Source organism: Lolium perenne, chromosome 6, assembly GCF_019359855.2.
Source record: "Lolium perenne isolate Kyuss_39 chromosome 6, Kyuss_2.0, whole genome shotgun sequence".
NCBI lineage: Eukaryota > Viridiplantae > Streptophyta > Magnoliopsida > Poales > Poaceae > Lolium > Lolium perenne.
In genome coordinates, this window is record NC_067249.2 from 253172161 (window position 1) to 253243722 (window position 71562).

At 47.3% G+C, this 71562-nt stretch overlaps 4 protein-coding genes and 1 long non-coding RNA gene across 5 annotated transcripts; 2 read left to right on the forward strand and 3 right to left on the reverse strand.

Annotated features, from left to right (window-relative positions):
• The first annotated feature begins 10745 nt into the window (after positions 1–10745).
• Positions 10746–11969, forward strand: LOC139832697 (uncharacterized mitochondrial protein AtMg00810-like). The gene has a single exon (XM_071822516.1). It carries the CDS (start codon positions 10746–10748, stop codon positions 11967–11969), a length of 1224 nt encoding a protein of 407 aa, XP_071678617.1.
• A 1081-nt stretch (positions 11970–13050) lies between these two features.
• On the forward strand, positions 13051–14951 carry LOC127309141 (uncharacterized). The gene is made up of 4 exons (XR_007856960.2): positions 13051–13198; positions 13299–13398; positions 13950–14051; positions 14129–14951. It is a non-coding gene; the product is annotated as an uncharacterized lncRNA (long non-coding RNA).
• A 6500-nt stretch (positions 14952–21451) lies between these two features.
• On the reverse strand, positions 21452–24838 carry LOC127305183 (F-box/LRR-repeat protein 14-like). The gene is made up of 2 exons (XM_051335563.2): positions 24681–24838; positions 21452–23307 (listed from the first exon to the last, which is right to left on the reverse strand). Exon 2 carries the CDS (start codon positions 23258–23260, stop codon positions 21788–21790), a length of 1473 nt encoding a protein of 490 aa, XP_051191523.1. The 5' UTR covers positions 23261–23307; positions 24681–24838; the 3' UTR covers positions 21452–21787.
• A 769-nt stretch (positions 24839–25607) lies between these two features.
• Positions 25608–28878, reverse strand: LOC127305182 (uncharacterized). Its single transcript, XM_051335562.2, has 2 exons — positions 27617–28878; positions 25608–27445 (listed from the first exon to the last, which is right to left on the reverse strand). The coding sequence occupies exons 1-2, from the start codon at positions 28876–28878 to the stop codon at positions 25912–25914; spliced, it is 2796 nt and encodes a 931-aa protein (XP_051191522.1). The 3' UTR covers positions 25608–25911.
• Positions 28879–32340: 3462 nt separating this feature from the next.
• LOC127305181 (uncharacterized) lies at positions 32341–35705 on the reverse strand. The gene is made up of 2 exons (XM_051335561.2): positions 34397–35705; positions 32341–34197 (listed from the first exon to the last, which is right to left on the reverse strand). The coding sequence occupies exons 1-2, from the start codon at positions 35677–35679 to the stop codon at positions 32655–32657; spliced, it is 2826 nt and encodes a 941-aa protein (XP_051191521.1). The 5' UTR covers positions 35680–35705; the 3' UTR covers positions 32341–32654.
• Positions 35706–71562: the final 35857 nt, after the last annotated feature.

The window sequence follows — 71562 nt, forward strand, 5'->3', positions numbered from 1 at the left end:
CACCGCGCGCTCCGGCCGCCAGATCTTCTTCCCTTCACGCCGCGAGCATTCCGGCCGCCAGTTCCACAATGTTGAATATATTGTATATGTGTGCGTTGTGTATCCGGCCCACCTCCTAGTTTTCTTGTATAGTTGAGGTAGAGGCCCGCATCATGTACTATATATATGTGCCAAGGTGCACCGATCAATGTATTCCGCTTGCACCTAAAACCCTAGCCTTCTACATGGTATCAGATTCCATCCACGCATCCTAACCTAGCCGCCGCCGCCGCCGCGCTCCCCCTGCGCCGCCGCCGCCGCCGCTTCCTCCTCAAGCCGCCGCCGCCGCCGCTCTCTTCTCCGAGCCGCCGCCGCCGCTGCCTACCCGCCCCACCGCGCGCCCCTCTCCCCTGACGCCGCCATGCAGTCCCCGGGCTCCTCCCTCTCCTCCGGCAGCAACCCCTTTGCCGGCCCGGACATGGCTCTCATCCGCGACCTCAACATCGCCGATCGCGTCCCGGTAACCCTCAGCCAGACCTCCGCGTCCTACTCTCCTTGGAAGCGGTACTTCTCTCTCGTTTTTCGCGAGTTCCTCCTTCACAGCCATGTCGACGGCTCCGTGGACTCCAAGCTCATGGTCAACGACGAGGAGTGGATGATCATCGACGCCACCATCATTCGCTGGTTCTACCTCACCATCTCCACCGACCTCTTCCACACGGTGGTGGCCGACGAGGACGACGCCCGCGCCGTCTGGCTCAAGCTCAACGGTCTCTTCACCGACAACAAGCTCCAGCGCAAGGTCCTCCTCCATGGCGAGTTCTACGGGTGCCACCAGCTCGACTCCTCCATCGACGACTACTGCATGCGCCTCAAGAAGATTGCGGACGAGCTTCGCGATCTCGGCGAGCCCATCGGCGACGAGCTCCTCATCACCACCTTCACCGCCGGCCTGCACGAGGACTACGGCAACGCCGCCTCCAACCTCACCCTGCTCCCGGACCCCACCTTTCCCAAGGTCGTGGCGTACCTCAAGCTTGAGGAGCGTCGGCTGCGGATGGTGCGGTCCCGTGCGACGCACACCGCCCTCGTCACCGGCACCCGCGCCGGCCCCGCGCCCCCGCTGCTCGCCCTCCGCCGCCCGGCTTTCCTCACCCGCCGGCCTACCAGCCGGTGCCGCCTCCACCGCAGCCGGCCCCACCCGCCAACAACAACAATCGCCGCCGTGGGGGTCGTCGCGGCGGCCGCCAGCAGCAGCAGCAGCCTCAGGCGCAGCAACCGCCCACGGGCGGCGCTGCCCGTCCGCAGCAGGTCTTCCAGCCGGCTCCTTGGTACGCCGGGCAGAACCCCTGGACCGGCGTCGTGCATGCCTACACCATGCCGGTCCCCCGCGCGCCTGCCCCCGGCGTCCTTGGCCCGCGGCCACCCTCCCACCAAGCGTACTTCGCCGCGCCGCAGCCGTACATGCCGCCCTACGGGTGGGTAGGACAGCCGTCGCAGCCAGGCGGGCTGCCACTGATACGTCCCCGACGTATCCATAATTTCTGTCGTTCCATGCTTGTTTTATGACAATACTTACATGTTTTGCTTGCACTTTATGATGTTTTTATGCGTTTTCTGGAACTAACCTATTAACGAGATGCCACAGTGCCAGTTCCTGTTTTCTGCTGTTTTTGGTTCCAGAAAGGCTGTTCGGGCAATATTCTCGGAATTGGACGAAATCAACGCCAAACCTCCTATTTTTCCCGGAAGGCTCCAGAACACCGAAGAAGAGTCGGAGGAGAGCCAGGGGGCCCCACACCACCTAGCCGCGCGGGCCAGGCCCTGGCCGCGCCGGCCTAGGGTGAGGCCACCCTGTCGGCCCCCCTGCGCCGCCTCTTCGCCTATAAAATCCCTTTCGACCTAAAAACACCGTACCAATTGACGAAACTCCAGAAAGACTCCAGGGGCGCCGCCGCCATCGCGAAACTCCAATTCGGGGGACAGAACTCTGTTCCGGCACCCTGCCGGAACGGGGAAGTGCCCCCGGAAGCCATCTCCATCAACGCCACCGCCTCCATCATGCTCCGTGAGTAGTTCCCCCATGGACTACGGGTTCTAGCAGTAGCTATGTCGGTATACTCTCCCCATGTACTTCAATACAATGGTCTCATGAGCTGCCTTACATGATTGAGATTCATCTGATGTAATCGGTGTTGTGTTTGTTGGGATCCGATGGATGATACATTATGATTAGTCTATCTATAAAGTTTGTGAAGTTATTGTTGCTGCAATCTTGTTATTCTTAATGCTTGTCACTAGGGCCCGAGTGGCATGATCTTAGATTTGAGCTCTATATTGTTGCTTAGATTGTATCTACAAGTTGTATGCACATGTCACTGTCCGGAACCAAAGGCCCCGAAGTGACAAGAATCGGGACAACCGGAGGGGATGGTAGTGATGTGAGGGTCACATGTTTTCACCAAGTGTTAATGCTTTGCTCCGGTACTCTATTAAAAGGAGTACCTTAATATCCAGTAGTTTCCCTTGAGGCCCGGCTGCCACCGGCTGGTAGGACAAAAGATGTTGTGCAAGTTTCTCATTGCGAGCACGTACGACTATATACGGAAAACATGCCTACATAATTAATAAGCCTGATGTTCTTTCTTAATGCCTTTGATTCCTATCAATTGCCCAACTGTAATTTGTTCACCCAACACTTGTCACTTATTGGAGAGTTACCACTAGTGTAGATCGCTGGGAACCCCGGTCCATCTCTCATCATCATATACTTGTTCTACATGTCATTGGAAGTAGTATCAACTATCTTCTCGTGCCATTGCTCTCATATTGCTATTACTGCTGCTGTGTTACTGTTACTACTGCTCTCATATTACTGTTACTTTCACATCACCCCTGTTGCTAGTGCTTTTCCAGGTGCAGCTGAATTGACAACTCAGTTGTTAAGGCTTATAAGTATTCTTTACCTCCCCTTGTGTCGAATCAATAAATTTGGGTTATACTACCCTCGAAGACTATCGCGATCCCCTATACTTGTGGGTTATCAAGACTGTTTTCTGGCGCCGTTGCCGGGGAGGCATAGCTCTACTCATAAGTTCACCTGGGGAGTACACTCTACCTCTCTCTTAGTTTTATTTTATTTTGTTTTTGCTTAGTTTACTTTTGTCTAGTTTATTTGTGCTTAGTTTATTTCTGTCTAGTATTAGTTTGCGTAGTTTACTTTTGCTTAGTTTATTTTTGTCTTGTTTTATTTGTCTCATATACCCAAAAATCCATAAAAATTTGAAAAACCAAAAAATTAAAAACTGCTGTTATGGGAGAACCAACAACCTACTTGGAGCTTATAGAATGTTATAATAATTATAGAAAATCAAGAGCTGGTGAAGTAATGAGTGCTATGATAGAAAAAGTGAATACAATTGCTAAAATCTTGCTTAAACGCCATGATATAAACTGTTGCTCTCAACAGGATACTAAACATCTTAAATTTCAATGTGGCTTTAGTGAGGAATTTTTAATTAAGAACTATAATCGTAATTGCTATATTCATTATGGATTCGAAGAGGTAGAACAATTTGTCGTGTTTATGGGAGCCTCTGAGATCGAATCCTTCATGGTTGAGAATTATGAAACTTGTGTTGTTTGTAAGGACCTTAAAGATTATGTCTCTTCTATCCTTAATTGTTGCATAGAATGCTTCGGTAATAATCCTTATATCATTGATTATAAAGAGAGACACATTAATGCACAAGAATGCACTCACAATTTGCAGGAACTGGTGGAAGAAGAAATTGATGAACCTGAAAGCTCATTGGATGAAAAAGAGGAGGAAATTGATGAACCTGAAAGCTCATTGGATGAAAAAGAAGAGGAGAGCGACGAACAAAAGGGGGAAGAATGGATTAGCTACCCATGCCAACCTTCTAATGAGAGTAACTCTTCATCTCTTACACTATTTGATTGTCCTCCATGCTTACCGGAAGAGGTTGAATGTTATGTTCCTGTGGATTCTCTTGAAATATGCCCTATGAGTAAAACTTGTGAAAATAATTATGCTACTGTTATTTATGATAATCCATGCTATTTTGATAAATCTTATGATAATGCTTTGTTTGTGCCTGATGTCGAAATGCATGGTACTAAAGAATTTTGTTTGGCAAATGTCTATGATAAAGCTCTAGATGATGGTCCTATGTTACTTGATACTATTAATTGTACTACTAATGAAAATGGGATTGGAGAGTTATTGACTTTATCTATGTGTCCCATATCTCTTGAGATTGATCAACTACCTTGTTATATTATTAATAAAAGTAAGTTTGAAAGCATTAAATCCACTATTCTTGAACTTGATAAAAATTATATGTTTGTGGATCATGAAAAGTATGCTGCATGTGATAGCTATATTGTTGAGTTTGTTCATGAAGCTACTGAAAATTATTATGAGAGAGGAAAACATGGTTGTAGAAATTTGCATAGTACTAATACGCCTCTCTATATGCTTAAAATTTTGAAATTACACTTGTTCTATCTTCCTATGCTTGTTACTTTGCTTTTCATGAACTTGTTTATTTACAAGATTCCTTTGCATAGGAAGCATGTTAGGCTTAAATGTGTTATGGATTTGCTTCTTGATGCTCTCTTTTGCTTCAAATACTATTTCTTGCGAGTGCATCATTAAAACTGCTGAGCCCATCTTAATGGCTATAAAGAAAGCAACTTCTTGGGAGATAACCCATGTGTTATTTTGCTACAGTACTTTGTTTTATATTTGTGTCTTGGAAGTTGTTTACTACTGTAGCAACCTCTCCTTATCTTAGTTTTGTGTTTTGTTGTGCCAAGTGAAGCCTCTAATCGAAGGTTGATACTAGATTTGGATTTCTGCGCAGAAACAGATTTCTATCTGTCACGAATCTTGGTCCAATTCTCTGTAGGAAACTCAGAAAATTATGCCAATTTACGTGCGTGTTCCTCAGATATGTACGCAACTTTCATTAGTTTTGAGTTTTCTGATTTGAGCAACGGAAGTATTTTATTAAAATTCGTCTTTACTGGCTGTTCTGTTTTGGCAGATTCTGTCTCTGTTTTTTGCATTGTCTCTTGAGGACTTTAAGCGAGGTTTTCTAGACGTAGAGAGCTGTAGCTGATGTTTTATTGAGTTCTTGCAATGTGCCACTACAGGACCAAGGTGGATTCAAATTTTTTGAGTACTAACCCCTCTAATGAAGTTTATGAGAAGTTTGGTGTGAAGGAAGTTTTCAAGGGTCAAGAGAGGAGGATGATATATGATCAAGAAGAGTGAAAAGTCTAAGCTTGGGGATGCCCCCGTGGTTCATCCCTGCATATTTCAAGAAGACTCAAGCGTCTAAGCTTGGGGATGCCCAAGGCATCCCCTTCTTCATCAACTTATCAGGTTCCTCCCCTGAAACTATATTTTTATTCAGTCACATCATATGTGCTTTACTTGGAGCGTCTGTGTGTTTATTTTCGTTTTGTTTTTGTTTGAATAAGATCGGATCCTAGCAATCCTTGATTGGGAGAGATACACGCTCCGCTTTTTCATATGAACACTTGTTCTTCGTTTTACTTTTAATGTTCAATGATAAAAGTTGGAAGCTACAATACTTATTGTTTGGTTGGAAACAGAAAATGCCTCATATGTTGTGGATAATTTGACACTTGGCAATTGTTTTGAGCTCTCAAGTGGATCATAAGTTTTTGCATGTAGTTTAAACCTATTAGTGGAGAACTACCGTAAAGCTTGTTAAAATTGGTTTGCATAATTGATCTCTCTTAAGGTCTAGATATTTTCTGGTAAAAGTGTTTGAGCAACAAGGAAGACAGTGTAGAGTATTATAATGCTTGCAATATGTTCTTATGTAAGTTTTGCTGTACCGGTTCATACTTGTGTTTGCTTCAAACAACCTTGCTAGCCTAAACCTTGTACTGAGAGGGAATACTTCTCGTGCATCCAAAAACCTTGAGCCAAAACCTATGCCAATTGTGTCCACCATACCTACCTACTATGTGGTATTTCCTGCCATTCCAAAGTAAATTGCTTGAGTGCTACCTTTAAACAATTCAAAATTTATCACCTCTGATTTGTGTCAATGTTTTATAGCTCATGAGGAAGTATGTGGTGTTTAGCTTTCAACCTTGTCATTTACTTTTGACGGACTCTCATATGGACTAGTGGCACATCCGCTTATCCAATAATTTTGCAAAAAGAGCTGGCAATGGGATTCCCAGTCCCGAATTAATTAACAAAATAGATACTCCTCCATGGTATGTGATTGTTGGACGGCACCCGAAGGATTCGGTTAGCCATGGCTTGTGTAAGCAAAGGTTGGGGGGAGTGTCATCATCATAATAAAAATAAAATAAAAAGGCACTCCTTCATGGTATGAGATTGTTGGCAGGCACCCGAGGATTCGGTTAGCCATGGTTTGTGAAAGAAAGGTTGGAAGGAGTGCCAAATAAATATGCAATAATTCATGGGAGCCGCTCTTGGGAGTCCGGTTGGCGAGGTAGTTGGTGTACCCATTACCATTCGTTGACAACAACAAACACCTCTCAAAATTTTACTTTTTATGCTCTCTATATGTTTTCAAAACCAAAGCTCTAGCACAAATATAGCAATCGATGCTTTCCTCTTTGAAGGACCATTCTTTTACTTTTAATGTTGAGTCAGTTTACCTACTTCCTTCCACCTTAGAAGCAAACACTTGTGTTAACTGTGCATTGATTCTTACATACTTGCATATTTGCATTCATCATATTACTTTGTGTTGACAATATCCATGAGATATGCATGTTGAAAGTTGAAAGCATCCGCTGAAACTTATATCTTCCTTTGTGTTGCTTCGATGCCTTTACTTTGAACTTATTGCTTTATGAGTTAACTCTTGTGCAATCTTTTGATGCTTGTCTTGAAAGTACTATTCATGAAAAGTTTTGCTATATGTTATCTACTTGTTAGCAACTATAGATCATTGCCTTGAGTCACTTCATTCATTTCATATGCTTTGTAATAGTATGATCAAGGTTATGTAAGTAGCATGTCACTACAGAAATTATTCTTTTTATCGTTTACCTGCTCGGGACGAGCAGAAACTAAGCTTGGGGATGCTGATACGTCCCCGACGTATCCATAATTTCTGTCGTTCCATGCTTGTTTTATGACAATACTTACATGTTTTGCTTGCACTTTATGATGTTTTTATGCGTTTTCCGGAACTAACCTATTAACGAGATGCCACAGTGCCAGTTCCTGTTTTCTGCTGTTTTTGGTTCCAGAAAGGCTGTTCGGGCAATATTCTCGGAATTGGACGAAATCAACGCCAAACCTCCTATTTTTCCCGGAAGGCTCCAGAACACCGAAGAAGAGTCGGAGGAGAGCCAGGGGGGCCCCACACCACCTAGCCGTGCGGGCCAGGCCCTGGCCGCGCCGGCCTAGGGTGAGGCCACCCTGTCGGCCCCCCTGCGCCGCCTCTTCGCCTATAAAATCCCTTTCGACCTAAAAACACCGTACCAATTGACGAAACTCCAGAAAGACTCCAGGGGCGCCGCCGCCATCGCGAAACTCCAATTCGGGGGACAGAACTCTGTTCCGGCACCCTGCCGGAACAGGGAAGTGCCCCCGGAAGCCATCTCCATCAACGCCACCGCCTCCATCATGCTCCGTGAGTAGTTCCCCCATGGACTACGGGTTCTAGCAGTAGCTATGTCGGTATACTCTCCCCCATGTACTTCAATACAATGGTCTCATGAGCTGCCTTACATGATTGAGATTCATCTGATGTAATCGGTGTTGTGTTTGTTGGGATCCGATGGATGATACATTATGATTAGTCTATCTATAAAGTTTGTGAAGTTATTGTTGCTGCAATCTTGTTATTCTTAATGCTTGTCACTAGGGCCCGAGTGGCATGATCTTAGATTTGAGCTCTATATTGTTGCTTAGATTGTATCTACAAGTTGTATGCACATGTCACTGTCCGGAACCAAAGGCCCCGAAGTGACAAGAATCGGGACAACCGGAGGGGATGGTAGTGATGTGAGGGTCACATGTTTTCACCAAGTGTTAATGCTTTGCTCCGGTACTCTATTAAAAGGAGTACCTTAATATCCAGTAGTTTCCCTTGAGGCCCGGCTGCCACCGGCTGGTAGGACAAAAGATGTTGTGCAAGTTTCTCATTGCGAGCACGTACGACTATATACGGAAAACATGCCTACATAATTAATAAGCCTGATGTTCTTTCTTAATGCCTTTGATTCCTATCAATTGCCCAACTGTAATTTGTTCACCCAACACTTGTCACTTGTTGGAGAGTTACCACTAGTGTAGATCGCTGGGAACCCCGGTCCATCTCTCATCATCATATACTTGTTCTACATGTCATTGGAAGTAGTATCAACTATCTTCTCGTGCCATTGCTCTCATATTGCTATTACTGCTGCTGTGTTACTGTTACTACTGCTCTCATATTACTGTTACTTTCACATCACCCCTGTTGCTAGTGCTTTTCCAGGTGCAGCTGAATTGACAACTCAGTTGTTAAGGCTTATAAGTATTCTTTACCTCCCCTTGTGTCGAATCAATAAATTTGGGTTATACTACCCTCGAAGACTATCGCGATCCCCTATACTTGTGGGTTATCACCAGCGCTGCCCCCGATGCCGCCTGCGCCTTGGGATCCGGCCCTCCTCGCCGCGCTGGACGCCGCTCCGACTCCGACCGCCTACGCTGGCGGTGGCGACTGGCACATGGACACGGGCGCCTCTGCTCATATGGCTGCCCACCCCGGTACTCTTCATACCTCCCGCCCCGTCACCACTTCTACTCGCATTACCGTCGGCAATGGTTCCTCTCTTCCTATCACCCATATAGGCCATGCATCTCTTCCGTCTTCATCTACTCCCCTCTCACTGTCTAATGTCTTAGTGTCTCCTAACCTCATCAAAAATCTTGTCTCTGTTAAACAATTTACACGTGATAATCCTGTGACTGTTGAGTTTGACTTGTTTGGTTTCTCTGTCAAGGATTCCCGAACCCGGATGGTGCTCCTCCGATGTGACAGTCCCGGCGACCTCTACCCCGTGCACTCCTCGCCTTCCACATCCGCCGCCCCTGTCGCCCTCGCCACCGGTGTGGACCTTTGGCATGCTCGCTTGGGTCATCCCAACCCCGCCACCCTTCGCCACATTCTTAGGAGTTTTTCTTTCACGTGTAATAAGATCGCTGATCATTCTTGTCATGCGTGTCGTCTCGGCAAACATACTAGGCTTTCGTTTCAGGCTTCTTCTCATGTCGCCTCCTACCCTTTTGAGTTAATTCATAGTGATGTTTGGACCTCTCCTGTTGCAAGTAATACGGGCTATACTTATTATCTTGTCATCCTTGATGATTTCTCTCATTATGTGTGGACCTTTCCGTTGCGCCGCAAGTCCGATACTCTCGCCACTCTTGCCGCGTTTTACTCCTATGTCGCCACGCAGTTTGGTCGTCCCATTCTTGCATTGCAAACAGACAACGGGAAGGAGTTTGACAACCTCGCTGTTCGCACTCTCCTCACCACTCATGGCACCACCTTTCGCCTCACATGCCCATACACTTCGCAACAGAATGGTCGCGCCGAACGTGTCCTCCGCACTCTCAATGACTGCGTTCGCACCCTCCTCTTTCACGCCTACATGCCTCCGCGTTTCTGGCCCGACGCACTCTCCACAGCCACTCTCCTTCTTAATATCCGCCCATGTCGCACCCGCGGCAACTTCGCTCCTCATCATCTCCTCTTCGGTGCACTGCCTTCTTATGACGAGCTTCGCATCTTCGGCTGTCTCTGCTATCCTAGCATCGCCGCTACTGCGCCTCATAAGCTTGCACCCCGCTCGTTAGCCTGTGTCTTCATTGGCTACCCGCCCAACACAAAAGGATATCGCTGCTATGATCCCGTCTCCCATCGCGTCTTCACGTCGCGACACGTTTACTTTGACGAGATGCAGTTTCCTTTTCAGCAGGTACCCGCCGCCTCTTCCTCGCCGCCGGTACTCGCTTCGCCGTCCACCACGGATGGTCCTGGACGGTCCAGCCTTGGGCCGCCCCCTGGCTTTGGCGCTGCATGCGCCTCGGGACGTGCTGCGACCCTCCCTGGTCGCGCCTCCTCGCCGCCCGGCTGCTCGCCGTCCGACTCCGACTCGGAGTCCGCCCCGTCGCCTGCTGCACCGCCCACGGCGTCGCCCGCCACCTCGGCCCCTGGCGCGGTCGCTGCCCCGCCTTCGGCGTCGCGCGCCCCTTGGGCCCCTGGTGTGGGCGGAGCGCCTGCCGCGACGGTTCCCACCGTCGCCCCTACGACGCGGTCTCGGACCGGTACCCACCGCCCGAGCCTGAGATACTCTAGCGACGAGTATCTCCTTGAGGCCTCTACATCCGCGCCGTCTCCGATCCCCGTATCCGTACGGGCCGCTCTTCGGGATCCTCACTGGTTCGCTGCGATGCAGGAGGAGTACGCCGCCTTACAGCGGAACCGCACCTGGACACTGGGTTCCTCGGCCACCTCGCGCCAATGTCATCGGTGGCAAGTGGGTCTTTCGGCACAAGACTCACTCCGATGGTACCCTTGAGCGCTACAAGGCTCGTTGGGTGGTTCGCGGTTTCCGTCGCCGTGCCGGCGTCGACTTCACCGAGACCTTTGCACCGGTTGTTAAACCGGCACGATTCGCACTGTTCGCAGCTTGCGGTCTCTCGCGGATGGCCAGTTCACCAGATGGATGTCTCTAATGCGTTTCTTCATGGACACCTTACTGAGCAGGTCTATTGTGAGCAACCTACTGGCTTCATTGATGCTTCTCATCCTGGACATGTGTGCTTGCTCTCTAGGTCGCTCTACGGCCTCAAGCAAGCCCCTCGCGCCTGGTCCCAGCGGATCGCCAGCTTTCGCAGACTATGGGATTCTCAGGTTACTCGCTCGGATGCCTCGCTGTTTGTCTATCACCACGGTGACATGACTGCCTACTTGCTCCTGTACGTCGATGACATCATACTCACGGCCTCCTCCGCCGCTCTCCTTCAGCAGCTCACTCTCCGGCTACGTGATGAGTTTGCCATCAAGGACCTGGGCGCTCTTCATTACTTCCTTGGCATTGAGGTCACTCGGCGCCCTGATGGCTTTTTCCTTCATCAGCAGAAGTATGCCCATGAGTTACTTGAGCGCGCTGGTATGCTCAATTGTCATCCCGTCGCCACCCCTGTAGACACGAAGGCCAAGGTTTCTGCTCTCGACGGTTCTCCAGCGTCTGATGCTCCGTTCTATCGCTCTATTGTTGGAGCTCTCCAGTACCTGACGCTCACACGCCCAGACTTGCAGTATGCTGTTCAGCAGGTGTGTCTCCATATGCACGCTCCTCGTGATTCCCATTGGACGCTCGTCAAACGGATTCTCCGCTATATCCGTGGCACGACGCATCTGGGACTCACCCTCACAGCGTCCCCCTCTATGGAGATGGTCGCCTATTCGGATGCCGACTGGGCCGGCTGCCCCGACACTCGGCGCTCTACATCCGGCTACTGCGTCTACCTCGGTCCCTCACTAGTTTCCTGGTCCTCGAAACGACAGCCTACTGTTTCGCGCTCTAGCGCGGAGGCTGAGTACCGAGCTGTGGCCAACGCCGTTGCCGAGTGCACATGGCTTCGACAGCTGCTTCAGGAGTTGCATCACGGTGTGTCCCGCGCTACGGTTGTCTATTGTGACAACGTCTCGGCCGTATATCTCTCCGCCAACCCCGTTCATCATCGCCGGACAAAGCACATTGAGCTTGACATTCACTTCGTCCGCGACCAGGTTGCTCTCGGACAGACTAGGGTTCTTCATGTTCCGACTGCGCAACAGTTCGCCGATGTGATGACCAAGGGATTGCCGACTTCTACCTTTGAGGAGTTTCGTTCCAGTCTCTGTGTCTCTGGCGACGCTTCGACTGCGGGGGGGTGTTGAATATATTGTATATGTGTGCGTTGTGTATCCGGCCCACCTCCTAGTTTTCTTGTATAGTTGAGGTAGAGGCCCGCATCATGTACTATATATATGTGCCAAGGTGCACCGATCAATGTATTCCGCTTGCACCTAAAACCCTAGCCTTCTACACACAAGGTCGGGTCGCACTCTTCTCCGCTTGGCCTCGGGTCGAGCAGGTACCCCAATCGGTGCGGAAGAGGAGAAGGAAGGGGAGGTGGCTGCGGAAGGTGGTGGCGCTGGATGGCCAATCAATGTCGGGGACGCGTCGCTGAGCAGAGAAATACTACTCCGTAGAAGATATTTCGATGTCCGTAAAGTGGTGAAGGTATGTACCACTTGACTATTTTTTGGTTCCATGCGCTGGAATGTTTTTGTAGAATATTTTCATTTCCTTTTTTTATATTTTATAACCTTCAGTGTCACCTTTTCTATCTTTGATGGAAGTTTGTCATTAGCTGATAGCAGCTTTACACGCACTGAAAATTATAGTCACCCCGTATTCTCCTTTGAAAATTATTTTAACCGTATGTAGGTGAACCAAGTCAAACTATCCATGAAAGGACAATAATGCAGGCAATTAAAGGATTAAATGAGACAATCAGTCTAGTGTTGGACTTCCTGCAGGATGCAAAGGTACATATTTTAATCCTCTGATGATATGAATATTTAGTATTGGAAGATATCTTACAGAACGAAACATGTCAGGATGAAATGATGATCTTTTGGCATCTGTGAGAATAGTGGGAAGGTGTGCTACTGCTCTTGTTATTGTCTATTATCTCTGGAATTTGCGTGCACCTTTTGTTGTTAAAGAATTGCTCCTTGTAGATATGATAAACTAGCAGTATGTTAAGGGTCCTTTATTCGTCCAATACTCCCATCTCTAAATACTAGTTCCTCCTCCTGCTTGTACTCAGTTCGATGTGATTGGCATTGGCAATGTGAGTTACTACTTTTAATCATTACAAAAAAAATCATGTGCACTTTAGCCACTTTATATTTCTCTATGCACATCTTTTAAATAGCTGCGAAACAACATTACTATAGGTGTGAAGTGTTTCAAAGTCCCATGTAATCGTCCTTGAATAGAAGTACATTTGTGTGCTACTCTGTTGCAGCTATCTGGCAGAGACGCCATATGCCTGCCAAGAGAAGACTGGATGTCTACTGGAATTTATATTTTCTGTCGAAGGTCAAGATGAATCAAGGTAGTTCTTAGCCATTTTGTGCTCAGCAGATGTACATCACTTAGTATCTTCCTTCGTAATGCAGTATATTGATGGTACCAAGTAACATTCTTGCACACAGGCCCTTCTATTCCGTTCGCTTCATGCTTCCAATGCTATCCCAAATAACAACGACAGCTGATGGATGCAGAACTTTGGTGTCGTTTGGAGGCCATAAAGCAGTAAGTGGGCATGTTTGGTATAAATGAACTATATAAGAGTTGTGACTCCCTTGTCTCTCTTTCCTTGAAATAATCAAATGCTGGTTATACTAGTTCATCAGAAAACCCAGTTTCCAGTTTGAAAATAATAATCAATTTGAATCTTTTCTGAATTTTATCTTTCTGGTTTTCAAGTTTTGTAGTTTACACAAATGTGTAAATGCAGACACAAATCTGTGGTATTTCACAACTGACTAGCAGGCCAACCCTCCCCCATGCACACGGGCTTGCTAGCAAGAGCTAATATTCACTGTTCATACGAAGTTTATTTTGTCTTGTCGCAGGGATGCTTAAATTATAGGGTGTCGTCGCATAACTTTACTAGTTCTGTCTAGGTGCCAATCACATTTGATGCTAGGTGTACAATTTGAAGTGTGCATGGAAGTAAACTGGTAGCATTGTGATTTGCCAATGCCAACTACTAGAACATAAATTTGGCATAATGGAGTTGCCATTTGTTGTTCAGCTTGGCTTTGGACGTGCAGCTGATATGGCTGTTTTTCTGCCTACAGGTTATAGACTGCCTCATTAAAATGACAGAGCAGAATGGAATGATGGTTGACAATGGCAGCATCTTTTTGGCGTGCGATACTATCATAAACATTATGTCAAATGTAAGTACCTAAATTGTTCGAAACAGTTTTTTTTCCTACCATGAGATAATCCTAATAGCCTAATGCTACTTATGTAGAGGAAGAGTTCCCATATGCAAATGGAGCCTTGTTTCATCTGTCTCCTGCAAGCACTTTTACATGGGCTGGTATATTCTGCTCCTAATTTCTTTACAGAAGCTGAAATAAATATATGTATGTATTGTTTGTAGCGTGGCTCTCGGTGGTAGCCATTTCTCAACGTTTGATTCTCGCAACCATTTTACTTAATTTAGTAGACAGTGACAAATCTTTTTACCAAAATTCAGCATCACTGGAGGTTAAGAAAGGGGTTCTATGTCATTTAGGTCATAAACCAGTCCTACAGTCCTATCTTTAAAACATGATCAGCCATATATGGAGCAATTTTTAGCAATGCCCAGCACTGGTTTCTGAACCATGGTCATGGCAAGAATTCTATAGCTGCTTCAATCTCTGCCTATTGTCAGTTACCTGGCAATCTCGCATACTTGTAAAGCAGGATACTATATATGGACTGTCAGTAGCCAAGGAGAGATGAATACCTAAGTTTCATGCTATTCAATATGGACGATCATTTTTCTGTTGATTATCTTCATATGCGGATCAGTAACTCTCTTTTTGTTAAATGCGAGCTGATCAGTAACTTTTTTTTTCTTGAACGAGATATGATCAATAACTAGGAATATGTGTGATTGCTTATAGGAACAACTGATGCTTCATCAGTCATCATGACAGCGTCCAGCTTATGCACGATGGTGATGGAGTTGACATCAGAAGAGTTCCTCTTGAGCTGCTCTGATTTCGACCCCAAGACCCTTGGGAGTTTGTCTGACCTCATTGTCAGAAGCTTGCATCAGGTAATTATGGATGCATCTCTTTAGTGACATTATTTGCTCACGAAGGCTCTTCTCTACAATGGGTGTTATATTCGGCGGCATCAGCATGTGTTTCCCTTATTTTTCTTCAATTCTGGGTGTGTTCGCTTGATGATGGCTTACTGAATTGTCCTACAGAATATCCCTGACGGTGATATGGAACAGTTGAACCAAAAGCAAATAATCGTATCAGGTACGTGTAATGATCTGTTGTTCTTACAAATGAAGAGGAAGAAAACATGGCTCTCATTCAGTTTGTGACCTGAAACATCATTATCTAACTTTGATTTTGTACTGGTTGCAGGCTACAAGCGCTGGGCTGATCGATTCCCTCGTGTTAGACATGTTGTACATCAGCATGTATCTGTCTGACTCTTCTCTACATGAAGAGTTCTCTTGTGAATGAAATCCTGATATGGTAACCTGAAGTGCTAGCAACCCCTGGCATGAAGTTTAATCTCAGAGGGTCCCCCATTGACAATTCCCTTAGCTGATATTATCTGTAACCTACTGCTGATGTGCCAGGAAGTTTTAATATCTCAAATGGCAGCTCACTGGTTCTTGTGTGTAACGCCTGTTTCCTGACATGAATACGCTGACTGGGGCGAGCAGGATAGTAGTGCATGCTTTTTTATTTTATTTACAATACACTGCAAACACCAAGCAATAGGCTGTGATGCGATTCTGTCTTCATGTATTTTCTGTTCGACGGAACTCTCCCATCTTTCATGTATAACAAACTATCAATTGCCCCAGTTCTATTCAGGTCTTTTGTTTAATTTGTTCATCTCCCTATTCAGAAAATTCACATCTAATACAGAAACCACAGACGTATGCAGACTACCCCTCCAGTGCTCAGTGATACCTGAATGAGACTAACCTTAAATGTTGCGCAAGCAACAGCTTTTGTGCAAGCAGCCAAAATAACCTGACACTTTCGAAAACTAAACGCCAACACAGCTATAAGAAAGGCGCCATGCTGGTTGGAGATCGCAATCAAAGGAGGTCTTATAAATATATAAATAAGAACACTTGGGAGTTCAAATTTGCTATATGTGCTCCCTATGTTTCTAAATACAAGACGTTTTGGGAGTTTAAATTGAACTATCAAAACATTTTATATTTAGGAACAAAATGACAATATTTTGACATTAAGCATTGGAAGTTTGGAACTCATCGGAAGAAAAATGTCAGGTGCGTCTGTCTCAGCCCCACGCACACCCTCCAAAGAGATCTGACGGCAGCCTATAACGGTCAGCGACTCCAACTTTTGAGAACGTACCAGCGCAACCATTCCAACATTTGTCACGTTCTTACATTTGCCTAGTGTGGGACTACTCAAGCAAGGAGCTTGAATTATGAAACCCGCCCCAGCATCAGTTATAGACCTGCAACACACGAGGTCGAGTGTCTCCAGAAGCTGGGAGGATGACAGGCCCTCATTCCCTCGTCATGCAAAATGCTGGCACCGTGCGGATTGGACAAGACTGGATGAGCGTCACAATACCCTTTTGTGTGAAGCCTATTTGATCTGGCTGGAAAGAAGAGCAAAATGTGAAGGTGAGTTCAACCTCCTGAAACATAGGGCAGCTAAGAGCTAGGGCCTTGAGGATGAGGCTATCATCTGTCAGGTCACGGATGCGGTCGGCCCCGGGCTGGGGAGCAGCCCCGCGGGTAGGCCGGCGAGCCCGACCTGGACCTCCTCGGTGATGGAGGTGGACACGCCGGCTTCCCAGACTGTGGCGGCTGGAGCGGCGGTGGGCCAGGGATCTGGGCCTGCCCCCGACCTACATGGCGAGGTGACGGCGGCGGTCTCCCTGGTGCAGGGCAAGCGGACCAAGGTGGTGCCGGTCGTGGCGAAGGGGCCGGTCAAGGTGTCCAAGAAGTCGGCGGTGCCGCCGACGCCGGTGCGGAAGAGCTCGAGGACGGCGGGTGCAGCGGCGATCTCCATGATGAAGAGGGCGCAGAACATGACGGCGACGAAGAACCTGGAGCTCCCGTCGGTGACAGGTACGGACGCTGACTTCTCCATTCTTCCCTCCCTCCCCGACGCACACCTATCGTCTGTTGTGTTAGATAGCGCCATCGTGTTTGCACCTGGCAAGGGTTCACCACAGGAGGCTTTGCAGCTGATTAGGGCGAAAGAGCTGGCCCAGGCTTCCCTTGCGGCGCTGGCGGCGCGCAAGGAACAGGAGTCCTTGGACCGGGTGGCTAGGGAGGCCACCGACCAGGGCGTGCCATCCAGGGAGGATGCGACTCTTGTTGTTGGCATGGATACCACACTGGAGGATTCGGACGCGACCGGGCAAGGGTCGGCCGACGAGGACTTGACCCTCCAAACCATTCGGGCACGCGCAAGGGTGCACCGGCCTAGGTTAACGGTGCGCAAGGGGCGCGGGAAGAAGACGGACGTTTGCTCATGAGAGCCCTTATTTACAACATTAGGGGGTTTGGGGAGCCAGGGAGGCGCGGACAACTCAAAGCCTACCTTAGACAACACCGGGTTGACATTGTGGCCCTCCAAGAAACGATTAAGGCGGATTTTTCCGCTGCTGAGCTTCGTAGCCTGGAGATGGGGGGCCAATTTGGGTGGAGCTGGGTCCCCGCGCAGGGGCACTCCGGGGGCATGCTCCTAGGCTTTCGGGATGATTGCTTTGAGGTCGGGCAATGGCAGAAAGGGAATTTCTTCATCAGTGCCTCGGTCTTCCAACGTAGTAACAAACTCAAGTGGTGTTTCTTCTTGGTCTATGGGCCGGCTGATCACCGTCGTTCTGATGAGTTCTTGGGGGAACTCACCCAGGCCGTAGCGGCGGCCCCCTACCCGGTGGTGGTTGGGGGCGACTTCAACCTGATCCGCGCTGCTAGTGACAAGAGTAACGCTAACATCTCTTGGTCCAGGGTTAGACGGTTCAATGAGGCTATTGCCACTATGGCCCTCCGCGAGGTGGAACGGGCAGGGGCTCGCTACACCTGGACGAATAAACGGCTTCGCCCAACGCAATGTGTACTAGATCGGGTTCTAGTCTCGCCAGTTTGGGAGGCGGCTTTTCCGCTTTGCTCGCTTACTACTATCACAAGGGTGGGGTCTGACCACTCCCCTCTTCTGTTCAGCAGTGGCGAGGACGCACCTATTCGCCAGTCGAGGTTCTTTTTCCAGACCTGGTGGCTGGGGGTGCCGGGGTTCGGGGACCTCCTTAAGGAGAAAATCCGCTGCTTCATCTTTGACCACGGGCCACACCGATGCTCGGTGGAGGCGTGGCAATATGTCTCGCGGAACTCCAGGCAATTCCTCAAGGGGTGGGGAGCCAATTTGGGCAAAGAGAAGAGGGACTTCCGCACCAACCTTCTGCGCCAGGTGGAAGAATTGATCGGGTGGCGGATGCCAACGGTCTAGACGAGGAGGGATGGGGCCTCCGGTACTTCCTCGAGGACCAACTCATTGCACTAGACAGGGTGGATGAGGAATACTGGCGCCAGCGGAGTAGGACTCAGTGGATCCTGAAAGGTGACTCGTGCACCGCTTATTTCCACGCGATTGCAAACGGCCGCAAGCGCAAGTGTTCTATTCCCCGGCTTATCACCGAGGCGGGCGAGGTGGAGGAGCCGCGGGCCCTCATGGAGCACATCTACCAGTTCTACCAGGGCCTGATGGGGGCCAAAGGGGAAGAACGGGTCTTTGCCCTTGGCACTGATCTCTGGGAAGCGGATCAGAAGATTTCGGACGAGGAGAATTGGGGCGTCGAAGTAGCTTTCACCGCTGAGGACCTCGACGAGGTACTGGCTAGTATGAAACCGGACTCGGCGCCGGGACCGGATGGGCTACCGGTCCTGTTCTTTAAGCGATTCTGGGGAATCCTGCGAGAACCCATCCTCCAGATGCTGAATGATTTCGCCTTAGGGAGGGTGGACATTGCCCGTCTCAACTTTGGGATTATATCTCTAATTCCCAAGGTTAAGGGGGCGGAGCGGATTACGCAATTTAGACCTATCGCGCTGATCAATGTTATATTCAAGTTCGTGGCTAAAGCATATGCGATTAGATTAGCTCCGCTAGCACATAGGACGGTGGACCGGAGCCAATCAGCTTTCATCAAGGGGAGATGTCTGCATGAGGGCGCTCTGGCTCTCCACGAGATTGCTCATGAACTCCGTGTGGGAAAGCAAGAGGGCTTGCTTCTCAAACTTGATTTCGAGAAGGCCTATGACAGGGTGAGCTGGGATTTCCTGCAGGAGATTCTCCTGCGGAAGGGCTTCTCGGCTCGGGTGGTGCATCGCCTCATGCAGTTGGTCAAAGGGGGCCAGACGGCGATAAATGTGAACGGGGAGATTGGTCCATACTTCAGGAATGCAAGGGGCGTCCGACAAGGGGACCCACTCTCCCCGATCTTGTTTGACTTCGTTGTTGATGGGCTTGCGGCCATCCTGGCTAAGGCTAACCGGGCGGGACATATCGAGGGAGTGGTCCCGCATCTCATCCCCGGGGGGGTGACTCATCTTCAATACGCTGATGATACTTTGGTTCTGATCAAACCAACAGGCGCAGGGATTGCGAACCTCAAAGTTATCCTGTTGTGTTTTGAGAATATGTCAGGGCTGAAGATCAACTTTGATAAGAGTGAAGTGGTGATGCCGGGGGCACCACTGGAACTTCAACACCAGGTAGCCCACATGCTCAACTGCAAGCGGGGAGAATTCCCTATCAAATATTTGGGCCTACCTATCAGTGATAAGGCGCTAAGGGTAGCGGACTGGAATTTTCTGCCAGAAAAGATTGGGCACAGGGTGGACCCATGGCAGGGACTTTTCTTAGCCTCGGCTGGAAGACTGGAGTTGACCAACTCGTGTTTATCCAGCCTCCCGCAGTTTGCCATGAGCTTGTACATGCTTTTCGACAGCACCCACAAGGCCATGGACAAACCTAGGGCGCGCTTCTTTTGGGAAGGAGTGGGGAACAAACGCAGGTATCACATGGTGGATTGGGCTACGGTGTGTAAACCTAAATCGTTTGGAGGATTGGGAATCCTCAACACCAAACTCATGAACATCGCGCTGATGCTCAAATGGGTTTGGAAGCTCTACCAAGACGCGGATGGTCTGTGGGCGGACATCATCCGGGCTAAGTATCTTCGGGGTAGGGATCTTTTCGACGAAACGGTCCCTACCAGAGGTTCCCAATTTTGGAATTCCATTCAGAAGATTAAATGGTATTTCAAACTGGGAGCCAAGCACGTGGCGCGCAATGGGAGGCGCACCAGGTTCTGGCTGGATTGGTGGACTGGGAGGGGCCCTTTTATGGCAAGGTTCCCCCGCCTATTCAGCTGCTGCACGGATCCATCCATCTCGGTGTTTGATGCCAAGCCACCAGATGGACACCCTGGGGATTGGGGTGTTGCGTTTCGGCGGCAATTTGGGTTGGCGGAAATGGTTGAATGGGACAACCTTCGCCGTGAGGCCATGGGTTGGCAACCGGGTCTCGAGGATGACACGGTGTCCTGGTCCTTGGACGCTTCAGGGGCCTACACCACTAGTTCGGTCTATCTTGCACTGACGCAGGGAGCGACGGTCACTTGTTTCAAAGACGCTTGGCGCACCCGGGTCCCGCCCAAGATTCGTGTGTTTCTGTGGCAGCTAATCCGCGGAAGGCTTCCCTCTGCCGAGCAAGTTGCCAAGCGCCACGGACCCTCGGACGGGAGGTGCGCCCTCTGCCAGGAGAATGAAGATTGCAATCACATCTTCTTCTCCTGCCCCATCGCCAAACTTATGTGGGCTGGAGTTAGGGAACTCCTCCACTGCGACTGGAACCCCGCGGGACCGGGGGAGTTCATTGCAATCGCCCAGGGTCTATACGGCCCCCTTCGTAGGCTAGTTTGGTTCACGTTTGCTGCCATGTGTTGGACTCTTTGGAACACGCGCAACAAACTAGTCTTTGAAGGAAAGATGATTGGGAACCCAGCTGATGTTTTCTATCACATGCTTATTCATATGCAGTCCTGGAGGGTTCTGGTCAGACAGAAGGACCGGGCGATGCTGGACGCGGCGGTGGACGACGTCAGGAGGCTTTACGCGCGACTACGGGCTGAGTAGCGGAGGACCCAGGCGGCGACTTGACCAAGATCGTGCTTCAGCTTTTACCTAGTTTGGTTGAGCCTGCTGAGTTAGGCCGTTCGGCTCTGTATCGTGTGTGTGTATGTCTGCTGAACCTGGGAGGGTCGTAACTGTGACGCCTTGGGCGTTCGTGTGTGGTCTGTAAAACTTTAACTTGCATGTACCGTTGCCTGGAGGGCTTTATTTATAAAGCCGGGCCGTGAGGCCTTCTGTTTAAAAATCTGTCAGTGGTGTTTTAAATAAAACACTTCTCCAGGAGAAAACAAAGTCCAATTTCTGGCACGGTTATAATATGAGCCAACCTAAGATCCTTCAGATTATCGCAGCAGATGTCCAGCCTTGTACGCGGGATCAAAAACCCCAGTCATCATCCTGTAATTTCCATGAATCACAAATTCAAACTTTTGGAGATTCACCCATCCTGGGCCAAATTTTTTCAAATCAAAACACCCATGCAGTTATAAAAATATAAGGGTGGCATGGTTAGACGTCTCAACCAAAGGAAGAAAACCTTAAAAATGGAAACAACATAAAGATATGACAGATCGAAACGACTGTCACAATACATAGGAGTTATGTCAAATTTCTCATAAAGAAAATCCCACATAACCATAACAAGTCTAGAACATCTTAAGTCATTGGAATTTGTCGGACGGAAATCACAGGCGCATCTGTCCTCTGAATTACTTTCAAATCGTAGTGTTGAGGTTTAAAACTCTGCTAATATGGCAACATGAGTTAACAGCCAAAGATCGCCTTCACGGTCGACTGGTGTCCACTGCCGCGCATGTTCATTCCTTTCAGACTGTCGTGGCTTTCAATCTGCGCAGAATAGCGAACTGTTTTGGCAGCCCCTCGCACACCCTCCTGGGAGATCTGACAGCAGCCAATAACGGTCAGTGACTCCAGCTTCTGTGAACTTACCAGCGCAGCCATTCCAGCATCAGTCACATTCTTACATTCCCGGAGTGTGAGACTACTCAAACAAGGAGCCTGGACAATGAAATCCATCCCAGCATCAGTTATAGACTCGCAATCCACGAGCTCGAGTGTCTCTAGGAACTGTGTGGATGAGATGCCCTTCATCCCCTCGTCATCAAATATGATGGCACCATTGAGCACAAGGGCACGAATTGGACAGGATTGGATGAGCGCCACAATACCCTCTTGTGTGAAGCCTATTTCAGTTGGGTAAATGGGATTGATAAATGTGAAGGTGAGCTCAACAACCTGAAGCATAGGGCAGCTGAGGGCTAGCGCCTTGAGGCTGTCATCGGTTAGTGGCGTCCTAAAATCGTAACCACATCGCAGAGGCATGAACCGAAGTGATATGGTATTAAGGTTGCTACACCTCTGGAATAGTGCAATCATCTCACTCTCATCTAGACCAATAACATATTCCAGGTAGAGTGTCTCCAATGCTTTGCACTTCCCTAGGAGAAAACGAAGTCCAATTTCTGGCATGGTTACAATATGAGCCAACCTAAGATCCTTCAGATTATCGCAACAGATGTCATATCTATATGGATAGCCAACCTTGTATGCGGGATCCTGGACTGCACCCATCCAGTAGTTTCCATTAATCTCAAACTCAAACTTTTGGAGATTCACCCATCCTGGACCAAATTTTAGGAGGTCATACTGGCTGATTCCATTGCAATCCTTTACAACAAGTTCTTCCAATGATCCATATCTCCCAAGGTACTCCAGCCACTCTACATTGTCTACTGCCGTACAGCCAACAAGGTGGAGAACAGAAAGATACCTGCAACTAACCGCCACCTGAGAAAGCCCAGTAGAAGTTATTTCTGGTGCATAGTTCAGCCTCAGGGACCTCAACTTTTTGCAGTATGATGATACGTAGCCAAGACCGGTGTCATCAATGTACAAGCAGTTGCTTAAAGTGAGATCAGATAGCAAGGGGCAGTGAGATGATAGAACATGGAGGCCTTGGTTGTCCAGCTGGTCCCCATGACTGGACGTCCAACCAGAGTAATTGATCTCTACTTTCCACAAATTGGGGAACCGGGAGAACAGAGATGTCAAGGCTTCTGTTGTAGGGTCAAGTCCACAGCCAACACGGATAGCATCCCTGTGCTCCGCCTCGATGGTGTAGAGCTGCTTCGACACGAGGGAAAGAGAACTACGATCAGTTGTACTGGTGATCCTCTTGACAATCTCTGCAATCAGTAGCTCTGGGAGGCCCTCCATCAAGTATCTCAGGTGCACAACTTGGGTAATTGAAAGCTCAGCAGGTGCTGGACAAAAGATTCAATGATCAGGATGCAACATATCAAAATAATCAGGTTATAGCGGTAAGAACAAATGTACAAGGAAAGATAAATGAAACATTGCACCTATTTATCTTTGTTGAAAGATTTATGTGCTTATCTTCACAATGAGCGTTAATTGATGGCAGCCTATTATTTGTATCCATATCACAAATAATTCCATATCACAAATAATATGCAATTTCTGTTGGATGTGAGGATAATCTACAAATACACCAATTAGAACTACAAGCCCACAAGATAATTTAACATTCACTGCTGAAATAAACTCATATCTGGAAGTACCTAACCAATCAGACTGTTCCTAGACACTCCAGAACAAACTTTACTGATTAAACCAAGCTACCCTCTTGCTTTTCACACAGATTCCAGTTTCATACATGATGGGCAATCGATACAGTTTCACGGAACCATGGAGCGGTGGCTCTACCTGTTCTTGCCATCGGATTCTCTTTGAGATCAATGCCAGGAATTTTAGTTAAGCTATCTCTCCTAATCGCTTGTACAGGAACTTCCAAGCTTGGCACTGTACAGTTACAAAGTCTCTGCCACATGCCAAATGCAAGGGCAGGACTAAACAAAAATTCATAGAGACGCAGACACACCAAAGATGAGTATTTAAATCACAAAGTATTAATCTTACTACTAATTTTGAGCTCCACTGGATTTTAGCTTGTCACCACACTACCACAGATATGCTCACGGTTGCAAATACGTGCCCGAAAATACGTTTTGTAATATAGAGCTTTAATGCGACATATTCAGCCTTTAGATCGTGGTTAAAGAAACAGTATTTTGGTGATTGCCTGGTTGGATAAAATCGTGTTGGAACCCCTGAGGAGGCAGATCAATAAACAATGCCATAACAGTTCACTACCATTCCTTCAATCTACCGGTGTAATAGCAACCATTTCTGTTCTGTACACTAAATAAATGACTAAAAGTTACAAGAGATTTTCTAACAAGTCTACATAAAAGAAGCCATAATATACTGCTCGGATTTTTGTCGGAGCATTGGTCATCCTCACAAATACAAAGTATTGGTTCAGAGATTCAAAAAAGGTGCAACCTTGGCCTAGTACCACCCCTGGCAATTTACAGTTTCCCTACACATCTTTGGGGTTCTAGTGTTTGAATCCAACAATGTTCTGGGTTGTAGGCACAGCTCCGTGGATCTAGAAACTTGCTCCCATGGGCTAATTCCATTAACAGAACAAAGTGCAGCAATCAAGTCGATCTAGAGAGTACAGCAGAACGGAATCTTAGAGGAACAATCGACATGTCTCGGCTGGCTCAACAAGGTCGCTCGAGGAGTGAAAGGAATGGACCCGAATCCTTACCTCGGAGGAAGCGGCGACCAAGGAAAGCGGCGACGCCGTCCGGGAGGGAAGAAATGGGCGGAGACGGCGGAGACAAGGGTTGGATTGGGCGGAGAAACCTCCGCGGCGAGGTGACGGCAAAGCAAAACCCTCGTCTCGCGGCGTCTCGAACTCTCGATGGACAAGCCGGAGTTTGGGCTAATATGGGCCGTATTCTGCTTGGGCTGATGTTATTTTATTTTCATTTCTGAGAAATATACCGCTCGTCCCACACGAGGCAGAGCCGCTCCTTGACTCCGGTGATCGCCGGCGATGGCCCGCTCCGACCTACACCTGGGAAGCTCTGCGCTGCGCCGCGCCTGCCCTTCAGCTTTTCCGGTTTCCCTCGTGTGGCAAGGAGCGGCTGAGCGGGGCTGGCTCGGCTATGCCATCTGCATTCGCGCATCATCCAGCCACGAAGAGCAACTGCTTCCGATCGAGGCGACCCACGCTCGAAGAATTCTCTCCAACCAAAATGCTGCGTGACTCTGGTACCAGCGTCCGGATCTACGGTGGCGGACGACGGACAGAGGCCGGCTCAGTCGCTTGCAGGGATCTGGTGCGCTGCAGGTGTTCGGCGAATTGCCCAAGCAAGATCATGTTGCTGATGGTATTCTTCTCCCCTGATTCAGTGTATGTTTCCTCGATCAGTGATCACTATAATCAAAATTATTGTCACTTCAAACTGTACTCTTAGGATTACATTGTGTGGAATAAGCCGCCTTAGGATTTTACACAGCACTGCAAATTCACCTAGTGGCATACCCATATGTTCTAGTAGTATAACAAGGTGCTTCAGTTTCCTAAAGGATAATGCAATTGGAATTCCTTATGAGAGGCAGAGTGCTTCTTTTTAGGAATAGATAGAGAGTGCATATATGATCAGGAAAACTGTAAACACACGTCACCTACCATATTCATTGGATTACGATACATACATTACAAACACCACCCAGTGAGTCCAAAAACACAATGTCAGCATGCTCCAACTGGGATGCACATTAATCTGATTACATCAACTACACTAGGAATCTGAAAAGAGGTGGAGCTAGCTAGAGCCTAGAGCAGGGTAGAGATTGGAAAGAGCCAAGCTGATTAGAGATCTAAAGATAGGTAATGATAGATAGACGATCCATTGCCCTGAATTTCGGGCAACTTTGTGGACTGTCCTGACATTACAAGAGCTACAACTACAGAAGACAGTGATGTTGAATCACACTGGAGGTTGGCTGCCCTGTTTCTTCCTACGGTCGAACAAGAATGACAGCGTCAAATGGATTGCAAAGTAGCCCAGCACGGCAACGATGAGCGCGAAGACATACACAGACGTCTTCCACCCCCTGTTGGAGCCGGCTGCATAGGACCCTAGGAGAGCCACCAAATCAAGTATGATCGTCCAGTTCATCACCCTAAGCGACCATTCCTCCCATTCTTCTCCCTTGTTGTTTGGCAGCCAGTGCGGTAGCAGCATGATGATGACAACAATGGAAGCCACGAAGGAAACAGAGTTGCTGTAGAAGAAGGCAAGGTACCGGGGCCTCCTGTTGTCGTGCATCACTGGGTCGCCCGCCTCGTACCCGTTGCTGCTGCTCTGCCACGCTCCGCCGGGCGGTTCCAGGCCGGCCTGGTAGGTTACGCTCGCCACCAAGATGCCTAGCAGCATCAGGTACTTGCGCCTCACGTGCTTTTTCCTTTCTTCTTCACTCTCCTTCCTTTCATCTGCCTCCTTCTTCTTTTGTTCTTCATCTTGTTCTATGGGTGGCACAGCTGCCGAGTTGCCATTTCCATTGATCTCCTTCATCAAAAAATTCTTTTGTTCTTCATCTTGTTCTATGGGTGGCACAGCTGCCGAATTGCCATTTCCATTGATCTCCTTCATCAAGAATACTAGAAGCAGCCCGGCTGCAACAAAGAGGACCACGGCCACCAACACGAAGATGTAGATGGATGTCTTGAGGTGTTGCGTACTTCCGGCGGCGTAGGCCCCCATCAAACAAAACAAGCCCACCGCCGTACAAACAGACAGTGCGTTGCTTCGTATGGCTGGCCTGTACAGGTTGGGGTTCACCAGGAGGAGGATGAGGGAGATGGACAACATGAAGCTCACCGAGTTGCAGTAAAAGAAGGCATTGTAGCGGCGCGGGTAGTTGTACAGGAGGACCGGGTCGCCAGCATGGTGCCCGAGCTCGTCATCCTGGAGCAGGAAGCCGCCTGGAGGGGTGAGGCCAGCTTGGTAGGTGATGGTTGCCGCCAAGATCGCGAAGAGGAGCAATCTTTTGCGCCTCTTCTCCAACAAACGATCTTTGGCATCGTCTTTCTTGTCCTTGTGATCCAGCGTGAGGAAGATGACATGGATCACCACATAGACCAGGACGGCGCCTGCCAAGGCCATGGCGTAGATGGAGTGGTTCACGTCCCGGCAGCTTCCCGCGGCATACGCACCGATGAGGCCAAACAGGTCGAATATCATGGCTGCCTCCAGCACGTGGTGCTTGACCAGACGTTCCGTCTGGACCAGTACGATGGCCACCAAGGAGGCCACCAAGGCAACCGAGTTGCAATAGAAGAAGATCCTGTACCGCCTAGCGTCCGTCGTGAGAAGGATCGGGTCGCCAGCCATGTGCCTGTCACCATTATCCTGCCAAAGGCCACCCGGCGGGTTCAACCCCGCTGTGTAGGTGATGGTGGCTGCAAGAGTGGCGAGCAGTAGAACAAGAGAGCGAGCCTTGTCGAGAGCCTCCCTAGCACTGCATCCATTCATTGCCCAGATAGAAGAAAACAGAGTTTAGTTCAGTTGCAGAGAAAAATAAACAGAGTTTAGTTAAGTTGCAAATAAAAAATTAAACAGAGATCTGTTCAGTTATAGAGAAATAAAGATACAGAAGAAACAGAGAAGAGGATATGTTTTTGCTAAATACCTGACATTATCGTCAGTCTCCTTATTTTGAATTTCAGCAGTTTGTTGCGCTGGACTGGAACGGGAAGACAAGAGTTTTGACGGTGAAGTGAAGTAAGCATGGAGAAAGAGGAGTAGGATGAATGCCACAACGGCGCCAACCAGGCTGAGTACGTAGATAGTGGTGTCAGTGTGCCTGCAGCTGCCGGCAGCGTATGCGACGACGAGGCCGACCAACGCGACGACAATGCACAGGTAGAGGGCAAGCTGAAGAGACCGGGCTGTCTTCTGGTGCAGCTTTTTGACCTTGATAATGAGCAGCATGATGATGAACAGGGACGCCACAAACGCCGTGGTGTTGCAGAGCAGGAACACCGTCAGGCGCAGGCTGTGGTGCTCCTTGAGGATGGCGTCACCTGGCCGGTGGCTGCCCCCGGTGCTGTCCCAGAAGCCACCCGGCGTGCTCAGCCCGGCCACGTAGGTGATGCTCACCGCGAACGTCGCAAGAAGCATCACGACCTTGCGGAGCCGTTCTTGGGCTTTCTGGTCCTTCTTTTCTTCGACCTTGGGCACGCTGCCGGGGTCAGGGTGGGGGACGCCGATGGGACCTCCAGGCATCGCCCCGCCGGAGCCGGAGTTGGAGGTTTTGTGTGGAAACCACCAGTCCAGCAACTTGGTAATCACGATGTAGAGGAAGACGACGGCAACCAGCAGCACGGAGTAAACAGTGGAGACCTTGTCCCGGCAGGTGCCGGCGGCGTAGGCGCCCATGAGGCTGAGCAGGTCGAGCAACATGAAAAGCCGCAGCAGCACGACGTCGGAGGTGACGCCCTTCTTCTCCTTCACCTTGTCGTGCCGGACGGCGAGGATGAGGATGAGGACGATGACCACAAGCGACGCGGCGAACGCGGTGGCATTGCAGTAGAAGAAGGCGAGGTACCGGCCGTAGTGGGTGTCGCGGATGACGGGGTCGCCGGCGAGTCGTTGACCTTGGCTGGCGTCGTCGCGGGCGCCCTCCTGCCAGACGCCCCCCGGCGGGTTGAAGCCGGCGTCGTATGTCACGGTGGCCACCAGGGTGGCCAGCAGCAGCAGGTACTTCCGCAGGCTGTACTCCCACGGCTGCTGCCCGGACGCCACTATCGGCACGTCGTGGCCGGGCTCCATTACCGGCTGCTGAGGTGCTGGTGCGTCATGCCCGGGCACCATTGCCGGCCGCAGAGGTGCTGGCTGGCCGTGGCAGGGCTCCAATGCCGGCTTCTGAGGTGCTGGCTGGCCGTGCTCCATTGCGGGCTTCACTTTCTCAGCTGGTGTGCTTGCTCCCTCTTCTAGATCGTTGTGATCCAGATTCCAGAATGGCCAATGACAACGATAGTATAGGTGAGTTGTCTGATTATAGAAACACCTTGACTCGCAGCGAGTCGTCGCCTCGTCGGGAGGAAGCTGCCCTGCGTGTTCTTAAAGTCTGATAGACTGCTTCTGTACTCTGTTTGGTACTGCAATTCTAACATGTGAACGCGTCGAGTCAACTCGGTCTTCGGGGACAAGCAAGTCTTTTCTCCTCTGCAAATCATGCACTCTACACTCAAAATATTGTTATCTGCGATCATGTAGTTCATAATCATGAAAGTGTTGATGTACCTCGTATTTACCTGAGATATCAAATTAAGTATATTTTGCTATGTCCTTACATAGCTCATAAAATACTCCGAGTATTAAATAATTTTGTGGGAATATTTATTTTTGGTTTTGCTATGATTCTCACTCGAATGAGAATTAAGTTAGAGCTCAATTACTTCTAAAATAGTTGGATTTACATTGTGAATTTGTGCAACACGGAGTGCAGCAAGAGAGCTGCACATGAATTGCAAACAAGATTTGTTTTCCATTTGCACATGCATGGGTTGCAATTTAAAAACAAAAATGTTCATTCGGTAAAAGAAAATTCATGAAGTACAGAAAACATTCATGTAGTGTAAAATTATTGGATATCATCACTCAACTGAACTTTATGCGCACCATTTTTATTTTACCTCCACGCTCAAAATCAAGGGTATACTATTGAGATTTATGTGCAGTGATAAAGCAACTGGATTATTTCCTTCTAAATTATTTAAACCATTTTTCTGAAATATTATTTGTATGCAAATTAGCAGTTTGTTTGGTTCTTGGCAGAATGTTCCTACAATAAAATTACACAATTTTTTTTTATCCAAAAGCCTTATCTTATTATTAGCATCACAACATTTTTTGCGGCAATAATATCGTAGCAAGAATCATTTGTGAGACTTTTGCTTGAGAAAATCATTTAGTGGTACTAGCTGGACCTAATAGCGGGGGCAAACATAAATTGTCAGACTAAACATTAATAAATCAACGTTGTGCCAAGAAATACTACTCCCTCTATCAACTTTTTTAGATATATGTATATATACCTTAGAAACTTTTCTTAGACGGAGGAGTGCTAGAAGTCAACGAAACCAACAGTACACGGCCCTGACAGTGACACAGCGAGAAATGCGAGAGCAAGTGAGGAACAGATGACGTAGCCAGCCTGACGTAGACACCCCTGACTTGAGAACACGTCGGGCCCCCCTAAACACTGGTCTGTTCAGATAGATGCACCGTTCAGTTTTTCTGTCCCAGCCAGATTGCCAGGAGGCGGATGATCAAAATTTCACGTGCTGTGTGTTCTGATTAAAGATAAGGGGCATTTTCGAAATCCCGAAACTCCTTCTGAACCCTTCATAATATGGCCGAATTTTGTGTATAAAACGAAACGCATAAAATTCCTGCCTGGTGACACAGTCCGCGCTCGTCGAGCACTTATCGTCCACCTGAATTCAAACCAAACCCAAAAGGCTCAATTCTAGCTGGAAAATGCAGAAGTTTTAGCAACTCTCAAGTTTTTGGCATTTCAATCAACATATCAAACTGGGGAATGCACAAAGAAATCAGAAAGAAAGGGCTCGCCTTGGTGAGGCGGAGGTGGACAAGGAGCATGATGGCGCGGAGGTCCAGGTGGCCATACGAGGGTGCCATGAGAGCCACACATCTAGGAAGCTGTGGAGGAGGAACACCGTCGGGCTAGCGGTAGGGATCTAATTAACGACGTGAATGGGAGTTACGTGCCGTTGACCTCCACTCCAGAAGCGTACCGCACTGTTGTCGACTGACTCCATGCTAGATTGCTTGGATTGGGTTGAGCTCGCAGGCGCGAGCGTGGCAACCCGCCATCCCCTCTCTAGTGCTTCGGGAGTAGATCAAGAAGAGATGGTCGCAGATCCAGGCTTAGGCGACGACCACCTTGCGCCTAGGCTAGCACCGGTGAGGAAAAATACTGGAGTACCTTCCACCCAGGTTCGCAGGAGCAGGCTTTGCCGTTAGTGCTAGGAGCTTGGTGCGTCGTCGAGTGGCGCTACGCGACAGAAGGAAGGGAATGACACAAGCAGCAAACAAAGGCGGCGAGGGAAAGAGGGCGGCGTCGGGTGGATATCAGCGGAGCGACGGAGAGGACGAGAGGAAGTGAGCGACGGAGAGAGGATGTGTCCATGTGGACATCGGGTTTGATCGGGAATTTTCCAAGGGTCTTTTTGCTAAACATCCGGTCCCACAAGTTTAGCGTGATGGAGGGAGTATATGGACAAAAGAACATTCCTAGCAGCTAAATATGTATATATTTCTTCGAAAACTCATTTTGGATCCACTAGTACTCTCTTCGTATTAAAAAATTCAAAAATTAGATTTATGTGTGTAAAAAATTATGTAGCAAAATTCTAAAATAAGCTGATGATGTATCCCACTAATGTACAAAATCTTAATTATAAATGTTTTATTTATGCTACACAAAAATGAAAAAGTCTGATTTTGTTTTGAAGATTTGAATAACTATATATACTCAGATCCACACATTTGTTATTTCCAGCTGAAAATTTACATGTTTGTGGAATACAATACTGGCTACATCATAATTTATTTTCAGATTTTTCTAAAACTTAGAAATGTTGTTTTTAATTATTATTTTTAAATAGGGATTAGTGGTGACCATGTGCACCAAAATGTCTGTCTGTGTCATTTGTTTTTTTTTATTTTTTTATTACGATCCCCGCTCGTCCAACACGAGGCAGAGCCGCTCCTTTTCTCCGGCGAAGGCCCACTGCGCCTGGGCTTCAGCTTTTCTGGTGTCCCTAGTGTGCAAGACAGCAAGGAGCGCTTGAACGGGTGAGCGGAGCTGGTTCGGCAATGGCAGCTGTGCTTCCGATCGAGGTGACCCATGCTCGAGGAATTCTCTTGAACCAAAATGGTGCGAGCCTCTGATCTCAGCGTATGTATCTATGGTTAGGAGCGCGGTGGCGGACGACGGACAACGGCAAGGTCAGTCGCCTGCAGGGATCGGGTAGGGTGCCCTGCAGGTGTTCGGCGAATTGCCGCAGTACGTAGATTGCGTTGCTGATGGAATCCGCCGCCCCTGGTTCAATGTATGTTTCCTTCAAAATTCTTGTCACTGTCATTAGAATTATTGTCACTTTAAACCGTACTCTTAAGATTACATGCCTTGGGATGGGATTACAGAGTAGTTCAAATTCAAACTGTACCTATTGGTGACATATGTTTCAGTTGTACAACAAGTGGTTCAGTTTCCTAAATCCTAAATGCAATTGAAATTCATGCACTTGCCATCCAAGTTCGTATGAGAGACAGAGTGCTTCTTTTTAGGATTAGATAAAGAGTGCATATAGGATCAGGAATTTGTATATTAGAAAGAGTCACCTACCATATTGGGGTATGATACATACAAAAACCAGACAGCGAGTTGACAGACAATGTCAGCATGCTACAACTGGGACGCACGTTAATCTGATTACATCAACTACACTAAAAATCTGAAAAGAGGGGGAGCTAGCTAGAGCCTAGACCAGGGTAGAGATTCGACAGAGCCAAACTGATTAGAGATCTAGATACAGGTAAAAGTAGATAGACGATCCATCGCCATGAATTTTGGACTACTTTGTGGACTGCCCTCACATTACTAGAGCTACACTACAGAGCACACTGGTGTTGAATCACACACGAGCATCTCCTTGTCTGCTCTGGCGCCTCCTACGGTGACGACGATCAGAACATACTGACAGTGCCTTATGGATTGCAAAGTAGCCCAGCACCGCAACGGTGAGCGTGCAGACATACACAGACGTCTTCCACCCCCTGTTGGAGCCGGCTGCATAGGACACTAGGAGAGTCACTAAATCAAGTATGATCGTCCAGTTCATCACCTTCAGCGACCATTTTTCCCATTCTACTTCCTTTTTGTTTGGCAGCCAGTGCGGTAGCAGCATGATGATGACAACGATGGAAGCCACGAAGGAAAAGGAGTTGCTATAGAAGAAGACAAGGTACCGGGTTCTCCTGTTGTCGTGCATCACTGGGTTGCCTGCATTGTACCCGCTGCCGCTGCTCTGCCACGCTCCGCCAGGCGGTTCCAGGCCTGCCTGGTAGGCGACGCTTGCCACTACGATGCCTAGCAGCATCAGGTACTTGCGCCTTGCGTGCTTCTTCCTTTCTTCTGCATCCTCCCTCTGTTCTTCTTCGTCCTTAGGGGGCTCCTGTTCTATTGATCGCGCAGCAGCTGGATTGCCATTTCTATTCTCCTTTTTTTCTTCTTCCTCCTCCCTTTCTTCTTTGTCCTGTTCTTTGGGTGGCGCAACTGCTGAATTGTCATTTCCCTTGATCTCCCTCACCAACAATATTACCAGTAGTCCGGCTGCAACAAAGAGGGCCACGGCCACCAACACAAAGATGTAGATGGATGTCTTGATGTGCTGTGTGCTTCCAGCGGCATAGGCCCCCATCAAACAGAACAATCCCACCGCCGTACAAACTGACAGCGCATTACTTCGTATGGCTGGCCTGTACAGATGGCGGTTCACCAGAAGGATGATGAGGGCGATGGACAACATGAAGCTCACCGAGTTGCAGTAGAAGAAGGCATTGTAACGGCGCGGGTAGTTGTACAGGAGGACCGGGTCGCCAGCGTGGTGCCCGAGCTTGTCGTCCTGGAGCAGGAAGCCGCCTGGAGGGGTGAGGCCAGCTTGGTAGGTGATGGTCGCGGCCAAGATCGCGAACAGGAGCAACCTTTTGCGTCTCTTCTCCAGCAACCGGTCTTTGTAACCGTTGTCCATGTCCTCGTAGTCCGTCGTGAAGAAGACAATATGGATCACCACATAGACCAGGACAGCGCCTGCCAAGGCCATGGCGTAGATGGAGTGGTTCACGTCCCGGCAGCTCCCCGCGGCATACGCCCCAATGAGGCCAAACAGGTCGAGTATCATGGCTGCCTCCAGCACGTGGTGCTTGATCAGAAGCTCCTTCTGGACCAGGACAACGGCCACCAAGGAGGCCACAAAGGCAACCGAGTTGCAATAGAAGAAGGCCCTGTACCGCCTAGCGTTCGTTGTCAGAAGAATCGGGTCGCCGGCCATGTGCCCGTAGCCGTTATCCTGCCAAAGGCCACCCGGCGGGTTCAACCCGGCTGAGTATGTGATGGTGGCGGCAAGAGTGGCAAGCAGTAGAACAAGGGAGCGAGCCTTGTCCAGAGCCTCCCTAGCACTGCATTCATTTCAGAGAAAGAAACAAAGTTCAGTTCAGTTGCAAAGAAAGAAGAAACATAGTTCAGTTCAGTTGCTAAGCAAAAAGAAACGGAGTTCATTTAAGTTGCAGAGAAAGAAACAAGAAATGAAGAAACATAGTTTAGTTAAGTTAACGCAAATAGGGACAACGAAGAAGAGGATATCTATGTGCTCATTACCTGACGTTTTCATCAATCTGCTGTTGTTCATCAGTTTGTTGCGCTGGACTGGAACAGGGAGAAGAGAATTCTGACGCTTTAGTGCAGAAACCATGGAGTAGGACGCACGCAAGAACGGCACCGACCAGGAAGACCACCGCGCCGACTAGGCAGACCACGTAAATGGTGGTGTCAGTCTGCCTGCAGCTGCCGGCGATGTAGGCGGCGGTGAGACTGACCAGCGTGACAACTATGCAGCTGTAGAGCTCGACGGACCGGGCCATCTTCTCGCGGAGCTTCCTGCCGTCGATGATGAGCAGCATGGTGATAAGCAGGGATGCCACGAACGCCGTGGTGTTGCATAAAAGGAACACCGTCAGGCGCAAGCTGTGGTCGTCCATGAGAATCGCGTCGCCCGGGCGGTGTCTGCCCCCGGTGCTGTCCCAGAAGCCGCCCGGCGTGCTCAGCCCAGCGACGTATGTGATGCTCACCGCGAACGTTGCCAGAAGCATAAGGACCTTGCAGAACCGTTCTTCAGCTTTGAGCTTCTTCAGGGCCTCCTTTTCTTGTACTCTGGGCACGCCAGAGTCAGAGTCGTCGATGGGAACGGACATTGCGCCAGAGCCTGAGCTGGGGCTGGGTTTGGGGGTAGGCGTCACGCCGCCGGAACCAGAGGTGTTGTCTGGAAACCACCAGTCAAGCAACTTGATAACCACGATGTAGATGAAGACGGCAGCCACCAGCACCGCGGAATAGACGGTCGAGACCTTGTCCCGGCAGGTACCAGCGGCGTAGGCTCCCACGAGGCTGAGCAGGTCGAGCACCATGACGGCCCGCAGCAGCACGACGTCGGAGGCGACCCAGATGGCGTCCTTCTTCTCCTTTTCTTTGTCGTGCCGGACGGCGAGGATGAGGATGAGGACGATGAGCACAAGAGACATCGCGAATGCAGTGGCGTTGCAGTAGAAGAAGGCGATGTAGCGGTGGTAGTGGGTGTCGCGGATGACGGGGTCACCGGCGAGTCGTTGGCCTTGGCCGACGTCGTCGTGGGTGCCATCCTGCCAGACGCCCCCCGGCGGGTTGAAGGCCGCGTCGTACGTCACGGTGACCACCAGGGTGGCCAGCAGCAGCAGGTACTTCCGCAGGCTGTACTCCCACGGCTGCTGGCCAGGCGCCATTGCCGGCGGCTGAGGTGCTTGCACGTCGTGGCCGGGCTCCATTGCCGGCTCCTGAGGTGCGGGTGTGTCATGCCCGGGCGCCATTGCCGGCTGCAGAGGTGCTGGCATGTCGTGGCTGGGCTCCATTGCCGGCTGCACTGCAGGGACGCTACTCCACTCTCTGAGCAAGTGTGCTTGCTCCCTCTTCTAGATCCTGATTGTTGTGATGCACAATGGACAACGATGTAGTATTATTAGTATAGACGAGCTGTCTGATTATAAAAACGACCTGGCTGGCGGCCAGTCGTCGGGAGGAAGCTGCCCTACGTGTTCTTAAAGACTGATAGACTGCTTTTGTACTCTGTTTGGTACTGCAATTTTCACATGTGAACGCGTCGAGTCAATTCGGTCTCCCCTGCAAATCATGTACTTACTCCACTCTGCATCCAAAATATTCTTATCTGCGATCATGCAGTTCCTAATCATGGAAGCGTTGATGTATCTCGTATGTACCTGAGATATCAAATTAAGCATATTTTGCTATGTCATTATATAGCTGATAAAAAAAACTGAGTATTAAGTAATTTTATGGAATTTTTATTTTTTACTTTTGCTATAATTCTCATTCGAATGAGAATTAAGTTAAAGGCCAATTACTTCTAAAATAATTGGATTTACATTGTGAATTTGTGCAACATGGAGTGCAGCATGAGAGCTGCACATTAATTGCAAACAAGATTTTTTTTTTTCCATTTGCACATACATTTGCAAACAAAATTTAAATGAAGCAACAATGGTTAGTACAAAAAAATAGCCTATATATGTAGCCAATTACTAGTGACAGAATAAAAAAATCATAGGAAACTATTTTTTCATACAAAACTCTTGATTTTTCTATTGATTCCTTATAGGGTATACTTGTATATGAACAATTCATGAATAGGTAAACCACACCCTATAAAGCATCTACGGAAAATCAGAATTTTTGTAAGTATAATTATTTTTGTAACACATAAATGTTATCACCAGAATTTGACCGGATCAGAGGTGGGCCGCGACCAAGATTGGGCTTGAAGAATATATATATGGAAGAATATGCGAATCGGCCTTGTACACGAAGTTTGGGCTAGTTTGCCCTTGTATCTGTAAATATGATAGGATACGTGTCGGTTAGTTAGAGTTTGGCTCGTGCACGGTTGGGATTATTCCCACGTTAGAAAGTCTACGGACTATAAATATGTATCTAGGGTTTATGAAATAAACAACAATCACGTTCACCACAAACCAATCTAGGCGCATCGCCAACTCCCTTGTCTCGAGGGTTTCTTCCGGGTAAGCATCATGCTGCCTAGATCGCATTTTGCGATCTAGGCAGTACACGTTTATTCGCTGTTCATGCGTTGCTCGTACTGAAGCCTTTTTGATGGCGAGCAACGTAGTTATCTTAGACGTGTTAGGGTTAGCATTGTTCATCGTATCATATGCTATCGTCGTGCACCCCGCTTGGTCATTATTTAGTAGATTCGATCCGTTATGATTGCTCCTTGTTCTTCAAAGATTAGTTTAATATCTGCATAGTTAGGCCTTACAAACGGGTTGAAGGATCCAGTGGCACGTAGGGTATAGTTTGCTAGCCCTAGACAGGATGTTCCGGGGATCAACCTCGTGTTGGTTTTTAGGCCTTGTTTAGGATCGGTTTACGATCACCGTGCGTGGCCGCCAGGCTCAATCACGAGTAGGATGTTCCGATTATGTGGTGAAAACCCTAGATCGTAGTAGGTCGTTTTAGCTTTATTTTGATCAAGCAGGACCACCATATATTCGTACACCTCGTACGGATCATGGGTGGATCGGCTCTTTGAGCCGATTCACAGGACGACCTGAGAGCCGATCGAGGCTCGTATTTAATGTTTACGTGTATGCCATGCAGGAAACTAAGCGAGGCACATCCATCACCTTCCTGACCAGGTATAGGTCAGGTGGCACGCCCTTGCACCAGCATCGGACGTGCGTGCCGAGTCTTTGCGGGCCGTCGCTCGGAGGGACCAGGGCCAGCCGCAGTCCTGGGAGCCTCCCGGCTCTACCGTGTTGCCCGTCGCTGCTCGCCGGTGGGTTTCTGACCGCAACAATAAAGTAGAACATGGTGGAACTTGCAATTCCTCATAAATCTGCCTAGGCCTTGAGAATGAACCGATTGTGCAACAAAATGCATAAATCTTCGTACCATTTGCGCTGCTAGGTCTAGTGGCCTTTTGGCTCGTAGGATTTCTAAAGAGCCACTCCACTCTCTCAGCAACTTGATTAGTGTGTTAGATTCCTCTTCTTGTTTACTTCATGCAGAATGGTGAATGGCAACGATACTATAGGCGAGTTTGTGGGATTATAAAACGACTTGACTCGTGGCGAGCCTTCGGGAGGAAGGTGCATTAATTGCGCGTTCTTAAAGTCTGACAGTGCTCTCTATTTGGTACACCGAACTGAGTTGACGTAGTCAACTCACTTTTTGGGGAAAACAAGTCTCCTCGGTTCAAATAAACTAAGCAATCAACATGCAAGCCTTCTCCAGTGAGATAAACTGCGGAGGCGATATTGGTTTGTTTTGAAAACTTCATCATGATGCACGGTGCAACGTTTAGGATGTGTTCGGTTCTGGAACCGGAGGGGATGGAACGGAACGGTTCCATTCCGAGGTCACGGGACGGTTCCGACCCCGTGTTCGGTTTAGAGAAAATTGAGGAACGGAACGGTTCCATTTTTTGTTCGGTTGGGGGAATTCGGAGCGGAACGGAATAGCCATAATTATACTTAAACTTTGTCTTTTGTCTCAAAACGGGCTAATTTGACTCAAAACTGGCTAATGGAGGAAAAAGAACATCAAATCGGAAACTGCACGAGCGCTACCGCTGCCTCCTGCGCACGCCACCGCCGTCGCCTGCGCGCCGCCGCCGCCTCCGCGCGCCGTCGCCTCCGCTGTGTGAGCGCCGCCGGCTGCAGCTGCGCGCGCGCCGACGCCGCTCTCCGCTGAAGCGCCACCGCCGCCTCCGCGCGCGCCGTCGCCTCCGCTGTGAGCGCCGCTGCGCTGCTGCGCGCGCGCCGACGCCGCCTCCGCTGCGACGCCACCGCCGCCGCCACCGCTGCGAGCGCCGCCGCCGCCTCCACCTGCGAGCGCCGCCGCCGCCACTTGCACGCGCGCCGCCGTCGCCTCCCGTCGCCTACCGCGTGCTAATGAAGGATTAGTTTGGCTGGTTAGCGATCCGTTCCTCGCCGTTCTACCGATTTGGCCGGATGGGTGCATTCCGCATATCTGAGGAATATGCCGTTCCTAGGAACTACTCGGTTCCGTTCCTCCGACCAAACCGAACACAGGAACTTGTCCTAGGCACGGAACGGACCGGTTCCGTTCCACCAAATTCTGGAACCGAACACACCCTTATACTTTCTGAGCAGCCATTTGCACCCAGCAGGTGATATGGAGTAAATTATATACGTCCCACTTTTGAGGCAACGGTTTCGAGTTAGTGACATCTTTGATAATTTTAACAAGTAACTACCACTTCTGGGGCAACAAGTAACAACTAGCGCAATTCTTATGTTGACACCGATTTAACCGTGCGGACCCACATAGAGCACCGTCGGCTAGCCGTTAGGGCAAGTAAATTACATCTGCCTTGCTCCTTGCTCGGCGCTTCTCAGTTAATTTTGTTCGACCGTGCTTGTCCAAATGACGTTTAGGCGACTGCTCATCCCCTGTTCATGGAATACTTCCCTCATTGGGGCAAGGGCAGGGACGAGCTGCACGCCGAGGAGCATGAGGGAGGTTGTCGGCGCGGCCCGGCAGAGGCATGGCGGGAGGCGAGCCCCCAAGGTGCGCGCGCAGGCGAGCGTCGTTGCTGCTGCTGTCGCTCGCTTGGCCGGGGCGTTGCTGCTCGCTGGCCGAGCCGCTGCTGCTGCGCACACGCACGCCGGCGAGCGGGCTAGGCGCGGAGCGAGGCGAGGGAGCCGAGAGGGAAGCAGTTCGTGATGTTGAGGGTGTCGAGGGAGCCGGAGATGGGAGACGCAGTCGCGTAGGTCCGGGCGGCGCGGCCAACCGTGGACGGTCGGGGCTACTACTGCTTGCGCGCCACGCTGCTGCATGGTTTCTGCTCATGCGCACGATGCCTGTTGGCTTGCTAGAGTTGCTGCCTGTGCGGGTGAGAGAGAGTGCCGCTGCTTGCTGCTTGCCTGCTCTGCTTGCGCGCTACTGCATGCGCGCGCATCGCTGCTTGCGCACACGGGCGCGCGAGCGGCAGCGGTCTGCGAGCGCGGGCACCGGAAAGTCCATTCTAACGGCACCGGTAACTACCGGTGCCGAATCCACCGCTCGCTGCTTCCTGATTCGCGTGCTACATTCCCTTCTTATATCTAGTGTGTATCATTTCCATATAATATATCTACAAAATTGAAAAGAAATTTTGATAAATTTTTGTATTTTCTTTATATGAGACGTGATTCGTGATACTTTAAACAAAAAATAACTACAACAATTCAAATATGCGCGAAATATATGTATAATATGGTTGAAATAAGAAATTTTTTATTTATATCTAATAAATATTACAGACATACCATATGGTAGTAAAATAGATAATAAATTGGAAATAAATTAGCACGAATCGCGAGGCAACTACCGGTCGGATGATGACCGGTAGTTACCGGATCCGTTAGAAAATCCTCTCCCGCGCGGGCACGGGTTGAGCAGGACACGTCGCGGGTGCTGTTTCTTTGCCGCGGCACAGGTTTAGGGTGGAGCAGCGTTTCTCTACCGCGGCAGAGAAACTGGGCGTTTCTCTGCCGACGTAGAGTTTCAGCAATGCATACATCATTCAAGAAACCACAAAACATCGTCATGAATATATAGACATCGTCAACAGGACATGTAATGCGTGCATATTTACAATATAAAGTCGGACCTCTTTATTAAATCTATCTCACAATAATGTGTAACCACTACGTCATTCAAGATCTACGAACTGCCGATAGTACTCTCCATTTGGGGCAAGGGCCTCGTTAAGAAATAATCCCGCGAGTTCCTCTTGAATTGCTCGTATGCGATCCTCCGTTATGAGAGAGTCCCGCAGGGCGTATCATCTATATTACAAAAAAGAAGATCATTATATATGAATGGAACTCAATACAATTGATGGTAATAAGATTAATTGTGAAATATTGTTCACGTACACGAGTGTGGTGTATAGCGTCCTCCGCATCCCTGTGACTTGCCATCTCACGAATGAAGTCACAGACGTGTATCCACATAAGTTATTCCCGGATTTCTGCCTCATACACTTTACAGAACATCACGATTAGTGAAAATGATGTATATATATATACACATGCATTTTATCAATTACAAATGAAAGAATAAAGTTGTTAACCTCGATGGAGAAGAAAAAAGCAAGTTAAGTGTGGCTTGATTTGTGTGAACTCAAGTGGCAAAACCTCTTAAGAATTTCATCGAACACCTCTTGTGCATGTGAAGAGAGCAAAGCAATACACCCCTCTTGTGATAAGAAATGAAAAAATGGCTAAGTGTGGCTCACACTTGGGCAGGGGCAAGGTTATATAGGCAGATGGGTACTTTGTCCCGGCTGGTAATCCAAACCGGGTCCAAAGGGTGGGCCTTTGGTCCCGATTTGTGATACAAACCGGGACTAAAGGCATCCGAGCCCTGACACAGCCTGCCGCGCCCTGCCGATGGGCCGTTAGACCCGGTTTGTATCACAAACCGGGACCAGTGCCCCCCATTGGACCCGGTTTGATTCAAAACGGGGACATTTGCTCCCAGAGGCTTGGGACGAAAGACCTCTTCTCCACTAGTGGTCGTCTCCATGGATGGGTGGCAGTGCTCGCAGGGGCGAGCGAAGACGCACAAGAGCTCGCAGGGGCGGGCGCCGACGCGGGCGAAGGCGCGAAGGAGCTCGCGAGCGTGGCAGCCGACACGGACGGAGATGGTGCTATCGCAAGGCGCAGTCAAGGCTGGGCTGGACGACGCTAACGCTGGCCGGCAGGCGCGCGCGGGTGGCAGCGCGGGACGGACGCGGACGGCGCGGACGACCGGCGCAAGACGGCAGACGCGCGCGGACGGTCCGTTGTTGTTGCTGCTGAGTTGTCGTCGTCATGTCCGTCGAGGATGGCGTCGAGATCGCCACGCGCCCACGGGATGAGGATCGTGGCCGTGCCCTAACGGCTAAGGCTGGTGCCAATGCATCACCCGTTATAGCCTCGCCACATCAGCTTTTATCCTCACTATCACCCCACTCTCACCTCACTCTCACCCCACGGTGCCAGTGCACGGGCTATAGTGCCAGCTCTCACTTCTCTCACCTCCCTACTGCCTCCCTACCGCCCCCACTAGCACCGCTATCGCCTCCCTCTCGCCCCGCTCTCGCCTCCAACGCGGGCTATAGGCGGGCGGTACCGCCCCTACCGCCAGGCGGTGGAACCACCGCCCGCCGCTACCGTCTCGCCCGCCTACCGCCCCGCTACCGCCTTGCTGCGGGCGGTATCGCCCGCGCTATAGCCTGCGTTGGCACCAGCCTAACCGACGGGCGATTGCTTTGACATGTGGGCCCACGTGGTTAAATCAGCGTCAACACAAGAATTGCGCTATTTCTTACTTGCTGCCCCATAAATGGTAGTTACTTGTTAAAATTAGGTACCAACTCAAAACCGTTGCCCCAAAAGTGGTACCTATATGTAATTTACTGTGATATTTGATCATGTTGAGTAGGTACGTGTCAGTTATCTAGAGAAAATACTAAATGTAAATAGTATAGTGCATTATCTCTTATTATCATTTCTAACAATAAAAAAGAATTAATTAAATTTTAGAAGAAAATTAGATTGCTAAGGAAAAATAAATGATACAATGAAAAAAATAGTCATCTCTTATTAAGAAATCATCCCTTAGCTAAGAGAAGACAACTTTCTCTTTCTTCAATCTCATTCCTATTTTCTTCATTCTCTTTCATATAACTAAACAAAAATCCAATATGGCAACCATAAGTGAAGGTTAACATCACCTTATTATAATGTTTCAAAAATGTTAGAGATATATTCCGTGTACGTATAACCGGATAGTCTAGGATAGAGATATGACTCTCGTCTTGTCTTGCACTCCAAGGTGATCCCTGCACGCCTATATATACTCGTCCATGATGCTCAATAATACATCCAACATATTTCGCATATCTCTCTATCATTCTACATGGTATCAGAGCGGCGTCGATCCTAACCTAGCCGCCGCCCAAGCTTCCGCGCCGCCCCCGGGAGGTCAATCTCCATGATCTACTCCGGTGGCCCGCGCAATCCGTATGAGGGTTCGTCCGCTGATCCGTTGATCCGCTGCCCTCGAGTCTTTTTTTTCCAATCCGTAGATTGGTTTTCTTTTTATCCGTCGGTCGCTCGACCGGCGTTTTCTTTTTTTGGTTTTGCTGATCATAGTTCGGATTGAGTCGCCCACCGCCCCCGTCACCACGCGCCTCTACTCCAACCTCGACGTCAACTTTGAGCCGGCTCTCCTCCATCATCCGCCCTACACCGGCCACCGCGGTCGACTCGCTGGTTGGCTGCAGCGCCTGCCTTGGTAGGCTGCCGCAGCCCGCTCGCTCGCTTCGTCTCCGCCTCGGCCGGCCCACCTCCATCTACTGTGGGGCATGGCTGCACGCGATGCACATGGGATGCCGTTTGCGTCGCAGCCGACCACCTTCGCCTGCACGGTCTCCATCGCCGGCTTATCTTCGCCGTCATCGCCCAGGACATCACCGATAATGTCGCCAACGACTCCGATCTGCGGCGCGTCGTCCACGCCATGGCACGTATATCGCCGCCGTTGGTCTGATCAACCGACCCCGCACACGTCTACGCCAAGCACGTCCCCGAGCACGCGATTACCACCGATTCAGCATCGGGTTGCCGCACCGTCGCCCCTTCGGACCGCAGCGTCGCCGCCTTTGGTCCACGCTACCGGCCTCCGAGGCATGTAAGTCGCTGGTGGTCTCCCGCCGCTGCATCGACTCGCGTCCTGCAGCTACGCTGCCCCTCGGGCCATGGCGTCGCCGCACGCGGTCACCTTCGCCATCCCCCGCGCACCGACGCCCGAGGCCACCACAGCGCCGCCCCTTTGGCGCGGGTCGCCTCCGTCCGTGCATGGTGTTCGTCACGCCACCGTGTCTTCCTTGCCTACTTCATGTACCGCCACCGCGCCTCCACGCCAGGTTGCCGCTGGGCTCGCCAACTACTCCAGGTCGCGCTGAGCTCGCCGACCACCGCAACGCCCGTCTAGGCGTCCAGCATGACCACCCCAGGTCACCGCTGGGTTAGCCGCCTTCTACATCTTCGTACACTATAGCTTTGCCGCCAGCGTCCTCGCCTCTTCCCCGACTACGCCACCTGCTCCTCTACTCCGACACCCGTCGTCGAGACCTCCTCTGCTAGTCTACTCCGACATGTCGCGCACTTTGTATTGTTCCCTACCCCCGCACGCCCGGTACTGGCAACACCGATACGTGCCTTCGTCCTCGACCGCGTCACCGCTGAGTTCTTCTATGCGTACTCGGTTTTGGCAAAACCAGAGTATGCCTTTGTCACCGACGTGCGCCTGGTTCTGGCAAAACTATGGTTGCACTTCGTCCTCGACGGCTCAGACTGCATCGACTTCGGCCTCGACCATCTCCACGACTGCCTCGGTGCGTCTCCGTCACTCTCCTCCCACACCAGCTCGCCGACCACCGCAACGCCCGTCTAGGCGTCCAGCATGACCACCCCAGGTCACCGCTGGGTTAGCCGCCTTCTACGTCTTCGTACACTACAGCTTTGCCTCCAGCGTCCTCTCCTCTTTCCCGACTACGCCACCTGCTCCACTACTCCGACACCAGTCGTCGAGACCTCCTCTGCTAGTTTACTCCGACATGGCGTGCACTTTGTACTGTTCCCTGCCCCCGCACACCCGGTACTGGCAACACCGATACGTGCCTTCGTCCCCGACGCGTCCCCGGGCGTGGCAAGCTCGGACCGGCGCCTCGTCTTCATCGGCTTTGATGACGTCTTCATCGGCATCTCCTCTACGACTGCCTCGACCGCGTCACCACTGAGTTCTTCTATACGTACTCGGTTCTGGCAAAACCAGAGTATGCCTTCATCCCCGACGTGCGCCTGGTTTTGGCAAAACTATGGTTGCACTTCGTCCTCGACGGCTCAGACTGCATCGACTTCGGCATCGACCATCTCCATGACTGCCTCGGTGCGTCTCCGTCACTCTCCTCGCACACCAGCTCGCCTGCGGCTACATCAACACCGGCACCCGGCCACGACATCGACCACGGCAATCCCTCGCGCGACTCCCTCGACCAAGGTTGCAGCACCCACGCTCTCGGCTACCTCAACATCGTCACAAAGGGCTATCACGTCGCATGAGCACCTCGGCTTCTTCTACAGTCCAAGCATCCACGACGCGACACCGTCCACGATGCTCCCACTACGACTGCGGGGGAGTGTCAGCCTTAGATCTTCCCGAAGGTTTCTCCGAGGAAGAAAGCGAAGAAGAAGACGAAGACATCGAGGAAGGCTTCGGCTCCAGCGCGGATCACTCCAACGAAGACTCCGGAGAAGATTCTGGCGACGCTTCCGCGTACATGGCCTCGGAAGATGATGATCATGTTTCCGAGTAGATCCTACAAAACAATGAAAAAGCATCATTTTGGCTCCGGAGTGGGTTTGTAATAAGACTTAAATATTTTTAAGTAGCTAGGGACGAAACAAGCGCATGTGGGCGGAAACTTATCCTGCGATCCTTTTAACTTATGAATGCATGTTTCGTTTTGTTGAAAGCAAGTGCTGGTTTTTATGTTTTCCGGCTTACTCACTTGACCTTCCACGAGCCGGAAGACCTTTAGCCGGAAACGCTCGCCAGCGGCGACGAAACCCAATGGCAATCCGTCAATAACCGCGGAAACAAGCCCCCAGCCACGGTGCCGGAAATCGCTACTAGGAATCCATGAGTTCGCAAAAGAAAATATTTCCACCAAAAAACTTAAACTTACGTCCTAAAGGACGATTTTTGAAAATCATAACTTTCATACACGCCTAGGCGGAAACATCCAGCTCTGCGGTTTTAGTTGGAAAACATACACGATCTTAAAATGAACAAGTAAAGGAGGTAAAAGACTCAAAGAATGAACCAGATGCTTTATTTTATTGATCATGTATAACTATTACAGAATATGTAACTCGAAAAAATTGCTAAGTGTGGAAAGGACGTAGCTGTGCAATGTTCCAAGGACGTTCTGTTTCATCGTATATGTCATCCGGATCCTCTCGCTTGCGTTTCCGGTACCAATGAGCAGATCTATCCTTTAGCTTCCGGAGATCGACAAGGTAGTACGATCCGTTATGAAGCACTTTGCTAACGACAAAGGGTCATTCCCATGGAGATTGCAACTTATGATCTTTCACCTGGCGAAGGCGGAGGACCAAGTCTCCGGCTATGAACGAGCGATTCCGAACTCGACGGCTGTGATAGCGTCGGAGTTTCTGCTGGTAGATGGTGGAACGTTGGTCAGCTAAGTTCCGAGCTTCTTCGATCAGGTCCACAGATAGCTATCTGGCCTCGTCAGCAGTTTCTTCATTGTAGGCGGAAACTCGCGGTGAATCGTGAATGATGTCGGAGGGGAGCACGGCTTCGGATCCGTATACCAGGAAGTACGGGGTAAATCCGGTTGACCTGTTTGGGGTTGTTCGTAAACTCCACAAACACAGAGTCTAACTCCTCAGCCTAAACTCCGGCTGCACGTCGCAGCGGTTCTTCAAGGCGTGGTTTAATTCCGGATAGTGTGAGGCCGTTGTCTCTTTCGACCTGTCCATTAGATTGTGGATGAGCCACAGATGCGAGGTCAAGCCGGATCCCTACGTCATGGCAGTAATCCTTCAATTCTCCCTGTGCGAAGTTTGTGCCATTATCTGTGATTATGCTGTGTTGGATGCCGAATCTCGTCACGAGGCTGCAAACAAATTTTAGTGACGTAGCACCATCGACTTTTCTCACTGGCTTTGCCTCGATCCACTTACTGAACTTGTCAACAGCGACCAGGAAGTACTCAAAACCGCCAGGAGACGATTTCTTTAACTTTCCAACCATATCGATCCCCCAGACCGCAAACGGCCAGGTGATAGGGATGGTCTTCAGCTCTTGGGCTGGAGCATTTGGTTGAGTAGCGTAGTACTGACAACCTCGACATGATTTTACCAGTTTATCAGCGTCCTCTTTAGCTGTGAGCCAGTAAAATCCGAGCCGAAAAGCTTTTGCAATGAGGGACTGGGAGCGGCATGATGCCCGCAATCCCCTGCATGGATCTCCCTGAGGATTTCAATGTCGTCTTGATTGGAGACGCATTTGAGAAATACCCCAGTTGCGCTTCGTTTGTAGAGTTGTCCATCCACGATTGTGTAGGATCGTGCTCTTCTGATGATCTGCCGTGCGAGGACCTCGTCCTCAGGCAACTTTTGATCAATGAGGTAGTCCAGGAACGGCTGTGTCCAGGCCGGAATGATAACCATCACTTCCCTAGCCAGAGATACTGCCACGTCTGGGTTTTCCGGGTTAGCGCCCTTCACCGAGGGTATTCGTAGGTGCTCCAGGAAAATACCAGGCGGAATTGGTTTCCTGCCGGACCCGAGCTTGGATAGCATGTCTGCCGCTGTGTTATCGTCTCTCCTGACGTACTTGACTTCGTATCCGAGGAAGCATTTGGCGATCTCGTCAACTTCGTCTCTGTAAGCCGCCATGACGGAGTTTCTGGCGTTCCAGGTTCCGGCTACTTGTTGTGCCACCAGGTCGGAATCTCCGCGGCAGATGATGTGCTTGATCCCAATTTCCTTAGCGATGCGCAGACCATGTAGTAGAGCCTCGTATTCCGCCATGTTATTTGTAGCTTCGAAGTGAATCTGCAGAACGTACTGCAGTTCTTCTCCGGTAGGGATTTCAGGGTGACACCGGCTCCTGAGCCTTGATGCTGCTTGGATCCGTCAAAGTGCATGACCCATGTTTCAGGTTCCGGCTCTAGATTTTCATCCGGAGCTTCTGTCCAATCTGCGACGAAATCTGCCAAGATCTGGGATTTGATCGCAGTCCTGGCTTTGTAATTGATGTCGAAGGAAGATAATTCAATGCCCCATTTTGCTGTGCGTCCTGTTGCGTCAGCGTTGTTGAGAATCGTTGACAGCGGAGCCTTACTCAGGACTGTTACTGGATGCTCCTATAAGTAGTGCCTCAGCTTCCTGCTACCTAGGAATACGCCATAGGCTAGCTTTTGGAAGTGAGGATATCTTTGTTTGGATTCCGTAAGTACCTCGCTAATGTAATAGACTGGCCTTTGGACTCCATACTCATGACCTTCTTCCTTACGCTCCACCAGGATGACGAGACTGATAACTCTGTTGGTAGCAGCCAGGTAAAGGAGCATGGGCTCTGACTCTTCTGGAGCTGCTAGGATGGGTGGGGAGGTGAGTATTTCCTTCAACCCTTGGAGCGCTGCATCTGCTGCGTCGTCCCAGACAAATTTGTCTGTTTTCTTCAGCATCTTGTACAGAGGTAGCGCCTTCTCGCCAAGTAGGCTAACAAACCTACTGATTGCTGCAACACAACCAGTTAGTCGTTGCACGTCTTTGAGACAAGTTGGCCTTTTGATGCACATGATTGCCTTGATTTTATCCGGGTTTACTTCAATGCCCCTGTGAGAGACTATGAAGCCAAGGAGTTTTCCGGCTGGAACGCCAAAGACGCACTTCAGCGGATTCAACATCATCTTGTACCGTCGGAGGTTCTCGAAGGTTTCTGTGAGATCGCTGATCAAGTCGGATCCTTTCCGGGTCATGACCGTGATGTCGTCGACGTAGGCGTGCACGTTCCGGCCAATTTGGTCCTTCAAGCACCGCTGCATCGTACGTTGGTAGGCAGCACCTGCATTTTTCAAGCCAAAGGGCATGGTAACATAGCAGTAAGTGCCAAACGGAGTGATGAACGAGGTCGCCTTTTGGTCGGACTTCTTCATCCGGATCTGGTGGTACCCGGAATATGCGTCAAGAAAACACAGAAGTTCCGCCCCTGCCGTCGAATCAATGACTTGGTGATACGTCCAATTTGCATCACTATTTTATATCATAATTTGCTGTTATTCATTGATATATTTCATATTTGGACACAATACTTATGTTATTTCATCTATTTTGCATGTTTCATCATTATTGGAGGATCAAGCACCGGAGCCAGGATTCTGCTGGAAAAAGCACCGTCAGGACGCAATATTTCGGAAGATCAACTGTGGAAGGAAATTATACCAAAAATCCTATTTTTCAAGATGACGAAGGAAGCCAGAAGGAGGAGCCAGCTGGACCCAGGGTGGGCCCACACCATAGGGCGGCGCGGCCCATGGCCTGGCCGCGCCACCATGTGGTATGGGGGCCCCACAGCCCCTTTCGCCTCCTTTTCTTCGCGAAACCCTTCGTCCCGAAAACCTAAGCCACAGAGGGTACCTCGCGAAGAGTTACAGCCGCCTCTGCGGGGCGGAGAACACCAGAGAGAAAAGAACTCTCCGGCGGGCAGGAATCCGCCGGGGAAATTCCCTCCGGGAGGGGGAAATCGACGCCACCGTCACCGTCATCAAGCTGGACATCATCTCCATCACCATCATCATCATCTCCACCATCATCACCGCCGTCTCCACCGCTGGACACCGTCACCGCCGTAGCAATTTGGGTTTGATCTTGATTGTTTGATAGGGGAAACTCTCCCGGTATCGATCTCTACTTGTTGTTGATGCTATTGAGTGAAACCATTGAACCAAGTTTATGTTCAGATTGTTATTCATCATCATATCACCTCTGATCATGTTCCATATGATGTCTCGTGAGTAGTTCGTTTAGTTCTTGAGGACATGGGTGAAGTCTAAATGTTAGTAGTGAACTATGGTTGAGTAATATTCAATGGTATGATATTTAAGTTGTGGTGTTATTCTTCTAGTGGTGTCATGTGAACATCGACTACATGACACTTCACCATTTATGGGCCTAGGGGAATGCATCTTGTATTCGTTTGCCAATTGCGGGGTTGCCGGAGTGACAGAAACCTAAACCCCCGTTGGTATATCGATGCAGGAGGGATCGCAGGATCTCAGAGTTTAAGGCTGTGGTTAGATTTATTCTTAATTACTTTCTTGTAGTTGCGGATGCTTGCAAGGGGTATAATCACAAGTATGTATTAGTCCTAGGAAGGGCGGTACATTAGCATAGATTCACCCACATAACACTTATCATAACAATGAAGATTATTTAGCCGTATGTAGCGAAAGCACTAGACTAAAATCCCGTGTGTCCTCGAGAACGTTTGGTCATTATAAGTAAACAAACCGGCTTGTCCTTTGTGCTAAAAAGGATTGGGCCACTCGCTGCAATTGTTACTCTCGCACTTTACTTACTCGTACTTTATTCAACTGTTACATCAAAACCCCCTGAATACTTGTCTGTGAGCATTTACAGTGAATCCTTCATCGAAACTGCTTGTCAACACCTTCTGCTCCTCGTTGGGATCGACATTCTTACTTATCGAAAATACTACGATACACCCCCCTATACTTGTGGGTCATCAAGACTATAAAGCTTTTGCCTCTCATTATGAATTGCCTAAGAAGAATTTTGATAAGTATCATGAACCGTATAAAGATAAAATTGATTCATCTATTAATAAATGCGTTGTAGTTGAAACTGCTGATCATGTTATTCCTGAAGCTTATATTGAAAAAACTCCTTTCCCTGCTAAAATGAAGGAGTACTCTGTTATAAATAGTGCGGTTCATAAAAGTGAAAAGAAACACAGTAGAACACGAAGAACAAATAAAAGTTGAACCTCTTTGTTGCAATAGTTAAAGATCTTGTGACTGAAAATGTGGAGGATGGTCATATTATTTTCTGTGAAGATGCTTCTAATATTGTTTCACATCCTAATAAACCCAAACAAGCTAGTGTTCCTATGCTATCTGTTAGAATTGGTGATCATTGCTATTATGGTTTATGTGATATTGGTGCAAGCGTTAGTGCTATTCCTTATGAGCTTTACACGGAGATTATGCACGAAATTGATTCTTGTGAACTTGAAGATATTGATGTGGTTATTCAGCTGGCTAATAGAGAAACTATTTCTCCAATTGGTATTGTTCGAGATGTGGAAATTTTATGCGGTAAGATTAAATATCCTGCTGACTTTTTGGTACTTGGTTCTGCTGCTAGTGATTATTGTCCTATTATTTTTGGTAGACCTTTTCTAAATACTTGTGGAGCTATTATAGATTGCAAGAAAGAGAAAATTTTGACTAAATTTGCTGGTGAATCTTATGAGTTTAACTTCTCTAAATTTACCAAAACTCCTTATAAAGCTGATTTGCCTAGTGATGATTTTAAAATGGAGCAGTGTGCATCTATTGTTCTTGTTCCTAACAATCCTTTGCAGCAACATTTGGAGGATAGCGAGAGTGAAGTTTTTAGGAAAGAAAGAGATGAGCTTGAGGAAATTTTTCTTCGCCAACCTATTCTCAAGCATGATTTACCGGTGGAAGATTTGGGTACAACACCGCCACCAAAGGAAGATCCTGTTTTTGAATTAAAGCCTTTGCATGATAATCTTAAATATGCTCATATTGATGATAAGAAAATATATCCTGTTATTATTAGTTCTAAGCTTTCAGAGATTGAGGAAGAAAGGTTATTGGAAATATTGAAGAAGCACCGAGGAGCTATTGGCTACACTCTTGATGATTTGAAAGGGATTTCTTCTTCTATTTGCCAACATGCTATTAATATGGAAGATGATGCAAAGCCTGTTGTTGAACATCAGCGTCGTCTAATTCCGAAGATGAAGGAAGTGGTAAGGAATGAGGTATTAAGACTTCTTGAAGCTGGTATTATATATCCTATTGCTGATAGTAGATGGGTTAGTCCTGTGCATTGCGTTCCCAAGAAAGGAGGAATGACTGTTGTGCCTAATGATAATGATGAGCTCATCCCTCAAAGAGTAGTTGTAGGGTATAGAATGTGCATTGATTTTCGAAAAGTTAATAAAGTTACTAAGAAAGATCATTACCCTTTACCATTTATTGATCAAATGCTAGAAAGATTGTCTAAAAATACTCATTTTTGTTTTCTTGATGGTTATTCTGGTTTTCACAAATTGTCGTTAAAGCTAAAGATCAAGAGAAAACTACTTTCACTTGTCCCTATGGAACTTATGCTTATAGACGTATGCCTTTTGGTTTATGTAATGCTCCTGCTACTTTTCAAAGATGCATGTCTGCTATTTTTCATGGTTTTTGTGAGAGTATTGTAGAGGTATTCATGGATGATTTTTCCGTCTATGGGAATTCTTTTGATAGTTGCTTGCGAAACCTTGATAAAGTTTTGCAGAGATGTGAAGAAACTAACCTTGTTCTTAATTGGGAGAAATGCCACTTTATGGTTAATGAAGGAATTGTATTGGGACATAAAATTTCTGAGAGAGGTATTGAAGTTGATAGAGCTAAAGTTGAAGCAATTGAGAAGATGCCCTATCCTAGAGATGTTAAAGGTATTCATAGTGTTCTTGGTCATCTTTGGGTTTTATAGGAGATTTATTAAAGATTTTCTCCAAGATTTCAAAACCTCTTACTAATCTTCTTCAAAAAGATGTACCATTTGTTTTTGATGATGATTGTAAGGAAGCTTTTGAAACTCTAAAGAAAGCCTTAACAACTGCTCCTATAGTTGAACCTCCTGATTGGAACTTACCCTTTGAGATTATGTGTGATGCTAGTGATTTTGCTGTAGGCGCTGTTCTTGGACAGCGAGTAGATAAAAAATTGAATGTTATTCATTATGCTAGTAAAACTCTTGATGCTGCTCAAAGAAATTATGCTACAACTGAAAAAGAATTATTAGCTGTAGTCTTTGCTTGTGATAAATTTAGATCTTATATTGTTGATTCAAAAGTTACTATTCATACTGATCATGCTGCAATTAGATATCTTATGACAAAGAAAGATGCTAAGCCAAGGCTTATTAGATGGGTACTTCTTTTGCAAGAATTTGATTTACATATTGTAGATAGGAAAGGTCTTGATAATCCTGTTCTTTGATAATTTGTCTAGATTGGAAAATATTGCTTATGATCCTGTTCCTGTTAATGATAGTTTTCCAAATGAACAATTGGCTGTAATAAAGGTGAGCTCGCGAGATAGTCCCTGGTATGCTGATTATGCTAACTTTATTGTTTCCAAGTACTTGCCTCCAACCTTTTCAGCTCAGCAAAGGAGGAAATTCTTTTATGACTTGAGGCATTATTTCTGGGATGACCCACACTTATATAAAGAAGGAGTGGATGGTATTATGCGAAGGTGTGTTCCCGAATATGAACAACAAGAGATATTGAGTAAATGTCATGGTAGTGCTTATGGAGGACATCACACGGAGAAAGAACCGCGCAAAAGGTTCTACAATCAGGTTTTTATTGGCCAACTCTCTTCAAAGATGCGAGAAAGTTTATTTTATCTTGTGATGAATGCCAAAGGGTTGGTAATATCTCCAGACGTAATGAAATGCCTATGAATTATACTCTTGTTATTGAACCGTTTGATTGTTGGGGATTTGACTTCATGGGACCTTTTCCGTCTTCAGAAGGTAACACTCACATACTTGTTGCTGTTGATTATGTTACTAAATGGGTGGAAGCCATACCTACAAAAAGTGCTGATGGTGAGACCTCTTTAAGAATGCTTTTAGACATTATTTTTCCTAGATTTGGAGTGCCTAGATATATTATGACTGATGGAGGTTCTCATTTTATTCATGGAGGTTTTAGAAAAACTCTTGCTAAGTATGGTATTAATCATAGAATTGCTTCCGCTTATCATCCTCAAACTAGTTGTCAAGTGGAATTATCAAATAGAGAAATTAAATCTATTTTGGGAAAGACCGTTAATAAAACTAGAAAGAATTGGGCTAGTAAATTGAAGGATGCACTATGGGCTTATAGAACTGCTTATAAAAATCCCATGGGAATGTCACCTTATAAAATGGTTTATGGGAAAGCTTGTCATTTACCTTTAGAACTAGAGCACAAAGCTTATTGGGCTGTTAGAGAATTAAATAAAGATCCTAAACTTGCCGGTGATAAAAGGTTGTTGCAATTAAGTTCTCTAGATGAATGGAGAAGTGAAGCTTATGAAAATGCTAAACTTTTTAAAGAGAAAGTTAAAAAATGGCATGATAGGAGGATTATCAAAAGAGAATTTAATATTGGGGATAAAGTCCTATTGTATCGGTCTCGTCTCAGATTCTTTGCAGGGAAATTACTCTCGAAATGGGAAGGACCATATGTTGTCGAGGAGGTGTATCGTTCAGGAGCAATCAAAATTAGCTCTCTCCAAGGCAATGCTACGCAAGTGGTGAATGGACAAAGACTCAAGCATTATATCTCAGGTGATTCTTATAATGTTGATGTTGATATTATTCAAGTGGAAACACCGGAGGCTTTCATCAAAGGGCAAATTGACAGTCCGCCAGAGCTCGACTTTGAATAGGTAACAGTACTGGTAATGAAAAGTACGCAATTTACTTTCCGAACAATATTTTTGTTGCTTTTGGAAAATATGAAAAATTACGAGTTCGAAACGGAGTGGAAAGGACGCACGAGGGGGTGCCACCATAGGGCGGCGCGGCCTGACCTGGGCCCGCGCCGACCTATGGTCTGGCCGCCCCGTCGCTCCTTTCCGACTCTGGTTCGATCTGGTACTTTCCGTTTGTCGTGAAAATATTTGCTATATAATCCCCCGGACCCCTGGAGGTCCGTATATCGTTTTCTCGACGTGTTTTGTTTCGAGCTGTTTCTGCCAGGATCTGTTTTCGGTCTAGAAGCACCATGGCCTCCAACAACAAGGGTAAGGGGCTCTCGGAGGAAGAAGTGAAGAAGGTGCCATCAAGACAAGAGCAGCAAGCCGGCGGGAGCAAGCAAATCTTGGTGGGATCTGTTGACACTCGACGTTCTTTTTCTCATAACCTGCAGGGACCTTTACCACCCGCTCTGAGCCTCGACTCCTTCCCTATGTTGGAAGAAGTTATACGGACTACCGATGAGTTTTGTGATCAATATCGGGCTCTAAGAAGAGAAGTGGAGATACTCTAAGAGGAGAATTGCCGTCTCCGAAGAATGCTGGAATACCACTCGATTCGCATCACAAGGTCATCATCGCCAATTTGAGATAACAATGAATCTCTTCGAATCTTAGTGCAGAATTGTCAAGCTGAGAAACTGAAGTTGAAGGAGTTCTGTAAGAAGCGCGGGAGGAGTTCATCACCATCATCGCCAAAGGAGTAATTCATCATCGGTATTGGCATCCCCTTGGTTTGTTCCAAGCTTGGGGGAGTGCCGCGGTATCACATCATCACTACCTTTTACTTTTATTGTCAAGTAGTGTCATATCATGAGTAGGGAAATTATCATATAAGATTGGGTTGCAGTTTGGAAGTATCTCTCCTTTAGTTGGTTATCTATGTATCCCTTGGTGTGAGTTATCGTTATGGAATATTAATGAGAAGTCTTATCATTTACATATTGCACATCTTATTCTAGTTTGCAATCTCTATCATATGATTTACCTTGTTGTTAGTATTGGTATCACTTTGGGAGCATTGAATAAATCTATTTGGTTTTGGCAAACTTAGCATTGGTCAATAGCAACAACACTTTGAGGTTTAAGTAGAAAAGAGAAATACATGTAGATGTTTCATTGTCTTTCTTTCTTGTTAGCTCATAGCTTTTTATTCTGAAGTTAAAATTGTTTGTGCTTACAAGGAAGATGCATGATTGTTTCTATCACATGTATATTTGTTTGTTTCCCTCAACTCTTATGCTTGCTATTTAACCTTGCTAGCCAAAAACCTGTACTGAGAGGGAATACTTCTCGTGCATCCAAACCTTAGCCCAAACCTATGCCATTGTGTCCACCATACCTACCTACTACATGGTATTTTCTGCCATTCCAAGTAAATACTTCATGTGCTACCTTTAAACAATTCAAAACTTAGTATCTCTTATTTGTGTCAATGTTTTATAGCTCATGAGGAAGTATGTGGTGTTTTATCTTTCAATCTTGTTGGGCAACTTTCACCAATGGACTAGTGGCTTCATCCGCTTATCCAATAATTTTGCAAAAAGAGCTGGCAATGGGATTCCCAGTCCCAAATTAATTAAACTAAATAGACACTCCTCCATGGTATGTGATTGATGGACGGCACCCGAAGGATTCGATTAGCCATGGCTTGTGTAAGCAAAGGTTGGGGGGAGTGTCATCATCATAATAAAACTAAAATAAAAAGGCACTCCTTCATGGTATGAGATTGTTGGCAGGCACCCGAGGATTCAGTTAGCCATGGTTTGTGAAAGAAAGGTTGGAAGGAGTGCCACACAAAATAAAAATAAAATGGGAGCCGCTCTTTGAAGGTTGTCTGGCAAGGGGGTTAGAGTACCCGCTACCAGTCGTTGACAACAACAAACACCTCTCAAAATGTTACTTTTATTCTCTTTATATGATTGCAAAACTGAAAAAGCTCTAGCACATGATTTAATCCCTGCTTCCCTCTGCGAAGGGCCTGTCTTTTACTTTATGTTGAGTCAGTAAACCTATTTCCCTCCATCTCAAGCAAGCATTTGAGTAGTTGTGATCAAACCATTATATTGTGATTTGCTTCGTCATGTCTTTTATTCTTCCTTGTTTAGTACAAGTTTTATCTGAATGAATATAGCTTTGCAAGTTATCAATGATCATGAAGAGACCATTATGATTGAGTATGCAAGTTGTGCCTTATAAACTTTAACATGAGAGCGCTGCTCAATGAGATAAGTATAATATGTTAATTGTTCTCTGACCAAGAACGAAGTTTGCCATCACCAATTATGATTTCTTATGCACCTTTATTTGTGATTACTTTATACTTGTTTCAAGTTGAGTTATATGAGGAAGTTGTTTACTAGAATGTCTTGTGTGAATGAATATGATGCTTCTTGTCCGTATTTTATTTACCGACTCTTCACTCCATAAACATGTGGTCCTGTTTACTGAGTTCAGTTTCGCTTGGGGACAAGCGAAGTCTAAGCTTGGGGGGAGTTGATACGTCCAATTTGCATCACTATTTTATATCATAATTTGCTGTTATTCATTGATATATTTCATATTTGGACACAATACTTATGTTATTTCATCTATTTTGCATGTTTCATCATTATTGGAGGATCAAGCACCGGAGCCTGGATTCTGCTGGAAAAAGCACCGTCAGAACGCAATATTTCGGAAGATCAACTGTGGAAGGAAATTATACCAAAAATCCTATTTTTCAAGATGACGAAGGAAGCCAGAAGGAGGAGCCAGCTGGACCCAGGGTGGGCCCACACCATAGGGCGGCGCGGCCCATGGCCTGGCCGCGCCACCATGTGGTGTGGGGGCCCCACAGCCCCTTTCGCCTCCTTTTCTTCGCGAAACCCTTCGTCCCAAAAACCTAAGCCACAGAGGGTACCTCGCGAAGAGTTACAGCCGCCTCTGCGGGGCGGAAAACACCAGAGAGAAAAGAGCTCTCCGGCGGGCAGGAATCCGCCGGGGAAATTCCCTCCGGGAGGGGGAAATCGACGCCATCGTCACCGTCATCAAGCTGGACATCATCTCCATCACCATCATCATCATCTCCACCATCATCACCGCCGTCTCCACCGCTGGACACCGTCACCGCCGTAGCAATTTGGGTTTGATCTTGATTGTTTGATAGGGGAAACTCTCCCGGTATCGATCTCTACTTGTTGTTGATGCTATTGAGTGAAACCATTGAACCAAGTTTATGTTCAGATTGTTATTCATCATCATATCACCTCTGATCATGTTCCATATGATGTCTCGTGAGTAGTTCGTTTAGTTCATGAGGACATGGGTGAAGTCTAAATGTTAATAGTGAACTATGGTTGAGTAATATTCAATGGTATGATATTTAAGTTGTGGTGTTATTCTTCTAGTGGTGTCATGTGAACGTCGACTACATAACACTTCACCATTTATGGGCCTAGGGGAATGCATCTTGTATTCGTTTGCCAATTGCGGGGTTGCCGGAGTGACAGAAACCTAAACCCCCGTTGGTATATCGATGCAGGAGGGATCGCAGGATCTCAGAGTTTAAGGCTGTGGTTAGATTTATTCTTAATTACTTTCTTGTAGTTGCGGATGCTTGCAAGGGGTATAATCACAAGTATGTATTAGTCCTAGGAAGGGCGGTACATTAGCATAGGTTCACCCACACAACACTTATCATAACAATGAAGATTATTTAGCCGTATGTAGCGAAAGCACTAGACTAAAATCCCGTGTGTCCTCGAGAACGTTTGGTCATTATAAGTAAACAAACTGGCTTGTCCTTTGTGCTAAAAAGGATTGGGCCACTCGCTGCAATTGTTACTCTCGCACTTTACTTACTCGTACTTTATTCAACTGTTACATCAAAACCCCCTGAATACTTGTCTGTGAGCATTTACAGTGAATCCTTCATCGAAACTGCTTGTCAACACCTTCTGCTCCTCGTTGGGATCGACATTCTTACTTATCGAAAATACTACGATACACCCCCTATACTTGTGGGTCATCACTTGGTCAATGCGCGGTAAAGGGAACGGATCCTTCGGACAATGCTTATTTAAGCCGGAGTAATCGATGCACATTCTTAGTACTTCAGAATTCTTTTTGGGTACAAGGACGGGATTTGCGACCCAATCAGTATGGATAACTTCTACTACAAAACCTGCCTCTAGTAACTTTGCTAATTCCATTCCTATGGCGCGGCGCTTCTTATTTCCAAAGCGTCGCATAGCTTGCTTCACCGGTTTAGCCCCCGGATTTATGTTGAGGTAGTGCTCGGCGAGTTCCCTAGGTACTCCGGACATGTCAGAAGGCTGCCATGCGAAGATGTCCATGTTAGCGTGGAGGAACTCGACGAGCGCGTCTTCCTATTTGGGGTCCATGATGGCTCCGACAGAGACCTGCTTAGTGGTATCTCCTTCCTTGAAGTCAATTTTCTTGGTCTCTATCGCGGCCTTGAACGAGGTTTTCTGTTCGGAGATCTGCTTCTTGGTGGTGTGCATCTCTTTCGGATCCACCGCGGCTCTGTAACCTTGCAGCTCCTCTCCAGATATCACAGACTCTGCGAAAGCGGCTTCGCCTAACTCACACTCGTGAGCCTTCTTGTAGTCTCCGGATACGGTAATCATACCATTGGGACCCGAAATCTTGAGCTTGTTTTAGATGTAGCACGCTCTTGCGTGAAACTTGTGGTAGGTGGGCCTACCGAAGATGACATGGTAGGAGCTCTTGAAGGGCACGATCTCAAACGTGATTTTTTCTTTGTGGAAATTATTGATATCGCCGAAGGCCACGGGAAGTCTGATGCTGCCGAGGGAGTTTGCCTTTTTACCCGGAACCACACCATGAAATTCAGTGGTGCTGTGTTTGAGATGTTCCTTGGTAAGGTTCATCCGCTCCAGAGTCTCCAGGTACATGATGTTCAAGCTGGCTCACTACAAGAAAAGTTGCCATGGCCGACGAAGTTGAAGTCGCGCCGTGGTTGCTGGTGTACCATGGCCGACGATTTTGGCTCTGTCCGTTGTGCATGTCAAAACGTTTTTTTTCTCGTTTTTGAGGCCACCTAGCCCGACGAAACCGGCCAAAACGTTGCGTATGGTGGCCTGGGACGTGGTGCATCTCGAATTCTCAGGTTCGCCGGCCGAGTCAACGCAAATCCGCACCGCCGAGGGATGTAGGGCCCAGATGGCAGCCTCTCTGGCATTGTTTTTTTTCTCGATCGCGCCATCTCGTTCAACGTTCTCCGATCGAGCCGTTTACGATGCAGGATCATGGGTCCCGCATGTCATCCTCTATGAACCAAAATTCTTTCTATTCTTGGATTTTTTTGACCCCCTGATTTCTGGCTACTTCCTTTTTCTTTTGATCCCTTGCCGCCTTGGAAACGTTGAGACCGCTGCTGCTAAATGGGAACCGCATGTCATCCTCTATGTGCAATCAACTTTCTTTTCTTGGAATTTTTTTGGCACCTCAAATTTGGTCACTTGCCTTTTTCTTTCGATCCCCTGCCGCCTCTCAAACGGTGATACCGCTGCTGCTAAATGGGACCCGCATGTCATCCTCTATGTACTATAAAACTTTATTTTCTTGGATTTTTTTTGGCACCTCATATTTGGTCACTTGCCTTTTTTCTTTCGATCCCCTGCCGCCTCTCAAACGGTGATACCGCTGCTGCTAAATGGGTCCCGCATATCATCCTCTATGTACTATAAAACTTTCTTTTCTTGGATTTTTTTGGCACCTCATATTTGGTCACTTACCTTTTTCTTTCGATCCCCTGCCTCCTCTCAAACGGTGAGACCGCTGCTGCTAAATGGGACCCGCATGTCATCCTCTATGTACTATAAAACTTTCTTTTCTTGGATTTTTTTATAACCTCATATTTGGTCACTTGCCTTTTTCTTTCGATCCCGTGCAGCCTCTCAAACGGTGATACCGCTGCTGCTAAATGGGACCCGCATGTCATCCTCTATGTACAATCAAGTTTCTTTTCTTGAATTATTTTTGGCTCCTGATATTTGGTCACTTGCATTTTTCTTTCGATCTCATGCCACGTTGAGGACCCTGCAGGCTCATGGGTCCCGCATGTCATCCTCTATGTACACTCAAGTTTCTTTTCTTGAATTATTTTTGGCTCCTGATATTTGGTCACTTGCATTTTTCTTTCGATCTCATGCCACGTTTGAAACGTTGAGGAACTTGCTGGCTCATGGGACCCGCATGTCATCCTCTATGTGCTATAAAAGTTTATTTTGGTTTTTTTTCACCCTCTGATTTTTGGCTATTTCCTTTTTCTTTTGATCCCCTGCCGCCTTGGAAACGTTGAGTAAGCTGCTGACTCATGGGACCCGCATGTCATCCTCTATGTACAATCAACTTTCTTTTTCTCTAGATCTCAAGCCGCATTTGAAACGTTGAGACCGCTGCTGCTAATTGGGACCCGCATGTCATCCTCTATGTACAATAAAGTTTCTTTTCTTGGATTATCTTTGGCTCCTGATATTTTGCCACTTGCCTTTTTCTTTCGATCTCATGCCGCCTTTGAAACGTTGAGTAAGCTGCTGGCTCATGGGTCCCGCATGTCATCCTCTACGAACAATAAAAGTTTCCTTTCTTGGAGTTATTTTTGACCCCTAATTTCTGGCTATTTGCCTTTTTCTTTTGATCTCCTGCCCCCTTTGAAACGATGAGGACGCTGTTGGCAGGTCGGTCCCACATGTCATCCTCTGTGAACAATAAAAGTTTCCTTTGATGGATTTATTTTGAACCCCCTAATTAATTTCGGGATATTTCCTTTTTTTTCCTTTGATCCCCTGCCGTTGGAATCGTTGAGGATGCTGCTGCCTCATGGGTCCCGCATGTCATCCTCTCAGAACGGTAAATGTTTTTTTTCTTGGATTTTGTTTACCAAATGATTTTTGGCTAATTTTTTCTTTCGATCTCCTGCCGCCTTTAAAACGTTGAGGACGCTGCTGGCTCACGGGTCCCACATGTCAGCCTCTATGAACAATAAACGCTGAGGATGCTACTGCCTCATGGGTCCCGCATGTCATCCTCTTAGAACGAAAATGTTTCTTTTCTTGGATTTTGTACCAACATATTTTTGGTTTATTTTTTCTTTCCATCCCCTGCCGCCTTTAAAATGTTGACGACGCTGCTGGCTCATGGGTCCCCGATGTCAGCCTCCCCGTACAAGAAACATATGATATCTTGATTATTTTGCAGACAATAAACAGTGTATTGCGCTCTGAGCTATATCAAACGGATAATTAAATCTTTATTTTTACATAAAAAAAACTTGTATGTTGAATCTCCTTGTTTTTTTGTCTTTGCGAAGCATAGGACTTTCCTGTTTTTTTTAGAAAATTCGGAACTTTCCTGTTTTGGAGTGGGCTGAAATTGTACGAGTCAAAAGGCCAAGCAGGATAGTTCGAAGGCCCAGATGTCCAGATGCAGCCCAATTGAAATCTTTCTTCTTGGATTTTTTTCACCCCTTGATTTCTGGCTACTTCATTTTTCTTTTGGTTCTGTGCCGCCTTGGAAACGTTGAGACCGCTGCTGCAAAATGGGACCCGCATGTCATCCTCTACGTACAATAAAATTTCTTTTCTTGGATTATTTTTGGCTCCTGATATTTGGTCACTTGCCTTTTTCTTTCGATCCCGCGCAGCCTCTCAAACGGTGAGACCGCTGCTGCTAAATGGGACCCGCTTGTCATCCTCTATGTACAATCAAGTTTCCTTTCTTGAATTATTTTTGTCTCCTGATATTTGGTCACTTGCCTTTTTCTTTCGATCTCATGCCACGTTTGAAACGTTGAGGAACCTGCAAGATCATGGGACCCGCATGGCATCCTCTATGTACTATAAAACTTTCTTTTCTTGAATTATTTTTGGCTCCTCATATTTGGTCACTTGCCTTTTTCTTTCGATCTCATGCCACGTTTGAAACGTTGAGGAACCTGCTGGCTCATGGGACCCGCATGTCATCCTCTATGTACTATAAAAGTTCATTTTCTTTGTTTTTTTCACCCTCTGATTTTTGGCTATTTCCTTTTTTTTTTGATCCCCTGCCGCCTTGGAAACGTTGAGTAAGCTGCTAGCTCATGGGACCCGCATGTCATCCTCTATGTCCATCAACTTTATTTTCTTGGATTTTTTTGACCCCCTAATTTCTGGCTACTTTCTTTTTGTTTTGATCTCAAGCCGCATTTGAAATGTTGGGACCGCTGCTGCAAAATGGGACCCGCATGTCATCCTCTATGTAAATAAAGTTTCTTTTCTTGGATTATATTTGGCTCCTGATATTTTGTCACTTGCCTTTTTCTTTCGATCTCATGCCGCCTTTGAAACTTTAAGTAAGCTGCTGGCTCATGGGTCCCGCATGTCATCCTCTACGAACAATAAAAGTTTCCTTTCTTGGAGTTAATTTGTACCCCTAATTTCTGGCTACTTGCCTTTTTCTTTTGATCTCCTGCCCCCTTTGAAACGATGAGAACGCTGTTGGCAGGTCGGTCCCACATGTCATCCTCTATGAACAATAAAACTTTCCTTTGATGGATTTATTTTGAACCCCTAATTAATTTCTGGATTTTTCCTTTTTTTCTTTTGATCCCCTGCCGCCTTGGAATCGTTGAGGATGCTGCTGCCTCATGGGTCCCGCATGTCATCCTCTCAGAACGATAAATGTTTATTTTCTTGGATTTTTGACCAACTGATTTTTGGTTTATTTTTTCTTTCCATCCCCTGCCGCCTTTAAAACGTTGACGACGCTGCTGGCTCATGGGTCCCCGATGTCAGCCTCCCCGTACAAGAAACATGTGATATCTTGATTATTTCGCTCTGAGCTTTGCAAACGGATAAATTAAATCTTTATTTTTACATAAACAAACTTATATGTTGAATCTCCTTGTTTTTTGTTTTTGCGAAACATAGGACTTTTATGTTTTGTAGTGGGCTGAAATTGTACGAGTCAAAAGGCGTCCAGCACGATAGTTCGAAGGCCCATATGGCAAGATGCATCCCAATTGAAAAATATCTTTTCTTGGATTTTGTTTTGACCCCCTGATTTCTGGCTACTTCCTTTTTCTTTTGATCCCTTGCTGCCTTGGAAACGTTGAGGCCGCTGCTGCTAAATGGGTCCCGCATGTCATCCTCTATGTACAATAAAATTCTTTCTTCGATTATTTTCGGGTCCTGATATTTGGTCACTTGCCTTTTTCTTTCGATCTCATGCCGCCTTTGAAACGTTGAGGAAGCTGCTGGAGCATGGGTCCCGCATGTCATCCTCTATGAACAATAAAAATTTCCTTTCTTGGAGTTATTTTTTACCCCTAATTTCTGGCTACTTCCTTTTTCTTTTGATCCCCTGCTGCCTTTGAAACGTTGAAGACTTTGCTGGATCATGGGTCCCACATGTCAGCCTCTATGAACAATAAACATTTCCTTTCTTGGAGTTATTTTGTACCCCTAATTTCTGGCTATTTGCCTTTTTTCTTTCGATCCCCAGTCGCCTTCTAAACGTAGAGGACGCTGCTGGCTCATGGGTCCCAGATGTCAGCCTCCATGGACAATAAACCTCTCCTTTGTTGGATTTATTTTTCACCCTCTGATTTTGGCTATTTCCTTTTATTTTGATCCACTGCCGCCTTGGAAACATTGAGTAAGCTGCTGACACATGGGGCCCGCATGTCATCCTCTATGTACAATCAACTTGCAAGATCTTCGAGCGAAAGAGCTTGTATTAGTGGGACCCATATGTCAACCTCTATGTACAATAAAAGTTTCATTTCTTGGATTATTTTTAGCTCCTGATATTTGGTCACTTTCCTTTTTCTTTCGATCTCAAGCCGCCTCTGAAACGTTGAGTAAGGTGCTGGCTCATGGGACCCACATGTCATCCTTTATGTACAATAAAGTTTCTTTTCTTGGATTTTTTACACCTGATTTTTGGTCACTTGCCTTGACGCTGCTGGCTCATGGGTCCCACATGTCAGCATCTATGAACAATAAACCTTTCCTTTGTTGGATTTATTGTTTACCCCTAATTTCTGGCTATTTGCCTTTTTCTTTTGATCCCCAGCGGCCTTTGAAAACGTTGAGGAACCTGCTGGCTCATGGGACCCGCATGTCATCCTCTATGTACTATAAAATTTCTTTTCTTGGTTTTTTTTCACCCTCTGATTTTTGGCTATTTCCTTTTTCTTTTGATCCCCTGCCGCCTTAGAAACGTTGAGTAAGCTGCTGACTCATGGGACCCGCATGTCATCCTCTATGTACAATCAACTTTCTTTTTTTGGAGTTTTTTTACCCCCTAATTTCTGGCTACTTTCTTTTTCTTTTGATCTCAAACCGCATTTGAAACGCTGAAACCGCTGCTGCAAAATGGGACCCGCATGTCATCCTCTATGTACAATAAGTTTCATGTCTTGGATTATTTTTCGCTCCTGATATTTAGTCACTTGCCTTTTTCTTTCGATCTCATGCCGCCTTTGAAACGTTGAGTAACCTGCTGGCTCATGGGTCCCGCATGTCATCCTCTACGAACAATAAAAGTTTCATTTCTTGGAGTTATTTTTGATCCCTAATTTCTGGCTACTTCCTTTTTTCTTTTGATCCACTGCCTCCTTTGAAACGTTGAGGATTCTGCAGACTAATACAAGCTTTTTCTCTCCAAGATCTTGCAAGTTGATAGATTAAATCATAGAATTATTAGGATATGTTTTAAATTTCAAATCCACTTTATGAATTATTAAAAATACCGTTATCCATGTGGGTATGGAGCGATCAAGGATTTTCATATTGGGCATGAGCAGTTTCAAAAATTGGAACCCAATAATTCAAAATAAATAAAAACAACTTTTATGTATAATCTCTGCGTTTTTTTTGCCATTCATAGGATCTGTGTTTCATTAGAAAAGGGCCGAAATTGCGTGAGCAGAAAGGCCCATTTGTAGTTATTGGGCTTCGACAGCCGGAGCAAGTAGGCCGATAGCAATTACCATGTAGATGGCCGTTGGCAACCCAAAGTGAAATATTGGGCCCAACAGGGGAAGACTGAACAGTACTATTTTCTAATTGGAAGGTGGTACATGGGGTAATCCTGCCAAAAAAAAAGATGGCACGGGTTGCTGAAATTTGCCCATCTGCGCCTAATATCGCCGCCGCGGCTCCGCTTCCGCCGCCGCCGCCATGCCTCGTCTCGCGTCGAGCTCGCGGTACTGCCGCGTCTCGGGCACGGGGTACCGCGGCGTCCGCGCGCACCCCAAAGGTACGTATTACACTGAGATACGTGACAGCGGCGAGCGCATCGGCCTCGGCACCTACGAGACCACGCACGAGGCCGCGCGCGCGTATGACGCCGTGGCGTGGCGGCTCGGGCGCCCGCGATCGTCGATGAATTTCCATGACGTGTGGACGCGCCAGCAAGCCGAGGATCTCGCGCCGCCGCCGTACATCGTTAGACAGGAGGAACAGCGCCGCCGCCGCGAGACGGAGCGCCGTTTGCGCATCGCCGAGCGGGACGAGCGCGCGGCGCGCGAGTGGGCGGCCCGCTTCCCCGAGGACGTTGCCGCCGAGAACGAGCACTTCCGCAGACGGAGGGCGGAGAAGGCGACGAGGCGGGCTGCGAAGAAGGAGGACCGCGCACGACGGAGGGCAGAGAAGGCGACGAAGCGGGCCTTCATCGAACAAGATGATGCTAGTGTTGGTTAACGTGATTTTACGCCAAAAGTCATGTATGCTCAACAGGTGTCGTACCTAGTTTGGATATTGTGTTGTTACCCTTTTGTGGTTTGATGTTTGTCCAACAGAGAAAGCTACTCTTTTCCCGTGTAAGTGTTATTATGTGAACAAAAGTTGTATGTAAATATATATCGGTCAGAGAACCAAGATTGCATATTCTTGCCTGGTTATAACACATAAATCATAATAACAATTAAAGAGAAAAGGAACATTTGCCTTTGCAATGTGATTGTGCCAAGTAGATTAGACAACCAACCACAAACATTACAGGTCAACAGCCAAACGCATGCGAAAGTCCTAAGGTAAGCTCCATAATACATGTTGAAACCAAAAGCCTAGAAACCATAAGAAAGGTAGCTCCACATCACAGTTCCACGACAGCAGCATACTGATCATAAAACATATATCAAGTCAGGACAGCTGCACCACTGGGTAAGCATCCATGGGGTCTCGCTCAAGAGCAAAAACTGTGTGAATGCTGCAAAATGTGGCTCTTGCCTCACCCCACCCATACATCTTATCATGGAACCTTACCAAATCAGCATGAATCATCTTGACATAAACATAGCTCCTCTCTCCATGCTGATGGGATTGAACAATGCGCCAGTTGCAGTGCTACAGCTTGTCAAACAGTATGCAGGAGATGACGAAGCATGCTGGCTGGTCTTTTGTAGTGACAATGGCTTGGAGTAGCTGGTCCTGTGAACCACCCAACTGGATCTTTAGAGCTTGAAGGACAGTCCATGCCATATAAGCTACCGTTGCTGACTCCAGCTCGGGTTCAGGTGAATGACAGCTGACATCTTGTCCTCGAGATGCAGATCCTTCTTGATCAGATTCAGCGGAATCATCACCACTACTTACAGGTGCATCAGGTTCTACAGAAGGCACATCAGGTACATGCTCCAGTTCATAGGAGTTGGGTGGGACAGCACCGTTTGCTGAAATCTCTACAATACCAGCTCCAGGTAGACCACCAGTCTCTACAGAGGGTAAACCACCAATATCCACTTCAGAGGATTCTCGTGGCACGACACCTTTCGCTAGAGGCTCTACTCTACCAGCTCCAGGTCCACCACCAGTCAGTACTGTGGGCATAGTCATCACGGGTTCTACCAATACAAAACCTCCTTCGGGTGGCGTGGCAACTTCGGGTGCAGGATCATCAGTAGCAACTCCAGCATCAGCACCAGTTACATCGGTCTTGACAATAGGTAAACCGTCTTGCTCCGATTCAGTAGAATTCTCGTGGCACGACACCGTTCACTAGAGGCTCTACACTAGCAGCTCCAGCTGCACCACCGATTTCTACAGCAGGGGTAAACCCAATCCACAACCTTCTTCATGTGGCACGATGATGCCAGGTATAGGCTCATCGGCACCGTGTCCACTCGCATCGGTCTCCATAGACGATAAACAAGGTGGCATCGGAGGTTTAAAAGATCGGCATGCCATTTCACCTTTGTCATCAGACAATATAGAGTTTTCTTCAACTCTATGTTTCTGCAATAATAAGCACATGAACAGAAATTAGACCAGAGCATCTAGCCATCTAACAGGGGCAGCGGCAAAACAAGCGTCGGTCCATATGTTTACCTTGTCATCTGGGATATCAGAACACACAGATTTAGAAGTCATTTCACATAGCATCCGCTTTTTCGTTCCTTCCCCTACGTCCATCTGGAATAAGTAATACTATTGATCACATAAAACTAATTAATCAAATATATGCATATGTTGAGAAGTTTGCACGGCAAATTGTGGATTCTGCTTTTATCACCTACGAATCGTCGTTCTATATATTTACCTTGTCATCTGGGATATCAGAAGTCACAGAATGAGAAGTCATCTCACTAAGTATCGGTTTTTTCGCTCTTTCCCCTCCATCCATCTGCAATAAGAAGTACTATTGATCACATAAAGCTAATTCATTGAATATATACATATGTTGAGAAGTTTGCACAACAAATTGTGGATTCTACTTCTAATCACCAAGTAATCTCGTGAGAAATGCATGATCAAGATATGTTTCTCCCTCTTGATCGACATCTGCATCTCCATTAAGACTAATCATCATGCGATGGTGCTCTTCAGAAGAGCGCATACACTTCCAATCACCAGACAAGCAAAAAATTGTTGATTCTAGTAATGCTTAATCAGCAGTGGCCATGGAACGACCACAGATCGACCAAGCAAAAAAAAAAATTCATCAGCCTACTGACCACCAGACAAAACAAACTAGGCCCATACATGGCCTCACAAATCATCATCAAACTCCGATCAAACTAGCAAGTTTGAACATGGATTACTAATTTATTTTCTGATAAAGTGAGTATATTAATATCGAAAGATATTGATTACACTGAGCCTCTGCAACAACGCAATACCTTACTGGTAGTACGGATGCACATGGATTCCTAATACTCCCTCTGTTCGGTTTTAATTAGTCGACGCGAGGGAGAGAAGAAAATGAACTGTCGATGCTTTCAACTAGAGTCAATTAAATACGAACGGAAGAAGTACGTAGTAGTATTGACAAATATCCGGATCTAGTCTAAAAACAAATTGGCATGTAAATCCTAGTAGTCTACTAAACTAGGATCAATACCCTAGATTAGGGTTGCAAGCGGCATCCGTGAATCGTCCCACAAAGCAGAAAATTAGAGCAAATAGTGGTTGAGATTAGAGCAGATTTAAAGCACTCGCACTGAAACTAGCTAGCCCGCTACCCACCCCGCTTGACACCCTGCCATAGTTGTGAATCTACACCAAATATTCAAACAAGGATGAGCAACCACCAATAAAATTTTATCCGCACATCATCATCTCTACCATACACAAGGGTATGGTGATTTCACATACAGCCATTGTTGCCGCGGGACGAGGATGAGTGATGCGCCGCGGAGAAGGTGCGTCACGCCTCTGTCGCCGCCGCCGTCGAAGAGGAAGTCGAAGCCGCGCGATTGTGGTCCGTCGCCGATATGGAGGTGGAGCTACTAGGGAAGAGGTGGAGGTGGAGGTGGAGATGGAGTGATGGTTTGTACTAGTGGCGGCCGGTGAGGTAGTTATAAATACAGCCTCTCTCTCTTTTTTGGCAAGGAATGCAACTTCTCTTGGAAGGCAACGAGGCAACGCACTCCAGATTTCGTATATTACTATAATATAATATGGGCGGAGAAATTTGGACGCATTTGTGTTGTCTTGTCAAATGAATCACCAGGATTTGCTTTTAGTACTCCAGATTTGGGCGACCCAAGGAAGTAGAGATAGTAATGTACGCCATCTAGCTGCACGCTATCAAATCAAATAAATGGTCATGCCATTTACTTTTAAGATGGTGCAGCAGTTATTCTGACCAAAGAAACATGCACGTCTGCTGATTATTTTGATAGTACTACTACGGAGTAATATTTCTGATGGGTATACATTTAACGTCCGCTAGCAAAGATTGTTTGGCACATTGTTCTTATGGCTTTCAACATCACACCCCTTAATAATATTATTAATCAATGTTTGGGCAATTAATTGAGTGTGTTAATAAAAAATTAAAACCCACAAATCCAACTGTACTATTTTTTGGGCCATATGAAGGACAAGGAATGATTTTAAATGCCATATGGAGTACCTCCAACCATGTGAAATATGGTTCTGTCATGCAGGTGATACCCATGGCTTCGCATTGGATCCGTATGTTGTCCTACATATAGTCAACTATGAAGTACCACGATTTGGTTTTTTGGTGCAACCGGCTAGAGAATGATGCACGGGTTTGTACAGCCAGTACAATTCACATTAAGATTTTCTGATAGGATGTTGATGTGTATATGTAAGAATCATACACTAGAATGTCTTCTATGTTTAGATGGCTGATCTACGTTTATACTTTCTGTGAACCATGAGGTTAAGACCTTTGTACTGTAATAAAGATTGCTAAATAATAGTTTATATGTATGCCTCTAGGGACACTGAAACAGCCAAACAACCATGCATGTGTATAGACCGTATTTGATCAAATTACAAGAAGCACCTGGGTTCATGCAAATAGCATCAATTTATCACCTAAGTACATTAGCTATAAATAGTTAAATAGGAGTCAAGACCAACTGCGCTAGCTAGTAGTATGATCCTACTATTACATAAATATCCCTAACTCTGATTGTCTTTGTTCCAGTCCAGCGTGTTGGTGTAGCTTGGGATGAACCAAAACCCCGTATGCCAGTTGGCCGCTGGACCGCTGCTTGAGAAAGAGATGCTTTGGTGGTCTTCGCCATTTAGACTGAAGCGGAAAATTTCTTGATGTGATGTGTCAAACTGAGAGCCAATGGCCTGAGGCGTGGTGTAGATGCAGTTTCTTCTTGTCAAATATCCTGGGGGAAATGTTGCACCACCCACTGGCATAAAAATCGGATAGTTCAACCCAAGGAACATAGAATAGTCTCCAAGATTAGTAACACTTTCCCACGGGTTGGCTGGAAGTAACCGACTAGTGTCATTCGAGAATACCATGCAGGTATACCCGAATAGCTGTGAACAGCGCGACCGCAATGGACAGAAGGGATACTATCATAATAAGTTGGAGCACCGTCAGCGTCAAAATCCATTGTGCCACGTGCATAGACCAGGAGAAGTCTAGAACGATCTTGAGATCTTGCCAGCCACCACGTACGACTATTAAAGTCAAAATCATCATCGATATCAAATCCAGCCGTCCACGGAATGAATGGAGCAGGGAGCACTATAGGACCTTGAAAAAGGAAAGAACACGTCACATGAAAATATATTTCATGATTTATCTACTAGTGATATTGATTTGATATTGCAGATGCCAATACTAGTACTTTATAAAATCATGGTCGAACATAAGATGGTTTGAAATATATTTCGAACATCTTGGTAAAACTTCATATGGATTTAAAACATGTTCCCCAAAATATTGGTCCAAATTTTAGATGGTTTGAATATAGTACTCCTTATTCTCTAGAACCGGGGGAATATAAACAAATGAAAGTCTTTATCAATATTGCATGGCACCTTTATTGATTCTATTTCTACTCTACCTTAAATTTTCCAGGGAGTAATAATAAAGAAACTTAATTACTAGGGGGCCTTTTTCCTACGGAACAACATGCACATTAGACCATACTAAAATTCCTATAGATGTTAAATTCTATAAGTATATATGTCCATACCACAAGAGGGTTATGGTGTGCGCCTATGGAATTCCTTTAAGCCAAAAGATGCCAAGACAGTTCAGCAAATAAGAGGTGAAATGCTATATAAGTTACGTATATGAAAAAGATAGGGAGAAAATGTTACCAAATTGATTAGGATCCCATGCATAAACATTTCCATTCTCGCAACTGCGAACACAAGTTGTTTATGTATAATTGCATCGCAGTATATGGCGTCATTCTCAAACTGGTTTTCAAGAATTATCCATGTACCAGGATATTCGCCATTGAGGTAGGCAATTGCAAAGTCGAAGATTGCGACAAGGGAGAAATCTGCATACCCCCGAGCAGCTGTAGGAACTTGGCAAATAGCTATCTTCTGCAGTTGAATAG

Coding starts and splice junctions, on each gene's coding strand:
- LOC127305182 (XM_051335562.2), bottom strand. CDS start 28,878: ATGGAGCACGGCCAGCCAGCACCTCAGAAGCCGGCATTGGAGCCCTGC. Junction 27,446..27,616: donor GAGACTGACGATAATGTCAG/GTATTTAGCAAA, acceptor GAATGGATGCAG/TGCTAGGGAGGCTCTCGACA.
- LOC127305183 (XM_051335563.2), bottom strand. CDS start 23,260: ATGGAGGGCCTCCCAGAGCTACTGATTGCAGAGATTGTCAAGAGGATC.
- LOC127305181 (XM_051335561.2), bottom strand. CDS start 35,679: ATGGAGCCCAGCCACGACATGCCAGCACCTCTGCAGCCGGCAATGGCG. Junction 34,198..34,396: donor CAGATTGATGAAAACGTCAG/GTAATGAGCACA, acceptor AAATGAATGCAG/TGCTAGGGAGGCTCTGGACA.
- LOC139832697 (XM_071822516.1), top strand. CDS start 10,746: ATGGATGTCTCTAATGCGTTTCTTCATGGACACCTTACTGAGCAGGTC.